General features: G+C 38.9%; 2 protein-coding genes and 1 pseudogene across 2 annotated transcripts; 1 reads left to right on the top strand and 2 right to left on the bottom strand.

Moving 5' to 3' along the window:
- Nucleotides 1-8,902: 8,902 nt before the first annotated feature.
- LOC132162276 (putative receptor-like protein kinase At3g47110) lies at nt 8,903-12,853 on the top strand (annotated as a pseudogene).
- Nucleotides 12,854-13,731: 878 nt separating this feature from the next.
- On the bottom strand, nt 13,732-16,359 carry LOC132162275 (uncharacterized). Its single transcript, XM_059572532.1, has 5 exons — nt 16,053-16,359; nt 15,470-16,010; nt 14,683-15,377; nt 14,171-14,478; nt 13,732-13,803 (listed from the first exon to the last, which is right to left on the bottom strand). The coding sequence occupies exons 1-5, from the start codon at nt 16,357-16,359 to the stop codon at nt 13,732-13,734; spliced, it is 1,923 nt and encodes a 640-aa protein (XP_059428515.1).
- A 14,022-nt stretch (nt 16,360-30,381) lies between these two features.
- Nucleotides 30,382-49,513, bottom strand: LOC132191686 (aladin). The gene is made up of 14 exons (XM_059606777.1): nt 49,222-49,513; nt 49,044-49,099; nt 48,766-48,942; nt 48,248-48,362; nt 48,003-48,102; nt 47,693-47,872; nt 47,294-47,352; nt 46,571-46,658; nt 46,386-46,461; nt 42,129-42,228; nt 36,690-36,741; nt 31,260-31,397; nt 30,974-31,061; nt 30,382-30,746 (listed from the first exon to the last, which is right to left on the bottom strand). Exons 1-14 carry the CDS (start codon nt 49,277-49,279, stop codon nt 30,684-30,686), a joined length of 1,350 nt encoding a protein of 449 aa, XP_059462760.1. The 5' UTR covers nt 49,280-49,513; the 3' UTR covers nt 30,382-30,683.
- Nucleotides 49,514-63,865: the final 14,352 nt, after the last annotated feature.

The raw sequence follows: 63,865 nt of genomic DNA, 5'->3' as shown, positions 1-63,865 counted from the left end.
AAGTACAGAGTCAGAGACTGAGAAGCCTGAATTTATCAACCTAGATGAAATTTCTAAAGGTGTAGCTCATAGAAGGAATTCAGAAGTTGATAAGGATTCAGAAACTGACGATGGTCTAGAAGTTGAAGAAACAGTAGATCAAAAGACTGAACAGGGTACACCGATAGTGGCTGTCCGTAGATCTACTAGAACCATTAGATCTCCACAGCGTTTTTCACTCTCCCTATTTCATGTTTTGTTGACGAATGGCGGTGAGCCAGGGATGTTTGCTGAAGCCTTGGAGGTTGAAGATTCAATCAAGTGGGAGTTAGCCATGAAAGATGAGATGGACTCATTATTGACTAACCAGACCTGGGAGCTAACTGAGTTGCCAGCAGGTAAAAAGGCTTTGCATAACAAATGGGTGTTCAGAATGAAGGGTGAACATGATGGTAGCAAACGCTACAAGGCAAGATTGGTAGTCAAGGGATTCCAGTAGAAAGAAGGAATTGACTACATAGATATATTCTCTCCAGTGGTGAAGATGACAACCATCAGAATTGTGCTGAGCATTGTGGCGGCGGAGAACTTACATCTAGAGTAGCTAGATGTGAAGATGGCGTTCCTTCATGGTGAGTTAGAGGAAGAAATTTATATGCAGCAGCCACAGGGATTCGCAATGCAGGGGAAGGAGAGTTTAGTGTGCAAACTGAGAAAAAGCTTGTATGGTCTGAAACAAGCTCCAAGACAATGGTACAAGAAGTTTGACAGTTTCATGTGCAGTACTGGGTTCACAAGATGCAATGCAGATCATTGCTGCTATGTCAAGAGTCTTAAGAACTCTTACATTATTCTACTTTTGTATGTAGATGATATGCTCATTGCAGGGGCCAGTACGGAAGACATCAACAAGTTGAAGAACCAGCTGTCAAAGCAGTTTGCAATTAAGGATTTGGGTGCTGCTAAACAAATCCTTGAGATGAGAATCATCAGAGACAGGGCCAATAGTACACTGAAGATTTAGGTGCTGCTAAGTCAGTGAGCACACCCATGGGAAGTCACTTCAGACTAACCAAGGATCAGTCATCGAAAACGGATCAGGAGAAAGCATACATGAGCAATGTACCTTATGCCTCAGCTATCTAAAGTCTGATGTATGCAATGGTTTGTACTAGACCGGATATTGCACATGCAATGGGAGTTGTGAGCAGGTACATGAGTAATCCAGGGAAGCAGCATTGGGAGGCAGTCAAGTGGATTTTGCGATATCTGAGAGGAACTTCAGATATGTCCCTTTGCTTCACAGGTGCAGAATTAAAGCTGCAGGGCTACGTGGATGCTGATCTAGCGGGTGATGTTGATAGCAGGAAAAGTAGTACAGGGTTTGTATATACTCTAAGGGGTACTGCTGTGTGTTGGACCTCAAGGTTACAGAAAATTGTAGCCCTTTCCACTACAGAGGTGGAGTATGTGGCCGTGACAGAAGCTGGAAAGGAGATGGTTTGGCTACAAGGTTTTTTGGATGAGTTGGGAAAGAAGAATGAGAAGGACGTTTTACACAGTGATAGTCAGAGTGCCATTTTTCTTGCGAAGAACCCGGCGTATCATTCAAGAACAAAGCATATACAGTTGAGGTATCACTTCATTCGATCTCTTCTTGAAAGTGAACAATTGTTACTTAAGAAGATTCGTGGAACTGAGAATCCGGCAGATATGCTGACAAAAGGAGTGACTATTGAGAAACTGAAGCTGTGCGCAGCTTCAGTTGGTCTTCAAGCTTGAAGATAGGTGGAGGAGACATCCGGAGGAGATTCACTATGTTGCGACTTGGTAGGATTCAGGTCAAGTGGGAGATTGTTGGGAACGTGTGCCTTGATCCTAAGGGTGGGACCCAACCAGTTTTGTTGTGTTATACAAGGTTTGGAATTCCCTTTCATAGTTGGAGTTGGAGTTTTTGTCCTACACGGAAGTGGGTTTCCTTGTTGGACTTTTAGTAAGAAATAAAAGCACTAACTATGTGCTCCTATATAAAGGCAAATGCTGTGCGGCAATAGTAGGAGGAAAATCAAAGTAATATTTGAATTGTGTTTTGGTGAGCCAACAATAGAGAGAAAAAGTGAGAGTAAGAAAGAGTGTTTTTCCCTTTTTTGTCATTATTCTCCTTTGGGCAAAGTGAGAATTGGGTGTATTTGGGGCTTTGGGTTGAGTGGTTTTCTCGCCCTGTTACTCTCTTGTACTCATCTTTTGATAGTGAATTTTTTTCGGGTCGTCTCCGCCAGTGGATGTAGGCTTGTTAAGCCAAACCACTTAAATCTTTGTGTCGTGTGTGATTGCTTGTCTTGTTATTCCGCATTCTTCTTATTTTTTTCGCATCTCACGGGTCTTGGAAATAGGATTAATTTCCTAACACATAGCGGCAACTTACGTGCATTATGCACTGCATACCTTGGAGTCATTCTTCTCTTTTCTATAAGCCTACTTTGTTTCCAACCTACCACTCTTGTAGCTGCGGCTCCAACAAACGAGACAGATCGTTTTTCTTTGTTCAAATTCAAAGAAATGATAACCAATGACCCATTTAACATCTTCGCCTCTTGGAATGGCACTACCCAATTGTGCAACTGGCAGGGAGTTACATGTGGCCGCAAGCATCAAAGAGTTACAGCCTTGGACCTACATGGTAATTCCTTAAGTGGATCCATATCACCTTACATTGGCAACCTCAGCTTTCTTATGGTGTTTAACCTCTCAGGAGACATTCCATCCTCTATAGGAAATCTCACTCAATTGATCCAATTTCCCTTATCAAATAATGAATTGGAAAGAAGCATTCCATCAAGTTTTGGAAACTTCAAACATTTGCAGTTCTTGGTCGTTTCAGAAAATAACCTCAGTGGATCCATACCCAAAACGAGCATTTCTTCCCAATTACTAGGACTGTACTTATCACACAACTCATTAACAGGCATCCTACCTACGAAAGTAAGCAATTTGAAAAATATTGTGGATTTGGATGTCTCCGAAAACAATTTGTTTGGTGAGATTCCTACAACCATTGGAGATTGCTCGAGCTTGCAGAACCTTTACTTGCAAGGTAATTCATTAGAAGGAAACTTACCTCCATCACTAGCTTCGTTGAAAGATCTTCGTTATGCAGATCTTTCACGAAACAATTTGTCCGAATTAATTCCTAAAGATCTACAAAATGTTTCTGTTCTATTATATTTGAATTTTTCTTTTAATAATTTTGTGGGTGAGGTACTGACCGATGGAGTCTTCCGAAATGCAAGCACAATATCAATGATAGGGAATAAAAATCTTTGTAGAGGTATCCCAGAACTACAATTGCAAGCATGCGATGTCACAGTTATGAGACAAGGAAAATCCCATTCATTCAAATTGATAGCCATAGTTGTTAGTGGGGTTTTATGTTTCAACCTTTCTTATCCTTTATAGGAGGAGAAAATCAAAAAAAGAATCTTCTTCTACAGTCCCAAAAACTAACCAACTTTCAAATGTTTCATACAAGGAGGTCTATCAAACGACTGGCAGATTTTCTCATAGCAATTTAATTGGATTTGGTGGTTTTGGCTCTGTATATAAAGGAATTCTTAATAAGGAAAAAAGGATGGTTCCTGTGAAACTATTGAACAAGGAGCTCCTGAGAGTTTCATGGCTGACTACATTGCCTTAAGAAATATATGGCATCAAAATCTTGTTAAAATTTTAACTTGTTGCTCCAGCGTGGACTACAACGGCAATGATTTCAAAGCTCTAGTTTACGAATTCATGGAAAATGGAAACTTAGACAAGTGGCTGCACCAAGATATTGACAATGAAAATCGACCACGACATTTGAATCTCCTTCAAAGACTAAATATTGCGATTAATGTAGCTTTTGCGTTACAATATCTTCATGATCACTGTGAACCACCAATTATTCATTGTGATTTAATGCCAAACAACGTTATTCTTGATAATGACATGATTGCTAAAGTGAGTTATTTTGGTTTGGCAAAGATTCTCTCTATAACAATTGATGTTTCTCAAAGTCAAACTATCACAGTCGGAATAAAGGGTACTATTGGTTACGTTTACTTACATCTCTTATACCCTCTAAATCATGGTTTTGATCAACTTTAAAAGTGTTACTACCTATCTTTCCACTATATATGCTCTACATATATTCATTTTAGCCTTGTCGATTTGTATTTCCTTAATTAAGTCTCTCCATGCTTAATTAAAACGTGTAAACCTTTCTGTAAAAATGGTTGGAATAAATTTTTTTCAAGAGAAAACTAATCTTTTGTATAGCTAGGGAATATTGGTCACACAGGAGATTTAGGCTTTGATTGAAATTAATAGAGCGTGCATATATATATGAAATAAAAATTTGTCCAGCAAATACAAATAAAAAGACAATGATTAGTTGATATAATCCTAATATTTGCCTCATTTGTCATCCAATTTCCCAAAATTGTTCACAAGTTCTTATTGTAAATTAGAGACTATTTGTCACATTTTATTATGTTAATTGTGTGTGTTAGTTCAAGAGTTGTTGAATTGGCTGGATTCGTGTGAACAAAATATTTGTGTTTAATTAGCTTGTTTGATTGTGCAGTGTGCAAGATAGCAAAAATAAGCTAAATATGTGAATCACACAGGGTCTCGTCTGAAGGCTCGTCCGGACGAGAAGAATGAAATCTTTCCAGAAAGGTTCGTCTGAAGCCCCGTCTGCAACACCGTTCGGACGAGATTGCTATGCAAGAAACCCGAGAGCTTCGTCTGAAGCCTCGTTTGCACCATTGTCCGGACGAGATTGCTATGCAAGAAACCCGAGAGCTTCGTCTGAAGTCTCGTCTGCACCATCGTCTGGACGAGATTGCTATGCAAGAAACCCGAGAGCTTCGTATGAAGTCTCGTCTGCACCACTGTCCGAACGAGATTGCTATGCAAGAAACCCGAGAGCTTCGTCTGAAGTCTCGTCTGCATCACCGTCCGGATGCGCCGCTCCAGAGAACTAGAGTTAGCGATTTTAACCTAGTTTTGTCCGAATGGTCATTCGTGTCGTTCGGACGTCTAGTGCATTGCGTGAAATTTCTACGTAGAAACTAGTTCTCGTCTGAATGAGCTTACTAACCGTCCGGACGCTTTGTAGCAGATAAGGTTGTTAGTATTTGAATTTGTAATTTAGTTGGACTAGGAGTCCATGGTCTATATATTTGAAACTATGCATAGAAGTATAGTTACGATTTCTAATTAGGTTTTAAGATATTTTGGGCTAAGATAGAAGCCAAGAAATCGAAGTCAACCGGAGTTCTGGTGAAGGGAGATCACGTAGAAGGAACAATCTAGATGTTCTGGAAGAACTACTGCGGTAGCAGATAAGTGGGTCGCTTGTCTGGTATACTTGAATGTCAAGTGCATAGGTTATGTAAGTCTTCGACATTAAGATATTTCTTGTTATTCTACTGATTTAGTTGATTTCTTGGGTTTGGCTGCCCTGGAGAGGTTTTACATTTAGAACGTTTTCTAAATGGTTTCCTCTTCGTAAACAAATCTTTGTGTTTCTTGATTGTTGATTTATTTCCGCACATGATTGTTTAATTTGGAGTCTTATTAGTTTTCAGTGTGTATACCAGTATATGGAATATATGAATTGCAAAGTATGGAATGGGTGGTGAGGCATCAACACAAGGAGATGTCTATAGCTATGGGATATTTGTGTTGGAGGTATTTACGGGAAAAAGACCAAATGTTTAAAGATGGTTTCAACCTTCATAACTTTGTTAAAATGACATTGCCAGAAAAACTTGTGCAAATTGTAGACCCAAATCTTCTCACAAGAGAAGTGGGTGATTCAGAAGTTGCAACCGAAGAAGAAAACTACAACAATGATGATCACAATGATATTGAGGCAATAGAAGAAAGAGTCCTTATTGAGAACCTAAGCCAAAAGAATTCTAATGTGCAAAAGTTCCTACTTTCAAGCAATGTTATTAGGATCAAAACATTCATTTAAGAGTTTCCACCTTATTTAAGTTTGATTTGTGATTCATTATAACTAACGGCCAAAATTGCATGCAATTCGAGTAACCTCACAACAATGACAAGTGTAGGGCCCAATTATTCTAAGCCGAGGGAGCCCAAACCCTAGGCCATGGTGGCTACCCAAATTCAATGCAATTTGGTAAATCCATTATAAGAGATCCTAATTCTTTAAGTTCACATGTAACTTTATAAGTGTATTTGATTTATATTTCTTTATGTTTTTTGAGCAAAAGCTGTTTTTGTTTAAAACATAACACTTGACAACTCAAACTTTTAAAGGGTTGCAATTCAATTATTCTGACTTAATCAATTTTTAAAATCCAAAAAGCTCTTAATCAATTTTTAAAATCCAAAAATCAAAGAAGCTCTTAATCAGTTTTTAAAATCCAAAAAGCTATTGGTTAAAATCCCAAATCCCATGAACCAGTTTTTCAACCAGTTTTGCATATTTAAGGATGACTTTGACAAATAGCTTTCAAGTCCCGGCCGGCGATAAAAATGTGAACAGAAGCTACAAAAGTCCAGTAAGTGGGACTCGAGCTTTTTCTCTGTCAAAAATTCCAGCTGCAGCCCGATTTCAATAACTTACGAAAAAAAACAAAAAAAAAAAAGTTATTGAAAACATAATATGTGGTTAGAGAAAAATTCAAAAGAAGAATCTTTAACTTTCTATCTTCAAAACAATAAAGTGATCACGGCTACAAAAGTGAACAGAAGCTACAAAAGTCCAATAAGTAGGACTGACAGCAGCAGCCTCACGCGTTTCAAGGTTTCAGAATCAGCGTTAATTTGGCAAGTCCTTCGGCAAACAGCATTCAAGTTCTACGTGTGGGTAAAACAGTACCAAACACTAACTTCTTATATTTTATAAATAAATAAAAAATTCCATAGAGAAAGAAACAGTGAAGATAGGTGTCTGCAACGTCAATGTAAAACAGAGAGAGATGAAGAATAGAGAGGTTGGAGAAAATTGAAAAAGAGTTGGAAAAGAAAATGCATTCTCGGTATTGCAATGAAATGAATGTAATCTATACATTTTACATTATATATACTCTTTATAATTACAAATCAAAATGAATTTAAAATAAAAGATCATAATTTTTTTAGAAAATACATTTTTTTTTTAAAAAAAAAAATTTAAGTAAGTGCCACGTGTCAACATGTGATTGGTCCACGTGGAATTCTGTTAAGTTAACTAACGGTCAACTGACGAAAGACTAACTTAGTCTATTATCAAAACCACAGGGACCTCCTGTGATAAAAATAAAACCTCAGGAGAGAAAAAATAAAGTTGAAAAACCCTAAGGGGGTCTGGAGTATTTGACCCCTTTTTTAAAAACCGTTTACCTGGTCCGGATAATTGGGTACAAACTAGAACCGGCCAGTTAACCGGGAACCGGTTATCCGGTTCTGGTTTTCTAAAATTAATAACTGGGATACTCCGGTTCTGGTTCCTAGTTTTGGCCAATAACTGAAAACGAGAACCGGGTTGACACCCCTAACTGACTCCATCAATATTTCACCCCCCTCCCCCCCATTTTAATTAAACATGCCCATAAGAGTTTGAGCTTTGAGAAAGAATGTGTTAAAATATTTATTAAATGATTAAATTTACTTCTACCTATTTATTTAAGCTTTTAAAAGAATTGATAATTTAACGCTTAATACACCTTTCCCATCTAAACTAACAACCAAATTTCAAACAGAGGTTACTTGGAATATGTTTGTAATTACGTCCGAAAACCCGTATCACAAATCCACTCTCAAGCGTGGGATTCCCAGCTTCTGAGTCTGCACTTGTTGCTGGGCACCGTGACACAGCTGTCATGTGTAATGCCATTAATCATCCATCCATTTCTTGACACCTTGCTCTGTTTGACGTATAGTTTCAACTAAATCACCGTGTCTTTTCCTTCAACTCCCAATCCTGTACGAGAAGAATATGACCCGACATGCAACTAGCCCAATTCCCACATAAAGGTTTTCAACAACTGCTTAATTAGATCCAAAAATACGCGCGTATGGAATGGCCACTTTGCCATAGACTTTTGAGTCATGCTTGTGAAGTCTTTTCAGTCTTCTGCCAAAAGACATTGTAATTTGTAACAATTCCTTTTGGCCCACTTCTCACGCAATCACCATGTCTTTTCCTTCAACTCCCAATCTTGTACGAGAAGATATGACCTGACATGCAACTAGCCCAATTGAGGGCCGGCTCAATGGCTTAGCCATTGAGGCGGTTGCCTAAGGGCCTCAGTTAGTAAGGCCCAAAAAAAATTTTAATAAAACCTAAAAAAATTTTAATTTTATTTTAACTTAAGGCCTATTTTTTTTTTTTTTTTTTTTTTTTTTAAATAAGGCCTAAAATTTTTTTTCCATAAAAATTTAAGGCCTTAAAAAAAAGCCTCAATATAATAAGTTCAATTGTAAAATAAGACCAATTAACTCAAAAAAAACAAATATGCCACATCAATTTTTTTTGAGAATTAGTTAAAAGTTAAACTTAAAAGTCAAGAAATAACAATGAAAATGAAAATAATAATAATATTATAAAAATATAATAATAATATTAAAATAAATATTATTTAATTAATATTTAAATATTAAAAAAAAATAAAGTCTAACTTTAAAATTTCGCCTAAAATCCCCAAATACATTGAGCCGACCTTGCAGGCCAATTCCCACGTAATGGTTTTCAAAAACTGCTAATTACATCCATTAATTCGCGCGTATGAAATGACTACTTTGCCATAGACTTTTGAGTCATGGTAGGGACGTCTTTCAGTCTTCTGCCAAAAGACATTGTAACAATTCCTTTTGGCCCACTTCTCATGCGTTCTTAAGTGAGTCCTACAAAGGGCACACATACATAATGAAGCTTGCTCACAAATACTGTGCTTCCCTTCTCCCCATTCCAATGAAGCTTCATACCCGCAACTTACTTGCACTATGCACTACATACCTTGGTGACGTCATTCTTCTCTTTTTTGTAAGCCTACTATGCTTCCATTTCCAACCTACCACTACTGCTGCTGCTGCACCTCCAACCAACGAGACTGATCGTTTGGCTTTGCTCAAAATCAAAGAATTGATAGCCATTAACCCATTTCACAGCTTGAGCTCTTGGAATGATTCTATCCACTTCTGCAGATGGCAGGGAATTACATGCGGCCGTAAGCATCAAAGAGTCACGGCCTTGTACCTGCCAGGCTATGCCTTGGGTGGATCCATATCACCTTACATTGCCAACCTCAGCTTTCTCAGGGTGGTCAACCTCCGAGACAACTTCTTACACGGCGAAATTCCACAACAAGTTACTCATTTGTTCCGCCTGCAAAATCTCAATCTTAGCAATAACGTGTTAACAGGAAAAGTTCCAAGCAACTTCACCAACTGCCCTGAACTCAGAGTCATGGACTTCAAAAGGAACAAGCTTACTGGGAATATTCCAATTGAGCTGGGCTCTTTGAAGAAGCTTGACAGGCTTCAATTTTACCAAAATAATATGACAGGAGGCATCCCACCTTCTCTGGGAAATGCTTCTTCACTCGAAGTACTCGAAATGTCGTTTAATAATTTTGTGGGAAATATTCCAAATGAGATAGGCCATTTGGAGAGTTTGTTTTTCTTCGGAGCTGGGAGCAATAATCTGTCCGGTACGATCCCTTTTGCCCTTTACAATATATCAACTATGATCATCATCTCAATCGCTGCTAACCGACTTAACGGCACTCTTCCAGCCAACATAGGCCTCACTCTCCCTTATCTCCAATATTTGTCCATCAATTCTAATCAATTCTCTCGTCCAATCCCAGTTTCAATATCCAACGCTTCTTGGCTTGAATTTCTTGATCTCTCCAGAAACAATTTCGTGGGAAAAGTTCCAACTGATCTTGGAAACCTCTTATATGTCCAGATACTAGGTGTTGGTGCAAATAATCTTGGAAGTAATTCAACCAAGGATTTGGATTTCTTAACATCTTTGGGAAACTGCACCAACCTGGTAGAGCTAACTTTTGCTGACAACAATTTTGGAGGTAGTTTTCCTAATTCTAGGAAATTTGTCGAAGCAACTTAGTGCTTTATATATGGGTGCCAATCAAATATTTGGTACTATTCCTGAAGCATTAGAGAATCTCATCAACTTAAGTATCCTCGACATGCCGGAAAACCTGTTCACAGGTACCATTCCCACTTATTTTGGAAAGTTACAAAAGCTGCAAGAATTGTCTTTGTCTGGAAACATATTGTCGGGGGATATACCATCTTCTCTAGGCAACCTCACTCGATTGGTCGATCTTAATTTATATCAGAACAAATTGGAAGGGAGCATTCCATCAAGTTTTGGAAACTGCAAGAGTTTGCAGCTCTTAAATATTTCAAAAAATAACCTTAGCGGAGCCATACCCAAAACGAGTCTTTCTTCCCAATTACTAAGACTCGACTTATCACAAAACTCATTAAGGGGCATCCTACCTATGGAAGTAGGTAATTTGAAAAATATTTACTATTTTGATGTCTCCGAAAACAATTTCCTTGGTGAGATTCCTGAAACCATTGGAAATTGCTTGAGTTTGCAGAATCTTTACTTGCAAGGTAATTCGTTTGAAGGAAACCTTCCTCCATCTTTGGCATCGTTGAAAAACCTTCACTATGCAAATCTTTCACGAAACAACTTTTCAGGAATAATTCTCAAAGATCTACAGAAAGTTTCTGTTCTACTGTATTTGAATCTTTCATTTAACAATTTGGTGGGAGAGGTACCAATCAAGGGGGTCTTTCGAAATACAAGTGAAATATCAGTGATAGGAAATAAAAAGCTTTGTGGAGGTATCCCAGAACTAAAACTACAAGCATGCCATGTCAAAGTTCTGAAGGAAGGAAAATCTCATGTATTTAAATTAACTGCCATAATTGTCAGTGGGGTTTTATGTTTTATTCTATTTTCATCATTTCTTGTCCTTTATAGGAGGAGAAAATCAAAAAAAGAATCATCTTCTACACTCCCCAAAACCAACTTTCTTTCAAATGTTTCGTACAAGGAGCTTTATCAAACTACTGATGGATTTTCTCCTACCAATTTAATTGGATCTGGTAGTTTTGGCTCCGTATATAAAGGAATTCTTGCTCAGGAAAAAAGGATGGTTGCTGTGAAAGGGTTAAACCTTCAACAAAAAGGAGCTTCTAAGAGTTTCATGGCTGAATGCAATGTGTTAAGAAATATACGACATCGAAATCTCGTGAAGATCTTAACTTGTTGCTCAAGCATGGACTATAACGGCAATGAATTCAAAGCACTAGTTTACGAATTTATGGCAAATGGAAACTTAGACAAGTGGTTGCATCATGATAGAGAGAATGAAAGTCCACAAAGATATTTGAACCTCCTTCAAAGACTAAATATTGCGATTGATGTAGCTTCTTCACTACATTATCTGCATGATCATTGTGAAACACCAATCATTCATTGTGATTTGAAGCCAAGCAATGTTCTTCTTGACGATGACATGATTGCTAAAGTAAGTGATTTTGGTTTGGCAAGGATACTCTTTGCAACAAATGATGATTCTCAAAATCAAACTAGCACAGTTGGAATAAAGGGTACTATTGGCTACGCTGCTCCAGGTACATCACTACTTCGATCTTAAATCCTTTAAATCATGATTTTGTTCAAGTTGAAAAGTATTACTAACCGTCTTTTTACTATGCTCTCCATACTTATTCTTATAACATGTCCATTAGATATATCAAAATTATATGTCGGCTAACAAGAAGGGGAACATGTAAACCCTGCTATAAAAATGGTGAGAACAACTTTTTTCAAAATAAAACCGGTCTTTTGTATACATTGTTTGAAAATATTGGTCACATATAGTATTTAGGCTTTGATAGAGATTAATAAGGCTTGCATATATAAGAGAAGACATGCATAGCTGTGTTGGACTAGACAATATGTGGATTATTTTAATTGAAGTATGGGATAAATTACAGGTACAAGGTTTAGACTTAAAACTTATTTTAAATTACCATTTATTCCAAAAAATTAAGTCAATAAGAAATTGTGAATTTTAAGTGTTTAAATTAATATTTTAACATACTCTTTAGTTTGTCCAACAAAAAAGTTAAAACGAAGGAACGACAATGATTAGTTGATATGATTCTAATACTGACCTATTTTATTATCCAAAATCCCAAAACATTTCACAAGTTTTAATTGTAGAATACAGACTATTTTTCACATTATTTTCTAAGACTAAATAAAATATGTAGCTTCTAAATATAAAATCCCAAGTCTTTTAAATTATGTATTAAACCACTATTTGAAATCATTACCACGTTAACTTTGTGTGTGAAATATATCATTGTAGAGTATGGAATGGGTGGTGAGGCATCAGCACAAGGAGACGTCTATAGCTATGGGATTTTTTTGTTGGAGATGTTCACAGGAAAGAGACCCACCGACAAAATGTTTAAAGATGGTTTCAACCTTCATAACTTTGTTAAAATGGCATCGACAGAAAAACGTGTTCAAGTTGTAGACCCAAATCTTCTCACAAGAGAAGTAGAAGATTTAGAAGTGGCAACAGAAGAAGATGAGTACAACAACGATGATCACAATGATATTGAGGCAGTAGAAGAAAGAGTCCTTATTGAGAACCTAAGCCATATGAATTCTAATGTGCAAAAGTGTCTGGTTTCAATTTTCAAGATCAGCCTTGCTTGTTCAATAGCAGCACCAAATGAAAGAATGAAGATGGAAGATGTCACCAGGGAACTACATCGGATCAAAAAAGATTTTCTACATGTCATGATCCATGAATAAGGACCAAGTAGGGTAAGGCACAACAAATTTTGATTTATAAGTTTATCGAATGATAGACAAGTAGACTTTCCAGCGATATTATTAGGATCAAAACATTCATTTAAGAGTTTTCACCTTGTTTACGTTTGATTTGTGATCCATTATAATTAATTGCCCAAGTTGCATGCAATTCGAGTAACCTCATAGCAAGGGCATGTGTAGGGCCCAATTATTCTCGACTGAGGGAGCCCAAACCCTAAGTTGCCCAAGGCACATATGCCCCACATATGTCCTCATGGTGGCTACCCAAATTAAATGCAATTTGGACAATCAATTATAAGATATCTTAATTCTTTAAGTCCACTAGTAACTTTCTAAGTGATTTGATTTTTGTTTCCTTATGTTTTTTGAGCAAAAGTTGTTTTGTACCATGTAATTTTGTAGGAAACGGAGCTTTGTGAAGAAGTATGGTTGCAGAAAAGTCTTTTTTGTAATGCCCATTTTTTTTTTTTAGTTGCTTTTTAAAAATTTGGATGCTAATGACCCGAATGTTTGTAGTGTGTTGAGCTAGCATTGGTTTGGCTGTTTGTGCGCGTATGTGTTTTGTTGGAATAAATCAAACCAACTTTTGATCTACATGTATTACGAATCTTTATTCTATATATATTTCATCAAGTCTAGTTTTAAAATTTACAGAAAAAAGGTTCCATTGAATATTAATTATGATTGCAAGGAAATACATCGCCCATGAGACCAGCAGAGTCATTTTGTGATAGAATGGATGTGAGTGAGGCAAATCATGTGTGCAATGTGTCGCTAATGCGAATTGTGTGTTGATACAGTTTTTTGAGGTGGTGACGTGGCACGCCTGATGTGATGCTGCCTACCTCAGGAACGCTTCAGACTACACACAGTAAAGAACAAACAGGATTAGAGCCCCCGGTGGTGTTCCGGCGGGGAAGCTCCGATGCCTAAGTTAGAATGTAAGGAAAGAGTGAATAAGCAATCAATGTTTTTGAGCCAGGATTCTCTTACCTTTGATGGAAATTAGGACCTGTATTTATAGGCATGGAGTGGAGTTCGTTCCCCGCACGTCTCGGGATTCCTATCCCTAAATATATGCTTTGTAGTTGTTTGATAAGGGTAGGAATCCTGAGACAAGATGGAGTTTTGTTTTTGAGTTAAACAACCTTTCGAATTTGAATAACAGCTTATCCTGCTTGTGTAAGAATTGTTTGCAGGTAGATAACCTCATATACTGTCGAAAGCTTTTTTGAATGTGAGATAATGTTCACTAGGACTAGTTGAATGTTTGCATATCCTTAATGGAAAAATGACCGTTTTACCCTTGGCATCTGACTTTCTGCTCTCGAGTTGCGTCTCGGACTTCGTATCAGATACTTCCCGAGGAGTGTTCTCGGATTCTTGTCCGAGTCCTCCTCGGGAAAAGCTTGTCCGAGGCCTCAAGCTCATAAACGCATGTGGAATAGCATAGCGGCATATGACGTTCTTCCATAAGAAACGTTCTATGCTTTTGGCTGTTATGTTCACTAGGGCTTTTACTTCTGCCCATTTGGTGAAGTAATCCACTGCTACAACCGCGAACCGCACATTCCCCTTCCCACGAGGAAGTAGTCCGACTATATCTACCCCCCATTGTGAGAAAGGTCATGGCGAAGAGATTGAACTTAGATCATCTGGGCGTTGTCTTGCAATGTTGGCGAAGCATTGGCATTTGTCACAATTTTTGACTGTTTGTACCGAGTCCCGACTCATATTAGGCCAGCAGAAACTGGCTTTGATTGCTTTATGCGCCAATACTCTTGCTCCCAAGTGACTACCACAGATACCTTCATGGATTTCGCGGAGGACATAATTACCCTCTTCCTTGGAGATACACTTTAGGAGTGGTAGCATGAAGCCTTGTTTGTACAAAATCCCATTAATGACAGTAAATCCGGCAGCTCTAGTTTTGACTTGCGTTGCTGACTTCTTCTCTAACAAGAGAATTCTCTGTTCCAAATATTCCCTTATGCTCCTCTGCCATTCCGGTACAGTCTCGGTATTAAAGATTGAGACTGTTTCGGATACGGCAGGTCTGGTTAAAGTCTGGATTGGTTCTTTAGGCTTCTCAACGTCACTGGCTACTGCCGACGTCCTTTGGGCTAGCTGGTCAGCTCTTTCATTCTCCTCTCTTGGGATCTTTATAATACAGAACTTCTTGAATGCCTTCTGTAAATTTTGTACTTTTGATAAGTACTGCTTCATTTTTCCTCCTCTGGCTTCAAATTCTCCTTGGATATGTCCGACGATCACCTGTGAATCGCTTCGTAGCTCAACAAACTCAGCTCCCATCTCTCGGGCTAAGCCGAGTCCTGCTAGGACTATTTCATACTCGGCTTCATTATTGGTGGTCTTGAACTCTAACTTTAGGGAGTTGCACAACTCTTCTCCATCTGGGGAGATTAACACAACACCGGCTCCACCATTTTTTCTTATAGAAGATCCATCCACGTAGACTACCCATGTTTCGTCTTTCTTGATTCTGAGGCGACATGTAAATTGGTGAATTCTGCTCAGAAATTGGCCAGTACCTGCCATTTGATAGCGTTCCTTGGGAGGAACTCAATATCAAACTCTCCGAGCTCGATTGCCCAGTTAGCTAATCTGCTAGACAGATCTAGCTTTCTGAGTATTTTCTTCAATGGATACTCGGTCAAGACCCTTATAGTATAAGCTTGAAAATACGAACGGAGCTTCCTAGAGGCGATTGTCAGTGCGAATGCTAACTTCTCCATCTGAGGGCACCGCTCTTCTGCTCCCCTCAGTGCTCGGCTGACAAAATAAACCGGCTTTTGAGTGCCATCTTCTTCTTGGATAAGGGCACCACTAACAGTTGTTGGGGAGATAGCTACGTATAAATACAATGCTTCTCTAGGAACAACTCTGCTTAGCAGGGGTGGACTTGTAAGGTATTTTTTCAACTGATCAAACGCCTCTTCACACTCTTCGGACCATTCAAATGCAATTCTCAGGATTTTGAAAAATGGTAGACACTTGTCAGTTGACTGAGAGATGAATCGGTTCAACGCTGCAATCCTACCCGTCAATTGCTGAAGTTGCTTCGTATTCTTAGGTGATTGAATATCCAAGACTGCTCGGATCTTCTTGGGATTAGCTTCTATTCCTCAGTTTGACACCATGTATCCGAGAAACTTACCCGAGGCCACCCCAAATGCACACTTCGCAAGATTCAACTTCATCCCGTAATGCTTCAATGTTCTAAACGTCTCATGCAGGTCACCTACATGGCCTTCCGGTAACACACTTTTCACTAGCATGTCATCCACATATACCTCCATGTTACGCCCGATCTGGTCTCGGAACATTTTATTAACCAGTCTCTGATACGTTGCTCCCGCGTTCTTTAGACCGAAAGGCAAAACCTTATAGCAGTATAAGCCTCGGTCAGTGATAAACGCGTTCTTTTCCCGATCTTCTAGATGCATATAGATCGAGTTAGGCATGGGTGTATACTCCAACTCTTTTCTTTCTTAAAGGATTTAGCATGGGTGTATACTAAGTTGCTCTTTAAGAAAGCATAAATCTGTGAAAATCGACAAACACATGTGGCCTAGGGCATGGATGTAAACTCCCAGTTTCTCATGTTGATTAACCCAAGAACCCGGTGTGAATTTCTTTTGTTATTCTTATTAAACCTAGGACTCGGTCATCAAAATTGATTTAATTAAGTAATCCATAGCACATGCATATGTTGATTAGGGAAACACATATGAGAAATTCAAGAAAACAGGAATTAATCAAGTTAAATATATCAAAATATAATTGTAGCAAAGGCGCAAATATTGAAATCCTAAAAAGACACGACTATCCCTAATTAAAATATAAATTACATAACAAAAATAAAAGGTGGAAGAGAAGACAAACCCAAACTCCTCTTGATCTAGCCTTCAGTTCCTTTCCAGAGCTTGTGCCTTTTTCTCCACACTTTTTTCCTAGAAGCTAAGAGGTCTATTTATAGGCCATTAGAAGTCCTTATTACACTAGTAAACCTAGAAAATTCGTAGGGTTTAGTCCTGTTACAAGTGGGACTTGAAATACCCTAATATGAAAGGAAAGGGCATTCTGATCGCAGCTGACTTGCTCTTCATGCATGGGTGTGCTCGATCACAGCCCGTGTGCGCTCGATCGCACGTCTGCGACTGACTTTCCTTGTGAGCGCATGAGCGTACGCCTTGCGCTCGTCTGGTCATTCCACTTGTAGTGCGTTCGATCACAGGTCTCTTGCGATCGATTGCACTACCAGAGCCTTCAGCTTTTCCCAAATTTGCTTCATTTTCTTCCAAAAACCTATAAAAATACAAAAAGGAAATAAAATTCCATAAACTAACAACACTAAGGAATTAACACATATAAGTTTAAGGGCTAAAATATGAATATTTTTGCAATTAACACACCCAATGCTATAGAGAAGGAGGAGGCTTTGGAAAAATCTGACGTTATATGTCGGAGCGCTCTAGATGCGGCCAAGAGCTCGCGGGCAACCTGTGAGGGCCTTCGGGTTGACATAAAGGAGAGACACATTCTTATCGATGGGCTCCGAATAAAGCTGCGACAGAAAACTATGTTATTGCGGAAGTTGCGTTCTCAACTCCGGAAGGTATTCGCGGTACGCAACCGTGGCTGGTATCGCAGGTATGTCTCGGGCTTCGAGACTTTCCGAGCCCTCATGCAAGACAACGAGCAGCGAGCTGGCTACTAGAATCTAAAGATGAAAGACTACATGGTTAACCTCGTGACAATAGAGGAGCTTGTAGAGATTGGCAAAGAGGAGCTTCCTTTCACCCCGAGCTTAGACAGTGGGGACCTTGTCGCGGGTCCTTTGACAAGCGAGCCTAAAGACAGCGAGTATGATGTCTAGACACATGCATTTTTTTTTTTTGCTCTTTTGTATGCGAGCGTGCGCTTTCTTACCTTGTAAAAAGAAAAGGAATACCTAGCATGCATTGAATGATAGCGCAAAGTCTTTCTTTCTTCTTTGTGTTCGTGTGAGGTTTTCCATGCATCGCGAATGGTTGTAAGGTGAACCGTTTTTCCGCGCTCTTTTTGCGTAGTTCCGAAGCCTTCCATCTAAAGGCACGACATTTAGTCGCTCTAGTCTTAGCTGGGAGCTAGGTTGCGCGATTCGTGCTTAGGCGAGGCGCGGGCTCCATGTACGTAGCCCGCCTCTTTGGGTTTCTTGCCGCGGTACTGATGTGTTCGGCGGCACTCCTGCACCATGGCGGTGCGGGGCCTGGTTCTGGATTGTAGCGGGTCTTCTCGCCATGGCAAGGGTATGCTTTTAGCAGTCTGATGCCGCGGCGAGGTAGGACTTGGCCTTGGACCACAAGGGGTTTCTTCGCCCTGGCAAGGATATGCTTTTACAGCAATCTTATGCCATGGCAAGGCGGAGCCTGGCCTTGGGCCATAAGGGGTCTTTTCGCCCTGGCAAGGATATGCTTTTCAGCAGTCTTATGAATGGCGAGGTAGGACCTAGCCTTGGGCTACGCTTATCCCAAGTACGCAGAATTATGCGTGCACCACATTCTGGCGAGGCGCCATCTACTTTCTCTTTTTTGTGGGCATTGTCGAACCTTTGGGGCCGTCATCTAGCCGCCGGCATTTTATTTGTGAAAATGAGGGATGCAAACATCTAGAGTATAATCCATGGATAACCAGGTTGGTATGCCATTCATCACATAGTTCAAAATACAAAATAGCAGTCTTATACGAGTTACATACATAAAAACGTGAAAATGGCATGAAGTATTATAGCGAGATATCACTGGTAGAACTTCTTCAAGTGCTGGGCGTTCCATGGTCGCGGTAGACGCTTTCTGTTAAGTGCCAAAACATTCATATTTTAGCCCTTAACTTATATTTGTTAATTCCCTAGTTTTGTTAGTTTGTGTTATTTTATTTCTTTTATGTGTTTTCTGTGTTTTTGTAGGTTGTTGGAAGAAAATGGAGCATTCCTGAAAGTATCGGACTTAAAGGACAAAATTTGAGAAAAGCTAGAGGCTCTGATAGTGGGATCGATCGTAGGGTACCTACAATCGAGTGCACTTTCAGAGAGGTCCAGATGAGCAAGCAAGGTGTGCACTCGTACGCACACGAGGAGACTCGATCGCAGACGTGCGATCGAGCACACATGGGCTGTGATCGATCGCACCCGTGTGTTGGACAATTTTGGAAGTTGCGGCCAGACTTCTTTTGCTTTCCATATTAGGGTTTTTTCTAGTCCTAGTTAAACCCTACGAGTTTATTAGGGTTTTTAGGATTTCTATATATTCCTAAGCCTATAAATAGGCCTCTAAGCCTCACGATTCAGAGGACCATCTTAACACAACTCTTGGGGAGAGAAATTGGAGGCTACTTCAAGGAGTCATTTTTAGTTCTTTCTTTCCCTTTTCTTTTTAGTTTTATGTTAATTATGTGTAACTAATACTTTAGTAGGGCTAGATTGAAGCCCTAATTAAGTTTATTTAATATTTCAATATTGGCACATTTGTGATAATCATATTGTGATGCTTAATTTGATTAATTTCTGTTTTATTGAATTCCTCATATGTGTGGGATTGACCATTATATGTATGTGGTATGGATTAGTTATTTAAGTCAATTTAGATGATCAAGTCTTGAGCTTAATAAAGTAACCAAAGAATCTCACCATAGGTTATTGTGTTAATCAATATGGGAAACCGGGAGTAGACACCCATGCCCTAGGCCTCATGTGTTTGTCGATTTCCATAGATTTATGTTTTCTTAAAGAACAACTTGGTAGACACCCATGCTAAATCCTTTGAAAAAGAAAAGAATTAGAGTAGACACTCATGCTTAATTCGTTGCTTAGGGAAATCAATAGCTCAAGGAGTAGACACCCATGCCCTTAAGTTGGCAAACATTAAGTATTCATAATATGTTTGGATCATTAGCATATTGTTACATGATCTAAGTGTGATTAATGGTGGATATGAAAGCCCTACCTTTTATCATTATTGAATGAAAATGAACCTTTTATCTTGTTTTGTTTACTGAATTTAATTTTAATCAAAATTTACCAATTTTCATGAGAATGATCACATACTTGCACTCTATGATACTGTTTTGACCTTGTGCACTTACGAGTTTAAATGTACATTTATTTGCCTATTAATTTAAGTAGATATTTGCACAACAAGTTTATGGCGCCGTTCCCTTCCACGTCCTCCAGGTGGTTGGCCCCGGGCCTATAGTTACTGACTACTCTGTATGGGCCCTCGCACTTTGGGGCCACTTTGCCTTTGGCAGGATCCTTGGTGGCTATCGTCACTTTGCGCAATACCCATCTCCTACCTCTAACTTTTGAGGGCATACCTGCTTGTTGAAGTACTGGGAGACCTTTTGCTGGTATGCGGCCATCGTCATATTTGCCTTCTACCTTCTCTTTTCCAACAAATTGAGGGACAACTTCAGGCCTTCGTTATTCAGCGCAGGGTCGTAATATTGCACCTGAGCGGGGACGATAGCTTCATTGCCGAAAGCTAACCCAAAGGGGATGTCTCCCGTTGGGGTCCGCTTGGTTGTTATGTATGCCCACAATGCTTAAGGTAGCTCGTCCGCCCTCGCTCCTTTCTTGTCTTCCAATTTATTCTTAATGATTCGGAAGAGGGTTTTGTTCGTGGCTTCTACTTGGCCGTTGGCTTGAGGTGCCCTGGGGATGAGTAGAAGTTCCTGATCTTCAGCATCGCACACTAGCCTCTAAACGGTTGGCAGTCAAACTGCTTCCTGTTATCAGTGGCGAAGGCGTGCGCGATGCTGTACCTTGTAACCACAAACCCCCACAAGAATCGTGTGATGTTATGGGTGGTTATGCATGTGAGGGCTTCAACCTCAGCCCATTTGGTAAAGTAGCCCTCTGCCACTACTGCAAACTTCACTCTTCCCTTCCTGGTTGGGAGCTGGCCAACAATGTCGACCCCCATTGCTCAAGCGGCCACGGGGAGGAGATAGGAGTTAACTCCTCTAGAGGGACACTAGGTACGGAGGTGAACATCTGACACTTCTCGCACTTTTGCACCATCTCTAAGGAGTCGGCGTGCATGTCCGACCAGGAGTAACCCATTCTGATTGCTTTGTGGGCGAGCACCCTTCATCCTACGTTGCTACCACATATCCCTTCATGGATTTCCTTCACTATGTAGGCCCCTTCTTCCTCGGATACACACTTCAGTAAAGGCAAAGTCCTCCCCCCCTTTTATACAGCTCCCCGCGGATGAGTGTGTACCTTGCTGCCTTCATTCGAAGCTTCCTTGCCATCTTGCGATCTTCCGGGAGGGTACCATCTTCTAGGAATCGCACTATGTTTTCTGCCCAGCTTGGCTTTGTTTCTACTTGAGTTACCTCTTCGTAGGAGTGATTGATGACTCAGCGATTAGGCGGACTTGCTCGCGCGATGAGTCTAACTCTACGTCTGAAGTTGACGCCAGGCAGGCCAGCTGATCTGCAGATTCGTTTTGGGACCGTAGTACCTTTTTCATGACAAACTGCTTAAGCTTCGCGATGAGCTCCTTGGTCTTCGCTAAGTACTGCTGCATTCGCTCCTCTTTGGCTTCGTACTTGCCCTGTATGTGTCCTACAATTACACTTGAGTCGCTTCTCATCTCCACACTGTGCACCCCTAACTCGAGTGCTATGGCGAGTCCTGCTAGTACGGCTTCATACTCCGCCTCGTTGTTTGTGGTTTTAAAACCCATTTTGATGACATATTTGAGCTCTGGGCCCACTAGGGGTTGGAGTACGACTTTTGCCCCGCTACTTCTCTTCTTCGCCGAATCATCAACATAGACAACCTATGGTCCTTCCGACCAACTTCTTTCCTCCTGTGGAACTCTTGTGAACTCCGCCACAAAGTCTGCCAGTGCCTGTCCTTTTAACGCGGGTCTAAGAAGGGAACTCGCCCAATTCTATTGCCCACTTGACTAGGCGACCCGAGGTGTCGGGTTTTTGCAGAATCTGCTTGAGGGGGTAGTCCGTTAGGACCCGGACAGTGTGGGCCTGGAAGTAAGGTCGCAATCTTTGGGCGGCCATAACCAGCGAACGCTAGCTATTTCGGCCGCGAGTACCTGGTCTCTGCTCCTTTGAGGGCTTTGCTGGTGTAATACACGAGCCGTTGTACCCCTGAATCCTCTCTGGTGAGGGTAGAACTAACTGCCGATGGTGAAATTGCTAGGTAATGGGAGAGTGGCTCCCCCTCCTGTGGCCTACTCAGGAGTGGTGGGTTCGACAGATACTTCTTCAACTACTTGAAGGCTTCATCACACTCTTTCCCCTAAAGAATAGCCTTTCGCAGAATCTTGAAGAAAGCTAGGTACTTGTCAATTGCTTTTGACACAAACCTATTTAGAGCCGTGACACAGCTTGTAAGTTGCTGAAGCTACTTCGTGTTAGCCGGAGGTTGCATATCTAATATTGCCTGGATCTTCTCTGGGTTCGCTTTGATTCCCCTCTGGGACACCATGAACCCAAGGAACTTCCCGGCGGAGACCCAGAAGGCACACCTAGCTGGGTTCAACTTCATACATTACTGCCTCAGGGTTTGGAAGGTTTCTTCGAGGTCTTCCACATGGTGGGTCGCCTGCTTGCTTTTAACTAGCATATCGTCCATATACACTTCGACATTCTTCCCTATTTGGTCCCTAAACATGTGGTTCATCAATCTTTGGTAGGTGGCCCCGGCATTCTTTAGCCCAAATGGCATGAACTTGTAGTAGTACAATCCGCGATCTGTGATGAAAGTTGTCTTTTCTTCGTCTAAGTTATCCATCTGTATCTGGTTATACCTCGAGAAGGCATCAAGGAAGCTGAGTGATTCATGGCCTGCGGTTGAGTCTACAAGCAGATCTATTCGGGGTAGCGAGAAGCTATCTTTGGGACAAACTTTGTTCAGATTCGTAAAATCTACACACATTCTTCATCTTCCGTTGTGCTTCTTAATCATGACGACGTTGGACACCCACGTGGGGAACTGGACATCCCTAATGAATTTCGCCTGCTTGAGCTTGCTTACTTCCGTTGCTATGGCCTTGCTACGCTCTAGGGCAATGACTTCTACTTCACGGGCTTGGCAGTGGGGTCCATATTCAACCTGTGAGTAATCATAGTAGGGTTGACCCCCAGCATGTCCTGATGTGTCTACGCAAACACATCCAAGTTCTTTTGCAGGAACAGTGCCAGACTAGCTTTGGCCTCGCCCGACAATTGCGAGACTATACCTCTACCAAGTCTTCTACGGGTTCGCCCCGAAATAGCTTGTGCTCGTCGTATACCTCCACTGCGACATTGAGTGTCTTTTTCAAGCGAGGTTCCTTCAAAATGGCGTTATAGCAAACGCGTGCCGCCTCTTGGTCGCCCCTAACTGCTCATATTCCTGACTTCGTTGGGAACTTCATAACTAGTTGAAAGGTCGACACTACAGCCTTTAATGCATTCAATGTGGGTCTCCCAATGATGGCATTATAGGCATACAGCTTGTCAATGATGATGAAATCAGTCATGACAGTGGCCTGGGTCTGCTTGTACCCGACGATGTGTAGGAGCGTAATCGCTCCGACAGGGCATACTCTTTCTCCACTGAACCCCACTAAGGGGACTATCATCGACAATATTCTGCCCTTGTCAATGGTCATCCTTTTGAAAGATCTCGTGTACAGGATATCTGCGGAGCTGCCTGTATCGATAAGGATTTTATGAACATTATAATTGGAAATGAGAAGAGTTACCACTAGGGCGTCGTCGTGGGGGACACAATCCCATGGAGATCGTCATCCGTGAAGATAATCGGCTGAGACTCCCTTCTCTGGGCCTTGGATGGCCTAGCTGCAGACAAGACTTCCCTTGAAGTGAGCCTCCTCGCGTGGCTTCTCCGCGCCGAACTGGACTCTCCTCCTCCTGTGAACCCCCTGACAATGGTGTCTATCTCGCTTATCGCCCTGTTGTGGATGACGATGCGGTTTTCGGGCCGCCCTCTCCGCATTCTGTCTTGGCGACCATTTTTGTTTCGGGCAACAAGGGGCCTTTCTTCCTTTGAGTCCTTCTCGTCGTTGTCATTGTTTTCCTATCTTTGGCGTTCCCTGCCCCCGTCCTTGCATGGACTGCGGACAATATCCTGCTCTCTCGCGTATTGCTCTCCCTCATGGCCACCTCTGTATCTTTGAACTCCCCCCTCATGGCCGCAAATCTGCGGCCTGGGCCTTCTTTCTTCCTGGTGGCGAGGCTCAATCGTGAGTGGCGGGACCTATGGCTAGCCTGCCACGAACCTGGTGAGCTTCCCATTCTTAATGAGTCTCTCCACCTCCATTTTTAGCGAGATGCAATCCTCGGTGTCATGGCCATGGTCTCAGTGATACTCGCAATACTTGTTCATGCTACGCTTGTCTGCAGGGGCACACATCGGCAGGGGTCGCCTCGCTTCTGGGATTGCATTGACTTCGCGCAACACTTCGATTAAACTGGCGTTTAGCGGGGTGAGGTTGAGCTTCCGCTGAGTGATCGGCTTTCCCTTCTCACCTTTCTTGCTAAACGGTCCCTTCTTTTGTGGCGCACTGACCTTGGGGGTTTCTTTTATGGGGGCTTCTGCTGCAGTCCCCCTCGCGACCGTTAAAGCCCGTATGGTCTCTTCTCCATTTATGAATTCGGCAGCTTTTTCCATAAACTCCTAGAGATCTGTAGGGGGCCTGCGCGCCACCTCCAAAGCTAGGGGGCTTTGAGGATGAATTCCATTCAAGAGGGCCATCAACACCAAGTTCCCAAGAGCTATCGCGACCCCAAGTCTTTCCTTCTTGAAACACTCCACATAATCTTTTAAGGATTCTGAGTCTTTTTGCTCCACCGTCATGAGGTAGGCCACGGACATCTTTTGCCTGTGTGTGGACATGAATTGAGTCAGGAAGTGCCTGGTGAGGTTCGTGAAATTGTCTATGGAGTTCGGAGGGAGATTGGTGAACCACTCGCAGAGCTTGTCAGAGTTAAGGGGAATGCTCGACAGGCGATCTCGTCCGGTATCCCACAGAGAGCGATGTTAGAGCGGAATTACTTGAGGTGTTCCAAGTGGTCAGCAGTCCCATTGTAAAGGGCAACAGTTGGGACCTTGAATTTATCCGGCAACTGATGGCTCAATACCCGCTGCGTGAAGGTCAGGTTCATACTTACCTACACGGATATTATTTTATAAATACCAAGTGAGAGAAATTAATGCAACTTTCTTTTTTGGTATTTATAAATAATATTCATCTAAGACTAGGAGAGCACTAAAATAACATCAAAAGAGCACCTAACATTGCAGTACTACAAAATTCAAAAAGCCAACCACCTAATTATTCTATAAAATGCATAGATGGCAGTGGAGGTGGCCTTGATGTAATGGCAGTGATCGGTGGTGAGCCACATTATGGCCAGTGGCTATGTCCCCACAACATATTAAAAAAGGGAAAAAAAACCAAAATTGTAAGGAGATTTTGTATTAGTTAGAGGCAAGGCCCTTACGGTGCAAAAAAAAAAAAAAAAAAAAAACCTAGGCCCCACATTAAAAGACTCACAAAAGTCCACTCATTACTTTCTCTCTCTTTTTTATTTTTTTATTTTTTTAATGAAAAAAAAAAAACCCTAATAGATTGAAAGGTAAGAACTAATCTATGAGGCTATGCCCAGTACGATGTATTTAAAAAAAAAAAAAAACTTTTTTTTTTTTTTGTAACAAACCACTTTATAGAAAGGAGCCAACAGAACACAAACCCTCACAAAGAGGGACAAGAAGGGGGTGGATCTTTTCCACTACATATGGGAATAGAGAGGGGAGGGGAGAATAAGGAGGGAATGCAACCCGAGAAAACTCTTGCCGCGGCCCTATATGCCACATGATGGGCGCAGAAGTTCGCACTTCTGTTAACTTTTCTGGCCTTCCAAATACAGGAGGCTGGAAAAATAGATAAAGTTTCAAAGATTACATGTTCAAGATGCCAATCCAATACATTAGATGGATTCTGTAAAGATAAAATAACAATAGAGGAGTCCCCTTCTAGAATGAACTTATCAAGGTGCATGGAAGCTGCCAGGGAACCAGCCAAGAGGGCTGCTTGAGCTTCTCCATACGAAGGACTACAAGTGGGCCTAACTTGGGAGAGGATTTTGATGATCTGGCCTTTGGAGTTTCTGCAAACAGCTGCTTGAGTAGAGAAGTTATCTCTGATGGCTGTATCAAAATTTATCTTGAAGTAATCTGTAGGAGGAGGAGACCATAGCTCTTTGATTGGATGTGACTTTGAAGTCCAGGCTGCTAAATGTTCCAAGGAGACACGGTTGATGTTTGCAGCCAGCTTGGAGGCTTCAGGGAAAACACCATTATCAACGAGTCTAGAGGCCAAGGAGAGGATCTCCAAGATATTCTAGCAAAAAAGCAACTGAAGAAGAGGTGAGAGAGGGAGTCCTCTTCCACATTGCATAAGGGGCAAACTAAGGTAGCAGGGGGAATGGGGAAAACAGAGTTTAACCTAATCTTGGAGGGGACAATATCCCAAGCAATTTTCCAAAGGAAAAGTTTCAATCTATCATTAAGATTGAGATTCCAGAGAAGCTTCCATTGAGCTGGAGAAAGAGGGGAGTTTTCAGTAGAAAATCTCTGGCTACTGATGAGATTATATGCAGATTTAGTTGAAAAACAGCCATTTGCAGAGGGGGTCCAGAGAAGTTTATCAGAAGAGGGAGAGGAAAAGTTGATTTTAACAATTTCCTTAATACTAACAGAATCAAAAAGAGAGTGGAGAAGAGGATAGTTCCAAGAATAAGCAGTGGAAGTGGGATCATGACAGAAAAGATCAGAAACTAGAAGATTGGGAAGGGGCCTAAGCAAAAGAGGAGAGGGGGAAGGAATGAAAGATGGAATGGTAGGAATCCAAGAGGAGCTCCAAATAGGGAGAGAGGAGGAGCTATGGATTCTGTTACAGGCACCTTTGGAGATAAAAGAACGAGTTTTCAGGATGCCTTTCCATAACCATGATGAGGAAGAAATGGATGAGGGGGAGAGAAAAGAGCTAGAGTGAAGATACTTACCTCGCAAGTGAGAAACCCATAAAGAATCTGCATTAGAGTGAAGTTTCCAGCCTAACTTGGAGATAAGAGCCAAGTTAACTTCTCTCATTTTCCTGATGCCTAAACCACCTAAAACCTTTGGAAGGCAAATAGAGTCCCAAGCCTTCAAAGTCAGGTTTTTAGACTTTTTTGCTGGGAAACCCCACCAAAAATTTTTGAAAATCTTATCAAGATCAGAGCAAAAGCTTTTAGGAAGCAAGAAAGTGCTCATGGCATAAGAGGGAAGTGCAGCAGCAACTGACTTAATGAGAACTAATCTGCCAGCTTGAGATAAAGTTTTGGCTCTCCAACCTTCAACTCTTCCAAGAACCTTGTCAATAAAACCTTGAAAGGCTCTTTTCTTTGAGTTCCCCATCAGAATTGGTAAACCAAGATAAAGAGAGCTAGAAGGGTTGGAGGGGTAAGGAATAATATTGGAGATAGCTTCTGAAGTGCAGGGATTGGTGTTTTTACTGAAACGAGTGGAGGATTTTGCAGCATTGATGGACTGACCAGACCATCTACAATACTTATCCAGACAAGATTTGATGCAAGTAGCTTCAGACACAGTAGCTTTCCCAAAAATGAGTAAGTCATCAGCAAATAAAAGATGATGAATATCAGTGCAGTTCCTTGCTATCCGAAGGCCTTTAAGAAAACCATTCTTTTCCTCTTTGAACATAAGTCTGGAGAAGACTTCAGAACCCAGAATAAAAAGAAAAGGAGAGAGGGGGTCTCCTTGTCTCAACCCTCTCTCAGGGGAGAATAAACCAAAAGGACTACCATTCAACAAAATAGAGAAGGAGGAAGAGGAGATGCAGATTCTGACCCAGGAGATCCAAATGGGGCTGAATCCCAGTTTTTCCATTATAGACAAGAGAAAAGTCCATTCCATTCTATCAAAAGCCTTCTCCATGTCCATCTTGAGGAACATGTAACCCCCTTTGCCTCTCTTGGATTTGAAAGAATGAAGAAGCTCATGGGCCAGGATCGTGTTGTCTTGAATATTCCTTTTTGGAACAAAAGCTGACTGAAGAGGAGATATTATTCTAGGAAGAAAGATTTTCAATCTGTTAGCCATGATTTTAGAAATGATCTTGTAGACAATGTTGCAAAGGCTTATAGGTCTGAATTGGTGAGCAGTGTGAGAGCCACTAAGTTTAGGAACCAAAGCTAGAAAAGTATGATTCTGATCCCTCATCAAAAAATTGTTCTTAAAGAAATTCCAAATGCAATTCAGAACATCCACTTTGACATGACACCAGTATTTCTTGTAGAATAGAGCAGTAAAACCATCTGGTCCAGGGGCTTTGGTAGAGCCAAGACTTGCTAAAGCTTCAAAAACCTCTTCCTCATAAGGAATGGAGCATAAGGTAACATTCTCCTCCTCAGTGATAATAGGAGAGAATAAGTCCAGCATTTCAGCCTCAATGGGAGAGTTTGAAGAAGTGAACAGACTGGAGAAGTGAGCTGTGAAATGTCCACCAATTTCAGCTCTAGAGGAAACCCAATTTCCTGGACCCAACTTGAGAAAGTTCACTGCATTAGATCTTCTTCTGATGAGAGTGGAAGTGTGGAAATACTTGGTGTTAAGGTCCTTACAAGTCAACCAACTTTCTTTGGATTTTGAGCGCCATAGGATCTCTTCCTTGCTTAGGAGATTCTCCAAATCCAACTTCAAACTTATTTCCTTATCAAAAGAGGAGGGAGAGGGAGGGGATTGTTGGACTGTGTCTAAGAGAAGAAGAGTGGCCTTAATCTTCTTATGAATATTACCAAAATGTTGAGAGTTCCATTTTAGCAAGGCAGATTTGGTGTTTTTGAGTTTCTTAGGAAGGCAAGTGGCAGGGATTCCAGGAACAATTTTCTGCCAAGCAGCTTCTATAGTTTGACCACAAGAACTGTTTTTGGTCCAAAATTCCTCAAACCTAAAAGGCCTAGGCAAGAAGCAAGAAGAGTAGTTGGTATTAAGAGAAATGGGGTTATGGTCAGAGTTTAGAGCAGGGAGATGTAGTAAGAAGTATTCAGGGTGAAGATGAACCCAATTTGGAGAAGCCAAACCTCTATCCAACCTTTCTTTAATAGTATCCAAGCCTTGTCTATTATTGCACCAAGTAAAAGGATTTCCAGCAAATCCTAAATCAATCATTCCAAAACGTTCAATGAAGCTTCTAAAAGGGCAGTGGGAAGAGCTTGCCACAGGTCTCCCACCAAGCTTCTCAGATTGATCCAAAATTGAGTTTAAGTCTCCTATACAAAGCCAAGAGGCTTCAAAAAGATTACCAACAGAGGCAAAAGAGTCCCAAAAAGCCAATCTGTCCCTTCTATCAAGAGGACCATACACACAAGAGAGAATCCAAGGAGAATTAGGAGGATCAGAAAAGCACCAAGCTGAAATGTTGTTCTTGTTTGAAACAAAACATTCAAGGTCCACTCCAGGACGCCAAGAGAGAACCAAACCACCACTAGAACCAGAGGGAGCAACTTGAGTCATGTGCATGTATCATTTAATCTATGCCCATTGCACTGTAGGTAGAGACTGTTAAGGTTGTTTTTTAATCTGTAGAAAAACTGATATTGCAAATAGAATAGGAAGCGCATCAATTGACTCTCAGACCGCAACTCAATTGCTCAGCAAGTTAGCAACCAACAGTGAAAGCACTTGTAAGAACTAGAATACCTTTGCCTTTTCAAGTTCATTTTTTTATGGTTCTTTTTCATGTATTTTTTTCGATTGATTTTTTCAAGTTTTGTTTGTTTTTAGTGGCACGGTCCACTGTCCAACTTCTCTATAGTTTTTTTAATATATAGTTTTTTTATTTATTATTTTTTTTTTTATTGAATTTTGACTTCCATAATAGAAATGAAAAAAAGAAAAAGAAAAATGAATTTGCAACTCTAAATTGATTTTTTTCCCCTAATACTATGAATAGGTTCTTCTCTTCTTCTATTTTTAGCATTATAAGTAATTTTTTAATTATTGTTGTTTCTTCAAATTTTTTTCAAACAGTTTAATTTTCTATATTGAAAGGAAAATTATAGAGAGCTTCACTTTAAATTCGATACTTGATGATTTTATTTTTCTAAGAAACCGTAAAGCGGAGTTCTAAACACTTTTTGTATTAGTTATGACATGTTACATTTCTATATATCAATTTTAGCACATATCTATTAATTTTTATAGATATCTTTTTTATGATACATATATTGTGTGATAAATTACTCAATTTTCATTTCAAGTTATGTTTATCATTTTTTTTTTTTTTTTGAACCCCTACAATAATAATTATTTGGCAGTGATACTAGAAGAGTTTTGTAGCAAAAATGATGGTAACACTATAAGCGAGAGTGGCAATGTTTTTTAAGTATAATTTACCACACATGTAAACTCTCATAACTATTATTCCAAATATTTTCTATTTATACTCATCCCAACAAAATACAAAGGATTTAAATTAAGTTAAGCATACATAAACCTATTCATCTAAACCTAAACCTGTTGCTCATATAATTATTAGCAAATAAATCCTTGTTTCAGTTGAATCCAACCAACTGAAATGCATGCTCATCTATTAACAAACACCCAGCAAAACAAGAATTTCCCAAAAGCTAAACCAAATAATAATTGAGACATCAAAACTAACACCTCTTGCATTGCAAAATCCACTTCATTCAAACAAGATCAACACTAGGGAAGAGCATGAGAACGAAATATAAGAGGGTAGGTACAGCAAAATCCACTGGTCCAACACTGCATAAGGAAGATCCATACAAATTGAGATTCATCAGTAAGAGCATCAGACTCATTTGTATAAATTTGAAACTTAATGCAACACTCTTTTCCGCTTCTTTTTTATGTATATATGCTTGTGGTTGGGCAGTTGATAAAACTTTGATTTCCCAGATATCCATTACTGAATAAAAATAAAAAATAAAATAAAAAACTAAAAGAATGCCATGAAAATTAGGTGGACTTACCACAGAAAGCAGTGGGCCTTGCTTAAACTTGTCGTGAAATGAAAATGCTATTGGCTTTGGATGGTCTCCAGGTCCTCTAACGAACCCACTGATCATGCCAAATCATAGATTAGTATGCGTCTAAAATACTATTCTATTCAATTAAACTTATCAGACCCAATAAAATTTGTAGGTATGAATGAACAAGTTCACCATTTAAACAGCAAAAATTAAAAAAAAAAAAAAAAAGGAAAAAGAAAGGAAGAAAGAAGAAGCTACTGGCACTAAACCAAAATGATGAACTCACATTAGTGATGCGGAAACCAGGGGAGTCCTTCTAGTATCATATATGGCGATCAGACCCCTGTATAGTTCATCTCCACCTTTGTAAGATACAGCCAATCGCTCTCCTGAAGCATCCCAGGCTAGCTTCTCGATTCCCTCACTGAATGAAAAATAGCATATGTAAATTGTTTGGTCCAGAATGTTAACATGCACAACACGTGGTGTAAATTAGAACTGATATATCTACCCTCAGACTATTACCTTGAAAAAATAACATCACTTAAATCTAATAGCCTAAAAATCTTCTTTCAAATCAATATAACAGTAACAAAGAAAAACCATGGGCTCCAGAAGCTGTGATTAATTCGATTAACCACCCAAAACAAGAATTGTACATAATTAGTCTGAGAATAGTGAAATTAGACACAAGGTTCAAATCCCTCTGAAAAGAAAAATGAAAGAAAATGTGAAAGCATTGCAATTTATAAATCAAACAAAAATAAAAGGAGATGGTAGATAGTAAGAAGTTCAACAGAGATCCATCAACAGGACAAGATAAAAATCCAACATGTTATTTTTTGGGGCAGCGAGGGGTGTGTGTGTGTGCGTGTGGTAGGGGTGGGGGGAAGAAGGGGGTGGATAGAGATCAAGAAACCTAACAAAAATAGCCAAAGATACAATGGGGAAAAGAGCAACGTAAGAAACTTGGGACGGAGAACAGAATTACATGAAAGTGATGTTGGAAATTAATCTTGAAATTCTAGATATATTTAATGAAGTTCATGTCCTAGTCCACCCATCAGTATACGTTCAAGAACGAGTAGAAAGCCATGTGCCAGTGGTAAATTTGGTTCTAGAAAACTTTTGAGAGCTATAAGAAAGGGATTCTAGTTTGTTGGGTATGAGAGTCATCAATGTACAATTTCTCGTAAAACAAGAGCTCTCCTCGTATTTTGTAAGACCAGAACAGAGTTAATTGACCAGTCCCCAAGTTTTGTGATCTAAGTCATTTCCCTTAAAGAAATTCCCAACAGCGTTCTGTTTGTCTCTAACAGTGGTATCAGAGCATTACTTTGCAGCTCACATTTCTTTTAGACCACATGGCGATCAGCTCTAACACAATGTTCTGATATACTCCAAGTCAGGTTCTAATTTTTGAAGGAGAGAACAATGACTATAGCACAGCCAAATGAAGGCCCTCTTTATCTCACAAAACCTCTGGGACATGGTTGAAGATGGCTATGAAAAAACCACCACAGGCGGGAAACTTTTTATCTAGGACTCTGGCATAACTAAAGGTATATAAGGAGAATGCAAAGAGATATGCGAATGCCCTATGGTGTATTCAGCTGGGGCTAAGCATATCTATCTTTTCTAGAATTTTTGAAGGTAGAAGGCAAAGGTAGCTTGGGAGATCTTATAAAAGGAGTTTCAAGGCTCTGACAAAGTCCCTTTCGTCAAGTTTAAACCTTATGCAGACATTTTGGCAATTTTGCAAGAAAAGATACTGAGAATGTTGTGATTTCCTTTAAAGGGTGGCTAAAATAGAGAACTGATTAAAAGTTTCCGTTATATGATATAAGAAATTAAAATTCTTGAAAAGATCCTCAGAAGTTTACCCCAAATAGTTGAGCATGTTGTTGCGGCACAAGAGGAAAGCCAAAAATTAGTCCAAATGTTCATGTAGGAACTAAAGGGTCTATTGAAGCCATGAGAAAAGAACGAGCAGGTTCACAGAGAGACCATTGGAGCAAGCCTTTCAATCAAAAACTGTTTCAAAAAAAGTATGGAGAGAAAGAGAACCAAAGATCAGCCTCAAAATTTCAGATTGGGAAGAGGCAAATCAAGGACCAGCCGTGACCGTGGAAAAGAAATAAGTAATCAGAACAGCTAATCAAACTCGAGAAGTAACAATAGAGGTGCTCCTCGTTACAATATTTGCGAAAAGAACAATCATGACACCAAGGATTGTTGGTTTAAACAATGGACTCGATTCTGACCGTCTTGAAATAAATTGTCAACAGAATCAGAAGAATGAAGCAAATTTTTCTGAGGAAAGCAATGTACATTCTCAAGAAGAAGAAGAAGATACTTAGTCCTGAACAGCAGCCATGTGATGGGAATCAAAACAAGCTTTGTTAGCTTGGGTGAGACATTTAAATCGAAAGAGAAGCTTGGAGATGGCAAATATGCAAAGGTGGAAGGAAAAGGCATCAGTGCTGTGCAATCTAAGGAAGGTACTTCCTTCTAAACTTCAAAAGAGTGGTTTATGATCGATATCTCAAAATCTGTAGAGTGTGGGCTAATTAGTATGAAAAGGCTATATGTTGATATTTGATGAAGATCGGTGCACAATTGTTGACAAGAAGAGAAGAAACTCTAGTCCAGATGTTTCCTAATAGGGTGTTCCCCTTCCCTGTGCTACACAAAGGAGATTTTGCCTAAAAATCTGAAAATATGGATAAATCCATACTGTGGCATATGATATATGGCCATTTGAATAATTAAAGTCTCAAATTATTGAGACAAGGATACATGGTGATTCTGCTCCCATCAATTGATCTAATAGGAGTGAGTGGTGTATCTATGGTAAAATGCATAGATTACCCTTTTCAAAGACTGCATGGAGACTAAAAGAAGCACTTGAACTTGTCCATGCTGATATTTGTGTGTCCTACTACGGCACTATCTCTTAAAAATAGGTGATCGTTTCTTCTCTTTGTTGACATTTATTCCAGCATGATGTGGTTATATTTTCTAGAGCAGAAATCAAAACTATTTTATTTTTCTTCAGTTCATGGCCTTTGTGTAAAGAGAAGCGGCCATCAGATAGAAAGCCTAAGAACTGATCGTGATGGTGCATTTTTCCATGCCATCCTGTAACTGATGCAAGAAAAAAAAAAAAAAAAACATAAGGAGACAGCTGAACAGTACCCAAAGTGCCCAACAGATTGGCATGGCTGGGCAAGAGAAACCAAAGCATTTTGGAGATGGAAAGAAGCATGTTGAAGAAGAAAGGATAGCAGAATAAAGAAGTGCACGTTCTAGCAAGATTTGAAGAGGCAAAAGACACAAGTAAAGATGAATAAGAGATGCCTGTGCCACTATCAAGCACAGGCACTCCAGCAACCAGCCCAAGTCCCTTGCCACCATCAAGTTGAATGTTTTCAGTCTCATCTAGAAGATTATGAATCATATGACGTTTCTTATCACAACTGTGAGCATAGAATAATGAAGATGCAGATAGAAAGGAAGATTGAGTAAATCCTAAGGAGGAAGAAACGAAAATGATTGAGAAGAATAATACAAGGCAGCTTTGTGGATAAAGCAAACGGAAAGAAGATATTGTCCTGAAATGGTTTATAACACAAAATAAAATGAAGATGGTTCTCTTCAGAAAGTCTAGCTAAAGAATGCACGCAACAACCAGGAGTTGGTTTCAAAGAGACATTTGCACCAGTTTCTCGCATGGAGACCATAAGGACTGTCTTGGCACTAGCAGCTGAACCAAGTTTAGAAGTTTATCAACTACACGTGAAATCGAAATCAGCTTTGTTGAATGGAGAAATTGACAAATTCTATGAAGAGCAGCCATGTGATTAAAGGCCAAGAAGATGTGGGGTATCCACTCCAAAAAGTGTTTTACAAGTCGAAAAGAAGCATCAAGTGCTTGGAATAGCAAAATTGACACATTGACACATTTTTAGATGCATGGATTCAAAAGAAGCCCATGTGAGTCCTCACTGTATGTGAAGACTACCATGACTTTCTAATACTATGTCTTTATGCGGATGATTTGATATGTTTGAACAACAATTTCAACAATAATTGTAGATTTTAGAAGAGCTATTATGAACCAAATTGAGATGACAGACCTCAGCCTTAGGAGATAATTTTTAGGAATGCAAGTGAACTCTGGGACAAATTTTATTTTTCAAGAAAAATACACTACTGATCTTTTAGAAGTTTTACATCTGCCAGTGCAAGCCTTGACCTACACCTATGACAGTTGACAACAAGCTCTCTAAGAATGATGGTAAGGAGAAGGTTGCTGAGACTATCTATTGGGGACTCGTTGGATCACTCATCTATCTTGCAAACACAAGGCGTGACATTGTCCATACAGTGGCATTCTCTCAATACTTCATGAACCCAGAAAGCTTCATTTTGCAGCAGCTTAGCAGATTTCAAGATACATCCAACGAACCAAAAACTTCAGAATTTTATACCACGCTTAATAAGGCAGTCAATTGGTTGGCTTAACCAACAGTGACTGGGCAGCTTCTGTTGATGATAGGATGAGCAAGTCAGGCTATGTATTTCGTATGGGATAAAAGGTTATATCTTGATCATTGAAGAAGCAAACAGTGGCATTATCAATAGAAGAGGCAGAGCAGCCACAAGCGCAGAGAGCGAAATGCCTTTGCTTAGAAGACTTAGAGATTTGCAGCAAGAGCAAGCATCTGCCACAACCATATACTGTGACATGTCTGCCACAGCACATGACCCAGAATCCTGTGTTTCTTAGTTGCACAAAGCATGTTGAAATTCACCATCGCTTTAATAGAGCTGGTTGTAAAAAAAAATCTTTATTTTTGAGAGAAGTTAGGTGTGCTAGATTTCTCAAAACTAAGGGAACTGTTGGAAATTAATTTTGACATCCGGATATAGTTAATAAAGTTAATGTACAAGTCCATGTATCACACAAGTTCATGAACGAGTAGAGGTTCCATTCATGTACCAATAGTAATAAATGTGGTTCTGGAATTCTTTTTGAGAACTATGAAAAGGAAGAGATGCTGCTTTCTTTGGCCTGAGAGTCGCCAGTAAAAAATTCAGTGTAAAACCAGACCTCTTCTCATCCTTTGTAAGTTCAGAAGAGAGATAATACACCAAGCCCTTGTTTTTGTTCTCTAATATTTCCCTAAAAGAAATTGGTTATCACTTTCTGCTGTCCCCGAGTAGAAACTGGGCTGCTCACTTAAGGCCTATCAAGCCAGAAAATTATGCTAACTCATACCATGGAATTAAAAAAAAAAAAAAAAAATGACCTTATGTGGAAAAATGAGGTCACAGTATGCATAAGATTCTAGAAGTTTCAAAAACAAAAATTCTACTTCCACTAAATAATAGCTTATTTAGCACAAAAATGAAACTATACATCGGTATCACCATATATAAACATGAGTCAATTTAATCAAGGACATTCTAGTAACATCATGCCGAGACTAGCAAAGAAAGGTATCCAGCTTCTTAGACTCCACATCATCCCATCAAAAAATTCCACTTTGGCCCCAGAGTATAATAAATAAGATGTCTTTCATAATTAGCTCTTTCAAGAATTAGTTTAGGCAAAAATTTTAGGCTATGACCAAAAAAAGTAAATAAAGAAAATTGTTGAGCATTTCCAAACCAAAAGTACAATTAAACAAAAAGGTCAATTTATCTCTACCTGCCTGTCAAGGACATTATCTCTGGCAAATCAACTGGTAATAGATGTGCATCTGGAAAAAGAAAAAAACAAACAGTCATGGGCAAGAAACAAACCATGTCTGCCAAAAGGTAACACCTTGATCTATTATTTAAAGCAATAATATATCATTATCTATATATATGTATGTATGTAAATATGTTTGTAAGATGTGCATATATATATATATATATAAAAGGTCCACGGCCCAAAAGCATGCTAAATTGATATTTCTAGACGTTTATGACATTGTTACAAGTGGAAGAGATTGATAGGTCCCAGTCAAAGTGTATGGAATACAATAAAAATTAACTAATAATCTCAACTTAACTTAGGGTGGGAGTAACCACAGTACAAATCAATCACTTAAAAATATCTCACTGCCTTCTACTATTCTAATAACACAGTTTTTATGCTACCCACAAGCAGTAACCCACTAACATACTAACTCTAATACCCCACTAATACTACAATGCAACTTGACTTCCACCCACGTGCCTATCAGAGATTGCCTGGGGAATTCGCCCTGAAATTTTGAATCTGAACGCCATCATGGTAATCACAACATATTAAAGCTGTAGGTCGGTTGAGATACTTTATGCAAGTAACAGAACATACTACACTAATAAAATTTGTTTGTTGCAAAAGAAATGCTTGATAAATCTGTAAGAGGCTGTACTTTTGTAAAGTGGAATGGTTGAGAAAACTATGATCAAACTCTGAACTTTGACTCTACACATGAAGAGCTGTTTACTAATAAAGGTATAAGTGAGAAATGTTGTTTCCTATTTTACATTTTTAATATGAAGAGGAAATTGGAATGAGATTGGAGTTCTCCATTCTCCAATTTTTGGGTGGAAATCCAGCATCTAGTTACGATTAAGAAAGATAATGCGGGACTTTTCTTTTTTCTTTTTCTTTGTTTTTGTTTCTCCTTCTATGAAAGGCGGTTTCTAATTGGTTCATAGATGATGCCATCATGCCATAATCTAACATGTAACCCTATCATTCAAGAGAAAACTATACGAATTGAGAAATATGGTTTCAGTACCTATGATCATATAATTGCCAAAAATTTTGCGTAAGCTTGTGCTAAAATATAAATTTTCAAATTTTCATTAATTGTGCTTCTATGAATGGTTCTAATACAGCTATGTGGCTCGACCCATGAAACCCTGTAGGTAGTTCGATCAACTAATGCCTCAACTGCTGTAGCTTCTATTCGTTCATAGACTGCTGGATCCACCACCTTTATATTCTATTTCAGTCTTGGCTCTCTTCGCACTAGCGTTAAGAGCAAATGAAAGCTTTTTCAGTACTTCGGTTAGAGAGATGCCCGAACGATATAGATAGGGTTGAAGCATTCAGCACTAGGGGTTCTATTCTTTTATCCCTAGTGGTTCTCCGGGATTTCCGCTCTATCCCTCGGCTCTCTCTTACGGAAGAGCATTCCAACTCATGTTATGGTCTAGATCCCCAAATATGGTCAATGAACTTGTAACGACCTAGAGAAAAGCGCTAGCCACATCTAGGCTATCATCCCCAAAGGACTAGTCAATTTGACATTACTAGGTGGATCGTTACAAATGGTATTAGACCTACCTAGTAATGCCAGGCTGTGGTATTAAAGTACTGCATGACGTGGCCCTGGCGAGGACGTCAGGAATTAAAGAGGGGGAGTTTATAACACCCCGGTCGCATATCGGGAAGATGAGAAGTAGCCTACATAGAGTGGGTGATTTATACAAATAATCATGGGTGTTAAGTCCCACATTGCTTAGTTACTAGATGAAATTGTGCCTTATAATGGATTCTAGAGAAGCTCTAAATTGACTAATCATTTTGGGGTGATAGTGCAAATATGGCTAGCGCTTTTCCCTAGGCCATTATAGAACTCCTCGCTTTAGTCCATTATTTTCCTTCTTTCAATTCTTTGGGCTCAGGCCAATGGTAGTCATGGGTTCTTAGAACATCATAAACTCTATTGCAAGTCAGAGTTTCATGGGTAGGGTCTAAGGGTGAAAAAAGCGGTTAAGGTTAGCAGTTATTGGCTAAAACCGCTAACCGCAACCACCTAGGCGATTAGTAAAATCGAATAACCACCTCCACTAACTGCCTAAGCGGTTAGCAGTTATTTAGTAATTGCCGGTTAGTGGTTATTAACTAATATATATATTAGCGATTTTTCCAAATCCTAAAACCGCTAACCGGTTTTTTCTAACCGCCTTTAAAAGCGGTTATGCGATTAAAAGTTAGCGGTTAGCGGGCGGTCAATAACTGCTAGCTATTACAACCCTACTAGGGTCTCATGAAGACGTAAATAACAAGGTTTTGATGCTCATATTTTGATATCCATATTATGACACTTTTTTTTTTTTTTTTTTTTTTTTTAACATGTCCGCACAAGAGGGGGAAGAGAAATTTGAACTAGTGACCTCCACTTCATTAGAGGGGGAAGGTTTGGATGCTCATTTTTTGATATCCATATTATGACACTTCTATACCAACCTAAATATTGCCCTCATCTATTCCAATGCATGCACATAACCAACACATGAATCACATTGACATTAGTGTTTCACCAAAGTTGAATGTTTTTAAACACTCCGATAACTTTGGAAAAACAATGGACACACATCTATGGCTTGTAATTGAATATGGATTTTAGGAGGGGTGGATTTGGATTTAGAGGTCCAATCCAAAATTCCAATTCGGACCCTTTAGTAAACGCATGTATTTGAATTTGCGGCCAATCAACGACTTTATGCAAGAGAACCCTCATAAAGCCAATTTTTCATCCATACAAGTCCTCTGTCCTCTCCCTGACCAATAAGCTTTCTCGAATTCACTGGCCAAATGGCCATCTCTCTCTCTCACACACACATACTTCAATTCAATTTTGATCTCAACAAAATTCATTTATTACATTACTAATGATGTTATTTTAAATCAGCCCCATATTTCTGCATATGCATATGTCCATGCTCAATTGCTAAAATTTCAAGCACCAGACCTGAGCTCTATTATAGACTTTCTTCCCCAGCAATCACCAGCCCATGAAAGGTAGAACGGGAAAAATGGCTGCCATTTAGTTTTTCATTTTTATTTTCATTTTTTTTTTTGATAAGTAATGGAAAATGAGGGGTGCAACACGAGGACTTCCCAAGAGGTCACCCATCCTAGTACTACTAATATTTTTTTTTTTTTTTTTTTTTATAAATAAGTGATTCATTGAAAAGAGCAGAAGGGCGCAACCCTAGTACACAGGAAGTATACAAAGAAAGGCCCCACTAAAGGCAGAAAGAAGAACATAAAGATAAAAATTGATAAACAGTAGAAAATTGAGGCACACTAAAAGCGTTGGCCCAATGGAACAGAGTTTGAATAAACAACTTTTTGAGCTCTTCCATTGACCTTTCTTGATCTTCAAAACATCTTCCATTCCGCTCTCGCCCAATAATCCACATGACGCACAGTGGTGCAATTCACCATACCTCCTTAGCTGAAATATTGTCTTGCTGACCGCGCCAACAAGCTAATAAGTTTACCACTCCTCTAGGCATGACCCTGTTAACAGCAAAAAGGGAGAAAACCATACTCCATAAAGCTCGGGCCACTTCACAGTGAAGGAGAAGATGGTTTACAGACTCACCACTGTGCTTGCACATACAACACCATCCCACCACAATGATACCTCGTTTACGCAAATTATCCAAGGTCAAAATCTTTCCAAGAGTTGCCGTCCACACAAAGAAACTAACTCTCAATGGAACTTTTACTTTCCATATACTCCTCCATGGTAAAGAGGATGTCCCCAAGGAAGAAAGCTTACGAAAAAAAAAGACCTGACCTCAAAGATATGTCGTTTAGAAGAAGTCCACCGCATACAATCCGACACCCCCATGTGATTACGGAAGGCATATAACTTCCCAAAAAAAGCCATCACCACCTCTACCTCCGAATCCTGTACCACCCGTGAAAAAGGAACATTCCACTGTATAACACCATTGACCAGCTGCATATGATCCCTAACCCATGCCTCCTTATTACTCGCAATTTGAAATAATGCAGGAAATGCTTCCTTTAAGGACTAATCCCCGCACCAAATATCGTGCCAAAATCTAATGCAGGAAATGCTTCATTTATGAAAGCAAAAATTTGTTACCCTTTGATTTGTAGGGATAAAGAACATTATAAATGAGAAAAAAATTTCCTCATCATTTAAACAGTTCTGTAAGAACAATAAATTTATTTCCATTTAGTGTTTTGAGAAAGAAAGAGGGATCCAAGCAAGTTAAAGGAGAGAGAAAGAGAGATAAAGGAATTTCAAATCTGAATTCATAGAGCAACCCGAATTCATAAACCATTGAAGTATCCAAATGATAGATTTCAAACCCCTCCATAAAATTAACTAAGTGTATAAAGATAATTAAACTTTGGTGAAAATGAAAATTTCAAAATAAGGGGGAGCATTGAAAAAAGTAATTTAATACCATATAAACCTCTCTAGGGATAAGTTTAGAACTTACATACCACTTAAGCATTTAGATTTCAAATTAAAGTATTTAGAATCCAAAAAGTTCAAATGTATGACTTTGAAGATCTATATTTGGATATATATTGAACATACTAAAAAAAGAAATTGAAATCAAAGGTGTACTTAGAGGCGCCTTACAATTTTAATGAGATTAGTGTATTGCTTATCAAAAAAAATAAATTTCATTGAAATTTTTCCTTTGGAAATTTCCTGAAAAGCTAGTCATAGGTTCTTCTCTCATCGGAACAAAACACACACACACCTGAAAAGCTAGTCATAGGTTCTTCTCTCATCGGAACAAAACACACACACACACACACACCTGAAAAGCTAGTCATAGGTTCTTCTCTCATCGGAACAAAACACACACACACACACATAAAGCCCAAACAGAACACACACACACACACACACACACATAAAGCCCAAACAGACACGTTTCATATGTTTTTACCAATTTACTTCTAGCAATCAAGTTAATGCTACTCCCTCATCCCCCTCACTTCGTTGGTCTTACAAGGGGATTTCAACTTTTTTAAGGGAACATTAATAATTGCTTTCACATTCACATACAAAGGCATTATTTTTCAATACACTCCCCTCCTTTACTTAGTTTTATTATATTTTAATACAAAATAAGGGTAGTTAGAGAACCCGTAGAATGTGTGTTATTCTAGGAAAGTGGATGGCTATTTTGGGAAATTTCAAAAAGGATATACAGGAGGACCAGCAACATAGGATAGAGAGAGTAATATATAACACAAGATCTTGAGGCTTACACCAATCACACTACCATGCAATGCCTTATCTCATACCTTTGCCTCTACAAAGTTTGGACATATCATAGTTAATGACTCAACATAAGAATCTCAAAAATAATGTACCTAATGATGGAGGCTTTGATGCAAAGTGTATAGATCCCAATGTTGATGACTCTGAGAAAGCAATTAGTATCATACGCCCATCAGGATCCCAAGTTGCCCCCTGATTTTAAAAGAACAAAAAAGGAGTTAAACTTCCACTACTAGATGATGAACAATGGTAAGGAAAATTAAGAATAAGGAGCAGAATTAATTGACAAATAATGCATCAACAACTGCAACTCCCAACTTGTCTTCTCCTATAAGGAGAACTTCAAAGAAAAAAAAAAAACACACCAACGACCTGCCCTGAATCAAGTGGACCGAGTGCTATCCGTCTGTTTGCCGCCCAAACTGCTGCACAAAATGGTATTCAGGGGAAGTTATCACTCCTTCACCTCAAACTCGGCTACACCTCATAAACTAGATTTCGCTCCTTGCTTTTGTTAAATTATAATTAAATAACCACTTTGATGGAGAATTGGGAACAAGAATTTCCTTTGCTAGGAAGTGTTGAGGAAGATCCAGATTCTGATTATTAGACCGTCTGTGTGCAATGGTTTACCACGGGGCACCATAGCATGTCGGACATAAGGGGCAAAAAAGGCTCTGACTACTATACCAACGGAAATAAGGAGAGTCCAGGATTATATAAGAGTTTAATAGGAAAAAAAGTTGATCCGCAGGGACCCAAATGAATTGGCTTACTAGAAAAAAGCCTTGTTCTTTGGAAGATCTTTCTCTTATTTGGTACTGCACTTGGATTCACTATCGCTAATGACTTGGTATAGAGTCCGTGTAGTCGTCGGCCTTCCCACTAGAAGTGAAAGTCATTGCTCAGCCTTAGTCTTGGGCTGATCTCACATTTCAATCAACCCCTTCGTACTTAAGACTGGTATATCAATAGCAATCCCAATCCAGACTAAACACTCAATCTATAGAGTGGATGGCGGTGCAGCATGCAATTACCCACCATACAGACTCTTACATGCCGATGGATCTTATCACACCCTTGCTGATCCAATGGCAGAGAAAGAGCACATTCAAGAATTTATATTCTGTTTACTGAATCACATGAAATTTTACCTAACTCCAATGACTAGATTTTGTTTTTCAACTGGAAGTCGGCTTTTGTGATTTCAACAGTCTACCGATGGCAACATGCAACGAATTGAGTTGCGCTAGCACGAAAGCCATTGCAGAAGCCCATCTCAAGGCCTAGAGGCAGGACAAGGGTCTTGGTCAATTACAAGCAAGCGTGTTGTACCTTGTGCAGTGATAAATCCCAAGCAGCATTTTTGTTGGAAGGATTTTTTTTAAGAGCCAGCTCAGAATGGTTTTGGATCAATTCCACCAGCACTTCAAAACGATTATTGGTTGATGTTCCGAATCCCATCTAACTTTGTCATAGGCTTTCTAAAAGTCAACCTTAAGAGCAGGGAGGGCAAAAGCTCATGTGATAGTTCTTTGGTTTCGAGAGGCATTTCACCCCTAACCACAGCACATCCGTTAATTCCACCATATCGTTTAGAAGGATAACCGATGACAGTGCCAATTGAAGGTGACCAGAACCAGGACCCACGGACACACAAGCAAAAGTGAAAAGTAAAGACTTAATCTCCTCCAAAGTCTTCTCGCGGTCCTCAAAAGGTATGAAGGTACCATCTTCCACACCGCAACACTCTGAGTGCTGCCTACACTCCACCAACAAGCGTACAAATCAAGAACTCGTCTAGGCATAACCCAAGACAACCCAAATGGCACAAACAACCTCACAATGAAGAAGAAGACCATCCACGGACTCCCCATCCCTTTTGCACATACAATACCTATCAATCACAATGATGTACAGCTTCTGAAGATTGTCCATGGTAAGGAACTTTCCTAGGGCCACCGACCACACGAAAAAGGCCACCATCAACGGAATCTTAGTCCGCCAAACATTTTTCAAAGGAAAAAGACGCAATCATGACAACACATGACACTATAGAAAGATTTAACACCAAACAAACCCTTTTTGGAAGGGACCCACCACAGATTGTCCTCTCCTTCCCGTCTCACTCTCGCTAAATTCAACACCCTGAAAAACGAGGCAAAGGTTTCCACCTCCCAATCATAAGCCACTCTAGTAAAGCTCACGTTCCACTGAATGGAACCTCCAAAAACTTCCACAAAAGTCGCAATAAAAGCATCCTTTATGCCAGCAATACTAAATAAAATAGGAAAGGCTTCCTTAAGGGTTGTATCCCCACACCAAAGTTCATGCTAGAATCTAACCTTGAAACCATCTCCCACCTCAAATTTAGTATGACCACAAGACGTCCCCCAACCTCTCCTAATATTCTTCCATAAACCCACCCCATACGCTTCAATGGGCTCACTAGAACATCACCCTCTCCATAAGCTTACATATTTAGAGTCCACTACCACTCTCCACTAAGCCTCTCTCTCAAGCCTATAACGCCAAAGCCATTTACCTAAGAGAGCATGATTGAACCTCAACAATTTCCTAATCTCCAACCCTTCCTCAAATATTGGCGTACAAACCTTAGGCCAACTCACCTGGTGATATTTGAACTCTTAAACCTAAACCACCCATAAGAAATCACGTTGGAGCTTCTCAATATGGTTTGCAACACTCATAGGGAGAGGAAAGAGGGAAATGAAGTAACTAGGTAAGTTGGATAGAGTGCTCTTGATAAGGGTAATCCTACCACCCTTAGACAAATACAACATTTTTCAACTAGCCAACCAATGTTTTATCTTCTCAATAACATCGTTCCAAATATGCTTGGCCTTATGGGAAGCTCCTAGTGGAACACCAAGATACTTCAAGGGCAGGGATGCAACCTCACAACCCAGAATCCCAACCAACCCAGCCGCATTATCAACATATCCTACACGAACCAATTCCAACTTGGCTAAGTTCGTCTTCAAACCTAACACAACTTCAAATAATAAGAATAAACTCCGTAAATTGCACAGATGATTTGGGTCAGCCCTACAATGTCCCCAAAGAGAAGCCAAACAACAAACCTCCACTCACTGCCGCTAAAATCATCACACCCAGTGCCTCCATCACTATGACAAACAACAAAGGAGACAAAGAATCCCTTGCCTCAAGCCACAAGAGCTGCTAAAGAAGCCTGCGTGAGAGCCATCACCAAAACTGAGAACCGCACCGAGAAGATACAATGAGTTATCCAAGAGCACCATTTCCCCCCAAACCCACATCTTCTTAGCATGTACAACATGAAATCCCAATTAACATAATCATAAGCTTTTTCTAAGTCCATTTTACAAATAACCCCCGGTTCTCTAGATCTCAATTTGCTATCAAGGCATTCATTGGCAACAAGAATAGCATCTAGAATTTGCCTGCCTCAGATGAATGCATTTTGTGACATAGAAATAATCTTCTCCAATACCAAGGCAAATTCCACACACAAATGAGCTTTTGTTCTTCAATAAATTATTATTCATTAAAATAATAATAATAATAAAATAAATAAATAAATAAAAAGACCTCCCATATGACTGATATATGGCAGTGCAACCCTATCTGCATAGGATGACAGCACAACAATTTTTCATACAGCACTGAGAACAGTACCTCCGAGTACCATTTTTAAATGGTTTTTGTTCCTAGATTATGGTGGGCTGACTTAGGTTTTCTGTGGTGAGGATTATTAGGGTTTAAGGGTGTAAAATCTAGGTCAGATTGAACAGTATAAAGGCTGGATGAGTTTTGCAAATTAAAGACAAAAGACAAGCTTCTAGGCATCCCAGCTAGATTTCTCAAGCATCACACCTAGTGTTTCATTGGCATCATCGCTTGAAGAAGGATTATATCACACAAACCTCAAATAAAGCTTCATAACTTCTGAAAAGTTTAACAAATGAATTGCATATTGAGTACAAAACACCAACTCTATACAAATAGACAACTAATACCTAACCCCTAATATGATCTGGAGCTTAATGAGTTTTGATCACCAAGTCCAAACCCAATAACTATTGAAACTCGCAAACAAAAATTCAATTACCTAAGAAAAACCAAAAGACATTATGGAGTAATATACATATATATATATTGATAACCAGGTTATCCAAGTCTTCACCCCAACTAGATCCCCAAAACACCATGCAAAGCACCCCTCCACACTGGTCGGGTAAAGCTCAAACATTCACTCACGGGCGTGGCCGCTTCAAATGTTGAAAACCTCTAGGATTACAATAATAGTATCATTCGTGAATAAAGTTGATATCATTTTCATTTACCGTGACAAATCCGCTAGTTGAAGACCATGTTTCAGATGTCCATGTGTTCGTCTCCCAAAGACAAAATGTTCCATCACTACAAAGGAACAAGCTAATCAGCTTAAAATACCCTAAACTGATTTTATGTTCAATCAAGATGAAAACAAGTTAGATCAAAGTGCAGTTATTTAGGTTAATGAACATACAATTTTGCAGCAAAAAAGTAATCTCCAGTTGGCGACCATTTCATCATTGAAATACCCCCTAATCCCCGTCGAATGGGTGTCCCCACACCTGGAAATCACATTAGGAAATAAAAAAATATATTGCGAAATAAGATATTAACTTTTGTAGTTTAAAGAGATAAAATAATTACACAAAAGCAAAAGTAGAAGCTCAACAGTTAAGGTGGGACATGAGGGAAGCTGCAACTTTTTAAATCAATGATTACAGATACAGCCATCAACTACCCAATCTTATTCTTGTCAAGAAAGCAGTCAGAACTAGGATTTCTTTCTTCACATATTTCGTTAAGTGGTTCATTCATCACATGTTGATGATAAAACCATGTACTAAAAGAGTCTGAGGGGTTTCCTTCCAATGACTAAAATTGCTGATTGGAGCTTTGTCCTTTATATGCATAAAAACTTATTTTATCATCTCACTTGTTCACGCATCTTTTATATTCAAGGGTTTCAATGATAGTTTATTGTAAACGGTGAAATTGCTGCTGAGTTTTAATACATGCTAAGATGCCAAAAACTTCTGACAGGATACATCAAACTGGCAAACATAATAGCAAACAAATAGCAACAATACTGACATCTAATTACTTTCAAAGTCATTCAGCATTTGGCGAGCAAAGGGGAGTGCCAAAGGAAACTAATGACAAAGACATAGAAATGCAAGAGACAACATTGTTATTATACCTTGAGCAACGTCCCATATGGTAAATGCTGAGCTCTCATAGGAGGCAGATGCCAAATACGTGAAAATAGGTCAAGGAATTTCTACATTACACTGCTTAACAAAACCTTAGGGAAAATAATATGTGGAAGCCTACTAGTGCTGCATAAAAACAGTGTCAAAAAACAAATTAAGGCTACGTCAGAAATAAGTCTTTGCTCAAATATGAAATATCTCAAGACCACTACAAGCCTAAAGCAACTTTTGGAAAAAAGTTTGATAAAAAGTTGCCATATGCATAAGAGAGAAGATAATCACAGTTCGCGCACAAGCAATAATAATGATGATAATGAGTATGATATCTAAAATTCATGTAATAAGCGGAACTAATATTAATTAAGTACTGATATTGGTTTGGATATCTTCCATCTGGACTCCATGAGAGTGCACTAATCTGTTCATCGCTAGGATTTCGAAGAAAATCCACCAGAATATATTGCCCTCCAGAGCCTCTAGAGATGGTTCCCAAGAAGGAAGCAGCACCAGATCTCACAGATGCTGCATTGCCGGGGTAAGAAGCAGCCCAAATGCAAACTCCACCCCTGAAAGTTACATTCCATCCATTTATTGAGAAACTACATGGAGATTAAGAATTTATAGCATATCTTCCATAAGAACCTAATATGAACATATAAATTTCAATAAGCGGAATGTGACAAATATGGTACTTGCTTGCATGCGACAGCCAGCATCTTCCCACCATTTGGCCTCCACTCAAGTACTTTAACATCTCTTTGCAACTCATTGGTTAGTATGCAGGGATCCTTCCCTTCTGTTAAGATTATAATAAATTGCATTCGAAATAAGGTAAAAGGAGAAATCTCTAAAAAAACAAAGATACCAACAAAATTAGCATAGAAGCAACTCATGCTGTGGGAATGATAACTTATTGACAGCCTGAATAGGTTACAACAGACCTGAATCCTCATAGTCGCGAACTATAACTTGATTCGGCCCAGATACAAATGCAATAACATGTTTATGCTGGTGCCAGCTTACTCCATGAAGATCAACCTCCGGTAACAAGTTTACCTGTAAAGCTTATAATGTGAGAACACAAATCCAAGCCACTTTCTTGAATATGTGCTTCTCAAATGTAATTCAGCAGAATGCTACCATTCAGTTAAATTACCAGAACAGTAAAAAATAAAGTTCTAGAGTTATCTGAGACATTCAGCAAGTGTTGTGACATACTGATAATTCATTTACATAACACTTTATGCACCACATGCCCACATAAGGAAATGCAGATCCACCACCAAATTGGCATCATTTACCAATCCTCATGATGAATTTAGAACATCCAAATTCCCTTGGTTTCAAGAGATGATATGTTTATACTAAAATCATATTGTTCAACCAAGTAGTCATTGAACCGGTAAACTGAAGCATTCAGTTCCATAAAATTATAAGTGTAATGGGAAAAATGCCATACATCATTAGGATAAAAGAGGCGTTTGATGGAGCGATTGAAAATTCCCTGCAATGTTTCCACTAAACCCTTTCTCTGAGCCCTATCATAGGTCATCCGTCCTTGTTGTTCTGTGTCCTGCTCAAAACTCGCCGGCGCCGTTTGACCGGACTGAAACGGAACCGGGCTGAATACCATTCCCTATATCCAATTACATACAGAAATTGATTTATTTAAATAAATAAACAAACAAACATATAAATGCATACACGTATGAGCATTAGTACATTACGAAGACTCACAAGAAGTTTGCCGTAAGTGTCCTTGGCTCCATCGTCCGATAGATTCTCCGCGGTAACTGCAGAATCTATGTGTCAGTATTACTTCTAACACTCTTCTTTTCAGAATCACAAACCCTAAAATTCTATGCAACTGAATTCATATATATATATATAGAGAGAGAGAGAGAGAAGTTAATACTGAGGTCTCGATTGATTTCACAGATGGTGACGGAACCAGGCTGAGGAAACGAAGGCATGTTTAAGGAGAATATTTGCTTCCCAGTGCAGGCCGCGGAGTGGTGAGTGTTGAAGGCAAATGAAGTGGGACTGGTTTCAGCCTAATTTCCGGAATTCGATTCTTGCGACCAAAAACTCCCTTCCCGCGAGACTCGTTTTTTAAAGCTGCTTTTGTATAAACCTAGTTTGGGATTGTAGTTTGATCTCTAGTGTTTTATTGGAACTACTGGCTAATATTAGTACTAGTAGAAGAACATTCACTCTGCTCATGTCTACTGCCCATGGGTCTAATTAAGTTTGCAAGGGGAACGATTAGGAGGTATTTTGGAAATTTTCTTAATACGTCCATACAACTAAAGTTTAGAGTTTTTCCTATATATATATATATATGCTATAATGTGACCCTGAATCATTAAAAAAAAAATACAGCCGCCTCTCTGTGGACGTAAGCAATTTGTCGAACCACATTAAATCATGTCTCGACTCTCTCTCTCTTAATCTCTATTTTCAATTCTATATTGTTCATCAATTATTGTGCACGGTAACAACATGTTTGATCTCAGGGTGGCAGCGCTTCAATGACAAAGATGATGAGGGTTCTGCGTTCGTTGAAGAAGTTTCTGGAGAATTTTCGGGCTAATGAGCATGATGTGGAGCGGGTCCTTTCTATTGGGCTAGGCTTTAAGCCCAAATCTTGGTGTGGCTTAACGTTGAGGGTTGGGCCTAAGGTAAAGTTGAAGAAGGCCAGGCCTCATCGTATGAGTTCGGTTTCTAGGGTGTTTCTGGATCTAGATCCGGTTCTGAATCTGGTTTCGGTTCTAGCAACCTCCAGCGATCTCCAATAAGGGTCTAGGAAGTATCGACAGTTTGAAAAGGAGAAACTCAAACTCGAAAATGGTTTTATGAAATTAAAAAACAAAACAAAACAAAACAAATGATTTAATATTTTTTATTTTAGAAAAGTTTAATATTTTTTACTATCGATGTTGTTTCAAACTTTAAATTAAGTCAATGTGTTTCCGACTCTCTCCAAAACACAACAATTATTAATGCTAAAATTTGGGAGGACATTAACAATAGAGTAGTAGTTCAAGGATCTTAAATAAGTCCATATATACTATCTTGCTATTTGTGCATTTTTCTCTGCCTTCCACAACTCCACAAAAGTTCCATTTGGCCATTCAATTCTTTCACACTGAAGAGTTTCAAGAAACCAGTCATCTCAGCCCAAACTTGCTCGGATACAGAGTCAAAGACCCTTAGCAAGACAACCTCATTACCCATCTCAAAAAGCTCAAAACCATCCTCGATCTCCACAAGCTAATGTCAAACATAAAATGTGGTCCTTTTGTTTCCATACAATTGATGTCCAATGGAGGAACATTGATAATCTAAATGTTAGTATTAGCGCATTTATTCACAAATACCCACATATTTTCGAGATGTTTATGTTGTATTTATTCCTTTTGTGTGGACTAACATAGTCATTTGTTTAGTTGTAGACCCATAATGGGATGGGCCAAATTTTGTAGACACATGAGAAAGCCCTTTACTCTCACCCTATATATGAGTGAAATTGGCCTATTAAACTTCATTAGGTCATTATGTGAAAATTAGGGTTGAGAGTAATAGTCTCTCTACACAAACAAAACATAGTTTTCTTATATATGTTTGTGCATCTACAAGAGATTATGAGAGGCGGATATTGAAAGTTTGTCTCGTGATTAATGGAGGTATGTGATTCTTATCCTTGGTCTATACATGCTATGGAGAAAGAACAGATTTATTATTAAAATTATAATAATTGGTATAAGAGTCATCTGTTTCTTTTATTCATGGTTGTAAAAAAAATCTTGTTTTCAATTGTATTATTTTTATTTGTGTGGAAAATAAAAGATGTGTTTTAACGGTGGTTTGTTTCTGTGGAGACTGTCATAATGGATTATCGTATGTGGTTTTTTTGGGCTTATATTTTGTATGAATCATAATGAAAAGCATAAAATTTTCATATTTTTCATCATGGGCACACATACTGACTGAATGCATAAATATTAAAAGCGTTAAACTTTGTTCGTTTTGAGATGAATTGATGGTTTTATATACTGCTACAATATTTTGGTTGAAACACTAATTTCGAGTTTAGGATTTGTTGTAGGGTATGGTTTTGAACGGCATAAAGCTTAATGATTTCAGGTAGAATATGTTTGTTTGTTTTTTCAACCCATTGAACCCAAGATCTGCTGCAGTTATCTATCAAACAAAAAAATAATAATAAATTTCAAAGCCACTCCGAAAGACCTCCTTTGGCACATTAGTATCCTCACATTTTGTGTGTGTTTTATTTTGTGGGTATTGTAAAAGCGACATTGATTTGCATTATCTTTTAATAAACAAATGGCTCTTGAATTGCATTTTGGTGGAGTTGTGCAATTTATTTCTTTATCGTGAGATTTGTTTCTATGTTTATACGAAAATGCTTTTGTATACCAAAACTGATGATTTTGAATGGTTATGTACCCGCCTATCGTGGGACTAATCATGATAAATTATTGGGATTTATTGGTTCATTGTGGATAATGTTGTTGTACATCAAAATAAATGATTTTGAATAGTTACATACCCCCCTATCATGGGACTAATCATAATAAATTATTGAAATTTACTAGTTCAATGTGGATAATGTTGTTGTACATCAAAATGAATAATTTTGAGTGGTTATGTACTTGCCTATCATAAGACTAACCAAGATGAGTTATTGTGTTTTATCGGATATTATTCAAATTAAATAAATAAATAAATTTGGGGTTATTATTTTGTGAATTGTAACAATTATACCAAGGTCCATAAAGATAATAACTTTACCTTATCGGTAAGTTATTATATGGTAGGATGATTGGGACGATGAAGAAAAATGGTTAGATACTTTGCATGGGGTTGCACAATTTTATCCTCTCAATAGCAGGTCATTTTAAGTTTTTGTATTTAATTATTTTACTTTATCATGCATAGGAGTCCATTTTGTATTGTGGACTCTAGCATAGAATTTGACAAAAATAGTGCGTAAGAGTCTATTGTGTACTTGGACTTTAGCATGAATTTGAGATAAAAATAGTGTGTAAGAATTCATTATGTGTTAAAGACTCTAGCATAGAATTGAGATAAAAAATAGTACGTAAGAGTTCATTATGTGTTAAAGACTCTAGTATGAAATTGAGATAAAAATAATGCGTAAGAGTCAATTGTGTGTTGCAGACTCTAGCATGGATTTAACATAAAAATAGTGCGTAAGAGTTCATTATGTGTTAAAGACTCTAGCATAGAATTGAGATAAAAAATAGTGCGTAAGAGTTCATTATGTGTTAAAGACTCTAGCATGAAATTGAGATAAAAATAAGGGGAAAATGCAGTTTACCCCCCTGAAGTTTCAAGAGTTTTTCAATTTTAACCCCAAAGTTCAAAAATTGGCAATCTACCCCCCTGAAGTTTCAAAAATTGACAATTTAAACCTTCCGTTAAATTGGACATAAATTTTTTTAAAAAAGCCTGAGGGTAATGATGTAATTTCATAGATTTCCATCTATTTAGACAGAAAAATTAAACGGAAGGTTTAAATTGCCAATTTTTGAAACTTCAGGGAGGTAGATTGCCAATTTTTGAACTTTGGGGTTAAAATTGAAAAACTCCTGAAACTTCAGGAGGGTAAACTGCATTTTTCCTCTAAAAATAATGCATAAGAGTCAATTATGTGTTTCAGATTCTAGCATGAAATTGAGATAAAAATAATGCGTAAGAGTCAATTGTGTGTTGCAGACTAGCATGGATTTGACATAAAAATAGTGTGTAAGAGTTCATTATATGTTAAAGACTCTAGCATGGAATTGAGATAAAAAATAATGCATAAGAGTTCATTATGTATTAAAGACTCTAGCATGAAATTGAAATAAAAATAATGAATAAGAGTCAATTATGTGTTGCAGACTCTAACATAGAGTTGACATAAAAATAGTGCGTAAGAGTTTATTATATGTTAGAGATTTTAGCATGAATTAGAGATAAAATAAATGTATAAGAGTGCAATGTCTATTTTGAACTCTAGCATGTGTGTAAGATATAAATCTTACTATTTGGTGAATGATATTATTTATGAGTGCATGCTTATGTTTTTATATGCATCATAAATTTATTGTGACATCTTCAATCCTAACGATCTTGGCATATCTCTCTTAGAAATACACATATTATGAAAATGTGATATTTTTTAAGTCTCAATAGCCCCAAGCAATCATATTTGTGTCAATTGTATGTAACTTGATGTATACTTAAGTATGTACATAAAATCATATGATTATATTATTGGTGTACTTGAAAAATACTTGAGTCATTGGAAAGCTGCAAATAAAGTACTAAGGTACTTGTTGTATCGGTAATCCGACATTCTTGATGTAGTTGAATATTGTGATGCCGATTATTTTGGTTTCCAAGTTGTGTATTTGTGATGGTGGGAAGAGCTATTTCGTGGAAAAGTGTCATACAAACACTTATAGCTTCTTCAATTATGGAGACATAATGTGTAGCTTATTGTGAGGCTACGTGTCAGGATATATGACTGTAGAATCTTATCACAGGACTAGATATTCTAGATGCCATTGTGATGCCACTAGAGATATTTTTTGTTAATTTTGCAACAATTTTCTTTTTGTCGGAACACTAGGAGCTCATTGTGATACTAACATATTGACATAAAAGTATTTGTTTGTTAGAGAAAAAGTTAACCGAATCTCATATTTGTGTAGTGCATACTCCCACAGAACATATGTTGGCGGACCCATTGACCAAGGGTTTTGGCTCCTATAGTGTTTTAGGAGCATGCGACTCATGTGGGGTTGTTAGAGTCTTTTGTTCTATTAAGTTGGTGGGAGTTATGTGCCTTGTGTATATTGTGAGTATTTATGTGTTGTCATATATTGTTTTGCATGCATTTGTGTCAACTATGGCATTGGTGTTGTGATACGAGACATTGTGTATTAGTCTCAGTGGGCTTCATTTGAAGGTATAGTTATCACTATTTGTGTTATTTGTGGCCTACACTTGCATTCTATTTTTCTGGGTCATGTGATTGTAAGTACTTGTTATATGTCATGCTTCCTATCGATGTATTCTTTATTAGTTACTTGCAAACACGTTTGGATTAGATTGAGTTTTGGAATGCTTGCTTGCGTTTGTTTTGTGGTTAAATGACTTATGATGTCCAAGTGGGAGATTGTTGTATTTATTCCTTTTGTGTGGACTAGCATAGTCATTTGTTTAGTTGTAGGCCTATAATGGGATGTGCCAAATTTTGTAGACACACGAGAAAGCCCTTTACTCTCACCCTATATATAAGTAAAGCTAGTACATTAAACTTCATTAGGTTATTATGTGAAAATTAAGGTTGAAAATAATAGTCTCTCTACACAGACAAAACACAGTTTTCTTCTATATGTTTGTGCATCTATAGGAGATTACGAGAGGCAGATATTGAAAGTTTGTCTCATCATTAATGGAGGTATGTGATTCTCATCCTTGGTCTGTACATGCTATGGAGAAAGAACATATCTATTATTAAAATATTCTAACAATTTATGCACCCAATTAGGAGGAATTTATGATGTAGGATTAGGCAAAAGATTAGGGAGGAAGAGAATGATGTAAAAGAATGGGAATTGGAAGCAGTGTGGCATCTACAAAAGCTTTTGATGATGTCAATTAGCGGCATTCTTCATCTTCATGCATAGCTCATAGTTACTGAGCTTGACAATGGAGAAGATGGTCGAGGTGAAACGCATAGCTCGTTTTCAGAAGGATTTCCCATGTATATTAATGTGCTTGAACCTCTTTTGAAGCACCGTGGAATATTTTACATATCTACTAATGGAAATATGCAAACAACTTTTCTCAGAGAAGCATACAAAAAAGATTGTCTCATTGAGCCTAACCCAATATATATTGCTTGAAGGAAAATGTTGGACCTTGTCTTGTGAAGTACTAGCAAATTCAAGGTTGAGAATATTGTAGTTTGAACAATAGATGTTGGAGGGAGGAGACATGGAGACTAGGTCATTCCAAATTTAAAGAGTTATGACAATGGAAATCCTTATGACAGTGCAGGTGAAATCAGCTAGTAATTTGTGGAAGATTTTACTGGATATAATGAGAATGGGGGTAGAGAAATGTTACGTGTAGTCATTATTAGGTAGCGGGCTTATTAGGAAGTATTATATGTTAGGTTATTCGGTTTATCAATGTTTTATTGTTTTACTAGTTGTTTAGTTTATTAGTTGTTTTATTGTTTTATTATTGTTGAGTGGGTAAGACTCTAAGTGTCAACATTGAATGTTAGGCTCCGTTTACTTCGACGTAAAATGGTTTCCGTCGGAAAATATTTTCAGGGAAGTCATTTTTCCTGAAAATGTTTTCCACCGAAAACATTTTACGGTGTTTACCACGCGCACGGAAAATCAATTTTTTTTAAAAATATTTTCAAAAACAATTTTTAATTTTTAAAAATCTATTAATTTTAATATCAGCTATTCAACTACTCGAAACCTCACATTATGCCCAATAATGTGTAAAAATATCAACACTTGTTCCTTAATAGACATGTGAATGGTCTCACGTACAAGGTTGTTCTCAGCAAGAATTTTACATAATTCAAAGAAAGATATAGGACTCATTCTTATTTGGTCAATACAATCTTGTCTGCTTCCTTAAAGAATACTATCCATATAAATCCCTCTTTCATACTCTCGATTAACATGAGGTTCCTTACATATTACTCTCCTAGATCTAATATCTTTTAAGATTACAAGCCCAACAGCAAGAACAAATGCAACTATGGTCGTAACTGTCGAAAGAATTGTTTCATCCATCTACAAACAACATAAAAAGTAATAAGCAATAAATCATATATGCATTGTTTCTCTGTGACAAATGATTAATAAATTCCAAAAAATTTAAGCCCTATCATTTATAATCCCCCTCGACTAAAGTCCCTGAACTTAACAAAGCAAATCAATAAATCATAAGCAAATTAATCATCACCACCTTTACAATAACAAAAAGGTCCAAACAAAAGAAAAACACTCTAAATGTTTTATTTATTTAATGCTTGATTCTGTCGAGCACTATATAGGAACCTAAGATTTCTACTCTTCCATCTCCTAGAAAGTGATGAGCCAATCAGGGGAAAAGAACTGGTCAATACACATTGTTGATCTTGTACCCTTACCATTATCAATCACTATAATCCCCCCATCAATTTTGATCATAAAAGCATGGACTCACGAGTCTTCTGTTTGTATGAGCCAATTGTTACTTTTACATGATATGGTTCTTAACTTCTTGTGTTTCACCGGAAAGAAAAAAAAAAAAAAAAAAAAAAAAAAGAACAAAAGAAACACCCAAAAGAAAAAGAAAAAATAGTTGCAATGTGCTAGAGTTTTCCTCCATTTTCATTGACTTGCAGCTCAGGGGATTTGTCCTCTGATTATAACTTTAACCATTGAAAACAAAAAAAGAAGACGAAAACAGAGACACAAACATGTAACAGCTAAACATTTGTACTAAACTGCCGGCAGAAAAGGGCACCCTGCCCAACTTAAAACTAATAGTAAGGAAAACACAAATCTTCTAAAACTCTTGACTATATTGCAGCAATATTATCCCCAACTTACAACCATTTTGGGCAACCAGATAACTTGGTCATATTTTAAGAAAAAAGCAGGGCATGAATTTTTAGCTAAATACTTTGCAAGAAACAGAGGCATTTATCTGCAGAAAGAAGCTTAACTAGTAATGGGTTTTAGTTATTACATGCAATGAAGTCAAGCAAGCAAAGCAAAAATCAGGAAGTCCTCAAAACACAAAGAATATAGACAAGTCCTCAAAACACTTGCAGCACCCAACAACCAACCTAACAACATCCAAAAAAAAAAAAGAATATAGAACAAAAAACTATTCCTCTCCCACTAGCTTCAGTTGCCGATGCTGGAGAAAGAGCACAACCTCCACCCAGCCTCACAACAGAAGCCAAAGCAGCAGCAAATCAAGAGGACATTCAACCACAGTTTGAAAAATACAACAAAGCCCTGATGACAGTAAAACGAAAATCCAAGACTACTTGAATGCTGATGACAGTAAACGAAAATCCAACCAAGACCTCACATAGCAAAACACCAAGCAAAGAGCCAAGAGCCACCGAAAATCCCCCCCCCCCAATCTGCCATCACACAACCAGAAAATCAAAAGGAAACAAAAACCCATTCGGTTGAGGTTCATCTCAAAGTCAGAACTTCCAAGAATCAACAACCAAAACAGCCCATAACAACAAAGATCGCAGAAGTTCTCATTTTCCAAAATCCACACCCTAGACCCAAAACCTAAATTGCAAATCTGATACATTAATAGGGAAAGAAACCAAAATCAAAATCGCTCCATGATTTTCAGTTGTCCAACAGAGAAAGAAACCAAAATCAAACGAAAATTACCAAGAGAAATTCGTAGATTTGAATCGCTCCATACATATGATTCAATAAAGAAAGAGAAAGATGAGAGTACTTGCGTCGGGGTTGAAGAGTGAAGCTCGGCCGAGAGAGAGATGGGCTGTGCTGGTGAAGGAGAAATGGAGAATCAGCAACTGCCCTGTGCGTGAAGGTGAAGGTGAAGGTGAAGGAGAAGGAGAAGGAGAAGCCATGCGTGTGAGGAGTCGGGGGTTTTTTGGTTTTTTTTTTTTCTAATCAAGAGCGTCGGGTTTTTTTTGGGCTGAGCTGGGAAAATGGTTTACGAAATTAAAAAGTGTAAACCATTTTCCCCAAAAATGTAAAGGATTTTTGGTCAAATTGAAATCATTTTCGGTTTGACCATATTTTACGTCGTAGTAAACACCGTAAATTGCGAAAAATATTTTCTCGAAATCATTTTACGTCGAAGTAAATGGAGCCTTAGTAGGAATAGATTTAATTATGTTAGTAGTTGAGTTATAGCCTACATTGAAGCCTATTTCTCATGAGACTCTTTTATTGTATTTTGTTATTTAAATACTATGTTAGTTATTTTTATTCATGAATTCGGTGTCAAACTTTGTTAGTTTTTCTTTATTTGGAACTTCAGTGTGCAAGAACATTCGGTGAAGTTCATACGGCAAGCCTCTGCATGCTTTCCAGAAGGCTTGTTCAAGAGCATTCGTTGGTGTCCAATGATTGATAATACAAGAGAAGGCATAATGTTTCATTCCCTGGGCTTTCGATAGACCGTTCGAACGGATGCAGTCCATAGTAAAACCCGAGAGCTTCATTTGCAGGGCCATCCGAACGAGAGTTGCATTTAGTGAATCCAAAGAGCTCCGTTCGCAAGGCCGTTCAGTGTGGGTTTGGATGAGAGATGTCAAAGAAGAAGTCTAACCTAGTCATGTCCGAACAGGTATCAAGTCCGTTCGAACGAAAGCTGTTAGTTGTCATTTTTGGGTTTTCCAACTTCAACTTGGATTTCTCAATAAGTATAACCATAGATGCGTTCGAACGAGATCATCAGACGTCCAAATGTCGCCTTGGTTTTTTCATATTAAGGTTCTCATTTTCAGTAAAGAAACATAATTCTTATTTGCCTATATGTAAGGCTCTTCATAGCACGATTTTTTCAAGCAACTAAGTGGGCAAATTCTATGTTGTGCTAAGAGAGAATTTTTAGAGATTCAGAGCATGAGTGTTATATTTCTCTTAGAGTGTTGTTGATATTTGAAAAGCTGTTCTTCAATAACAATCAAGAAGCTTGTCAAAAGTTCTAACATGAAAAATCAATAGAAGTTTCTAGAGGTTCTGAGGGAACTACTGTAGTAGAAGGCAAGAAGGGTCACTTGTCTAGACAAGTCTGTGTCAACTACAAAGGTTTTGTAAGTGTGAATAACTTGTAATTTCTCATTCTTCTATAGTGCCTGATTTCTTGAGTTTGGCTGCCCCATAGTGGTTTTTCCTTTTGAAAATTTCTTCAAAGGTTTCCACTTCGTTACCAAAATATCTATGTTCATCTTTGCTTTACATATTTTGGTGATTATTTGTTGCATGCTTCTGAGTTTTAATTCCGCATTATTTTTGATAAATACCTATTCACCCCCTCTAAGTATATTTTGGAGTCTGTTTTATATTTTCAATTAGTATCAGAGTGAGTTCACTCTGTGAAGGATTTAAGTCATTAGTGTGATCCAAGACTCCTCTAATAATGTCTCATACTGTTGCACCAAATTCTCTTCTCGTCTTTGACGACACTAATTATACACTTTGAAAAAATTGTATGAGAGCATACCTCAAATCCATTGATGTTTGACACACTGATGAATTTGGATGGAAACGTCCAGACAAGGCATTAGCTAAATGGTCAAAGGAGGAAAAGGCTTCTAACTTTCCAAATGACAATGCTATAAATTCCATCTCCATATATGTCTCAAACGAGGAATTCAATAGAGTTTCTTGATGTGAGATAACTAAGGAAGCATGTGATATTTTAGAAATCACTCATGAATGAACTCAAACGGTTAGATCTTCAAAACTTCAAATGTTGATTTCTAAATGTGAAGATATTAGGATGCAAGAGGATGGGACATTTGATGAGTTATACTCTAAACTTAGCAATATAAGAAACTCTACCATTAACCTAGGCAAGAAGGTGTTTGATGCGAAAACTGTAAGAAAAATCATGAGATCTTTACCTGAGCGTTTTAGGCCTAAGGTTACTGACTTACTACCATAGAAGAGAATAAAGATCTTGATAACATGAAGGTAAAAGAACTCGTAGGTTCCCTCTAGACTTATGAGCACCTTACCCCTGTTGAAGAAAAACAAGAACATAGCTCTTAAGATTGCCAAAGGAAAAATGTGGAAATCTCTCTGTTGAGGACTCTATGGATGAAGAGGAATTTGCCATATTTGCTATGAGATTTAAGAGAATGATGAATTCTAAATGAGAAAACTCTAGAAATAGGCCATTTAAAGCTCTTGAAAAACCCGAAAGAGGGGTCAAAGGCACCAATCAAGAGAAAGATGAGTTTAGGGATCCTAGAGGGCCTAAATGTCACGAATGTCCTGGGTATGGTCTGATGTGGTATTTTTGTGACTAAAAATATCAATTATAAAAATAACCACTCGCAATAGAACGAATCCCGTAGGATAGGGCTATATTGAGGGTGTCGAACCTCAAGGACTGCAGGAATTTTATTATCAAAATTTGAAAGATTAAAATTAACTTAATTGAAAAGAGTGATTTGTTTGTGTGAATTTGAAGTGCATAAAATAAACGGAAATTAAAGGAAGTAAATATATGAGAGAGAGAGAGTAGGGTATTGACTTCACCACAATCCGCACATCAATGGTTAACCATATTTAATTCTAGCAATTCATTCTATGCATGTTATAATTTCAACAAGAAAACATATAAAAATAATCTCATACAATCAATGGAATAGCATAACCCATCTTCGGTTGGCACGGACCGTCTACCTAAATTACACTAAACTAGGGTGTAGTACGATCCGTCTTCCCTAGGCATGGCCTATCTAACCCTATTGATTGCATGCCAATTAAGAACCATTGTATAACCATCATTCTTATAATCACAGAAAATAAGAATGATTTGAGTTCAATAATAGTAAAATAATTTCTAAGACAAGACAAGAATTTTACTAATATTGAATTAGAATTTAAAGAACAACTGCATTTAATATGAAGAACAGAAATCAATTGTAGCAATCCTCAGAGTTATACAATCAACATGTATGAATTCAAAAACTAGAAATTAAATACAATCAAACCATTGTGCTTGGAAAGGGCTACATCAATACCCCACAATTGGGTTTAGCTGCTCATGATCTTCTAAGCTCCACAGACTATTTTACTGAATTTTTGCTCTAAAAGCTGTGTGTCTGTTTACAATGTTTAGAGCAATATTTATAGGGAATTGGAAAACCCTAAAACCCTAGAAATCCTCAAAAAGTCGGAAGTCAGTCTCCCAGTCCAATTGGGAGACTGAAATCCAAGTCCATGCTGGAAAGGGATTCTTGTCGTGCACTGTACGCTCGAGTGCGCTCGATCCAAGACTTGGTGCGCTCGAGCGCAGTGCGCTCGAGCCTAGCTGGTGTGCGCGCGAGCGCAGGCATGCGCTCGATCCTTGATCGCAGACGCTCGAGCGCAGTGCGCTCGATCCTAGGAGTGCTGCGCTCGATCCTAATTCCAGAATGCTCAATTTTTTGATCTTTTACGCCCATTTTCCAATGGTTTGTCAAGTAAGACCTGAAACACAAAAAACAAAACAAAATCAAACAAATAACAATGCTAAGGAATTAACATATGTAAATTAAGGGGCTTGAATGTGCAACATTCGGCGCTCATCACACCCCCCAACTTACATATTGCTAGTCCCTTAGCAATACAAAACAGAAAATAAAGTGAAAGTTAAAAAGATAAATCCAACTTTCGTGGGATGTACGGTTGCATTTAGCGTATGCAACAAGCCTTTTAAACCCCTAGGAGTTCCCTAGAGGGCGAGTGAAGTCTCGTGAGGGTTTTCCAGGAATGATACCCACAAACATTTTACACCCCTGTAGTTCTCAAACATGCAATATCATAACCATCATGGTTCTCAGTCATAAACAGGCTGAATAAAACAAACACTATCTTCACAATTTCAGGCAATCACAACTTAGCTTCAATCATGGCAATTATGAGATATTACAAGATTCAACTCGTGTATGTGAACTCAACAAATAGTCAAGGGATTTCAAAACTAATCTCAATCATGCATGGATTAATACTCAAAATTTATTGGACTTCTTACTGGATAAACAACCGAGGCAACAAATTTTTTTTTTCTTTCACTTAGCTCCCTTAAGCTTTCTAATTGACCCATGTATCGAGCGTTAAGCCAATGACTCCCAAACCAGATGGTTTTAGGGCATTAGGTGTAAAGACACCCCTAAGGACTTACTAACTCGGATCAAAAAGGCTACAAAGCTAAGCTCTTTTTTTTTTTTTTTTTTTTAAATTGGAATTTATGCCAAGGTCGTTTTCCCAATAAGTTGCCCAACTACATTTTGAATATTAAAAACAAACAATCTTGATTCCAGATTTCATGCCCCACAGACTATATGCTAGTGTGTTTGTGCAAATCAAATTGAAACAAGTAATATTTCATGCTGCCAATGAAAGTCACCCAGTTTTAATTCCTTAATCAAGTGATCATGTGTTCGTCATATTAAGCCTATCAATGAATTTCAAACCACAACCGGAAAATCAATTGCATGCTCAGAATTTCTCATGTATATGCCCACACCCCCCCAACTTAATGTGCACAATGTCCTCAGTGTGGAAAATAACAATAAAACAGTGCAAGGGGAAAAAGAAACACTGAATCTGTCACTAAGGTGCAGAAGAAGATGCCCCGGGTGCAGGTGGCAGCCGTGCTACAATGGTGCGCAGCAGTTCTTGCTGGGCTTCAAACCGTTCATCTGCTTGGCGCCTATCCTCCGCTCTCTGAGTTGCAAGCTCAGAACGGAAGTCTTGCAACTCTTTGTGTAGGGACTCATACTGTGACATGGTCAGAGTGACTGTAGCTGCCGCTCCCATGCTGTCTCCCGGCGCTGCTGGAGCCTGGAGGTGGCTCATCGTGCACAGGCCCATCAGCGTCCCTATCAACCTCTGCTGCTGCAGGTGCCCGACGTCGTCGTGGCATATGAGAATAACTATGATTCCACTGGATCAGACCAAACTGAGGATGTGTGGAAATAGGTCCATCAGCAGGGGTACCCTCTATGCCTCGAGTGTGAAAAGTCTGGGTGAGGAGAAACGGAAATGGAAGTCCCCAAGAAGCCGACCCCTGCGTGCACCTCACAATTGCCCCATCCCAAAACTTGTGCATCTGGTCCCAAATGAGCTGGGGGATGGAAATCCAATAGCCTCTCTGAAAGGCATAGAGTGCCGCAAGAAAGGGGCCGCGCCGCTGAGTCTTGTGTCCGAAGGGACACACATTTCGCTGCAAGATGAAGTCCACGAACCACAGGCGTGAAGGTAGCAGGACCTTGCTTGTAGAGTTGCGGAGGTCATCGGTGTAGCGGCCGCGGCACATATCGTCCACAATGTACTGCAGTGTGAGGTCGGCCAGCAGGTCTGAGTACCGAGGTGAGCCATCCTGAGCCAAAATGTCGGACGGGCACTCATGAGAACACTGCAAGGCAGAAGCAATGTCTTCGGCAGTCAGCTCCACGTCTATGCCCGCCACTGATGAAGAGAGGATGCCCGGTCGAGTACAATCAAAAGTAAGGTTGCCGTAAAAGTCTCGGACCAGCCCTTCGTAAGCAACGGGGCTGACGGGTTGGAACAAAGCAGTGAGGTCGCGTCATCGGCATTCTTTGACCGCCCACTTGGTGGCTGGGTGGCTATGAAAAATTGTGTCGACGGCAAAGGAGGTCTCCAAGATGAGTTTCCGTTGCCTCCTCCGGCGAGGTAACGGCTGGGGCGGGGCTTCGGGGGTGGTCTCCCGAGCAGGGGAAGAGCGGGATGTGGAAGCAGTGGCTCGAAGCATGATGC

Source organism: Corylus avellana, chromosome ca9, assembly GCF_901000735.1.
Source record: "Corylus avellana chromosome ca9, CavTom2PMs-1.0".
NCBI classification, from domain to species: Eukaryota; Viridiplantae; Streptophyta; class Magnoliopsida; order Fagales; family Betulaceae; genus Corylus; species Corylus avellana.
The sequence above is the reverse complement of the archived record's forward strand: the minus strand, read 5'-3'. Positions and strand labels throughout refer to the sequence as shown.

Excerpts from the sequence above, each read along its gene's own strand:
- LOC132191686 (XM_059606777.1), bottom strand. The coding sequence starts at position 49,279 with ATGCCTTCGTTTCCTCAGCCTGGTTCCGTCACCATCTGTGAAATCAAT. Across the intron at positions 49,100-49,221 it reads TGAAATCAATCGAGACCTCA|TTACCGCGGAGAATCTATCG; the intron begins GTATTAACTTCT and ends TAGATTCTGCAG. Across the intron at positions 48,943-49,043 it reads ACACTTACGGCAAACTTCTT|GGAATGGTATTCAGCCCGGT; the intron begins GTGAGTCTTCGT and ends AATTGGATATAG.
- LOC132162275 (XM_059572532.1), bottom strand. The coding sequence starts at position 16,359 with ATGCCTAACTCGATCTATATGCATCTAGAAGATCGGGAAAAGAACGCG. Across the intron at positions 16,011-16,052 it reads TGCATTTGGGGTGGCCTCGG|CTAATCCCAAGAAGATCCGA; the intron begins GTAAGTTTCTCG and ends GAGGAATAGAAG. Across the intron at positions 14,479-14,682 it reads CCTCCGCGAAATCCATGAAG|ATATAGTCGGACTACTTCCT; the intron begins GTATCTGTGGTA and ends AATGGGGGGTAG.